This window comes from Perna viridis, chromosome 3, assembly GCF_037379345.1.
Source record: "Perna viridis isolate PV_CMFRI_1.1 ecotype Kerala chromosome 3, ASM3737934v1, whole genome shotgun sequence".
Taxonomy (NCBI): Eukaryota; Metazoa; Mollusca; class Bivalvia; order Mytilida; family Mytilidae; genus Perna; species Perna viridis.
In genome coordinates, this window is record NC_142447.1 from 29,480,721 (window position 1) to 29,552,809 (window position 72,089).

At 35.0% G+C, this 72,089-nt stretch overlaps 5 protein-coding genes across 8 annotated transcripts in view; 4 read left to right on the forward strand and 1 right to left on the reverse strand.

Annotated features, from left to right (window-relative positions):
* Positions 1-8,573: 8,573 nt before the first annotated feature.
* Positions 8,574-11,582, forward strand: LOC148621784 (cytochrome P450 26A1-like). The gene is made up of 5 exons (XM_088574012.1): positions 8,574-8,699; positions 9,012-9,213; positions 9,486-9,983; positions 10,309-10,722; positions 11,041-11,582. Exons 1-5 carry the CDS (start codon positions 8,587-8,589, stop codon positions 11,362-11,364), a joined length of 1,551 nt encoding a protein of 516 aa, XP_088430138.1. The 5' UTR covers positions 8,574-8,586; the 3' UTR covers positions 11,365-11,582.
* Positions 11,583-14,468: 2,886 nt separating this feature from the next.
* LOC148621785 (uncharacterized) lies at positions 14,469-15,342 on the reverse strand. Its single transcript, XM_088574013.1, has one exon. It carries the CDS (start codon positions 15,242-15,244, stop codon positions 14,501-14,503), a length of 744 nt encoding a protein of 247 aa, XP_088430139.1. The 5' UTR covers positions 15,245-15,342; the 3' UTR covers positions 14,469-14,500.
* A 5,705-nt stretch (positions 15,343-21,047) lies between these two features.
* Positions 21,048-31,331, forward strand: LOC148621786 (complement C1q tumor necrosis factor-related protein 3-like). 3 transcript variants are annotated; one of them, XM_088576475.1, is made up of 3 exons: positions 21,048-21,166; positions 23,540-23,702; positions 29,530-31,331. In XM_088576475.1, exons 1-3 carry the CDS (start codon positions 21,146-21,148, stop codon positions 29,925-29,927), a joined length of 582 nt encoding a protein of 193 aa, XP_088432601.1. In that variant the 5' UTR covers positions 21,048-21,145; the 3' UTR covers positions 29,928-31,331. The 3 variants fall into 3 exon arrangements, with proteins under 3 accessions (XP_088432601.1, XP_088432600.1, XP_088432602.1); XM_088576474.1 differs by lacking the exon at positions 29,530-31,331 and adding an exon at positions 25,040-26,055; XM_088576476.1 differs by lacking the exons at positions 21,048-21,166; positions 29,530-31,331 and adding exons at positions 23,282-23,418; positions 25,040-26,055.
* Positions 31,332-35,955: 4,624 nt separating this feature from the next.
* On the forward strand, positions 35,956-44,234 carry LOC148621787 (uncharacterized). 2 transcript variants are annotated; one of them, XM_088576477.1, is made up of 3 exons: positions 35,958-36,211; positions 42,516-42,593; positions 43,756-44,234. In XM_088576477.1, exons 1-3 carry the CDS (start codon positions 36,019-36,021, stop codon positions 44,214-44,216), a joined length of 732 nt encoding a protein of 243 aa, XP_088432603.1. In that variant the 5' UTR covers positions 35,958-36,018; the 3' UTR covers positions 44,217-44,234. The 2 variants fall into 2 exon arrangements, with proteins under 2 accessions (XP_088432604.1, XP_088432603.1); XM_088576478.1 differs by lacking the exon at positions 42,516-42,593 and having other exon boundaries at positions 35,956-36,211.
* Positions 44,235-47,347: 3,113 nt separating this feature from the next.
* Positions 47,348-72,089, forward strand: part of LOC148621788 (A-kinase anchor protein 1, mitochondrial-like) — a 25,171-nt gene continuing 429 nt past the window's right edge. The window contains exons 1-8 of the mRNA XM_088576480.1: positions 47,348-47,966; positions 58,158-58,365; positions 58,759-58,922; positions 60,832-61,012; positions 62,039-62,186; positions 62,692-62,759; positions 64,477-64,613; positions 65,251-72,089. The exon at positions 65,251-72,089 is cut by the window's right edge and continues 429 nt beyond it. Coding sequence (XP_088432606.1) covers positions 58,791-58,922; positions 60,832-61,012; positions 62,039-62,186; positions 62,692-62,759; positions 64,477-64,613; positions 65,251-65,316 — 732 coding nt within the window. The 5' untranslated portion in view covers positions 47,348-47,966; positions 58,158-58,365; positions 58,759-58,790 and the 3' untranslated portion in view covers positions 65,317-72,089. The remainder of the gene's footprint in view (positions 47,967-58,157; positions 58,366-58,758; positions 58,923-60,831; positions 61,013-62,038; positions 62,187-62,691; positions 62,760-64,476; positions 64,614-65,250) is intronic.

Below are 72,089 nucleotides of genomic sequence, written 5' to 3' on the forward strand. Positions count from 1 at the left end.
GAAGATGAAATAAAATATGATATGAACGACTTTTTGTGAAGTTCTGTTATACAGTATGAGGTCGGCAAGGTCACGCGGTCGGTGATCAGATAATTTATGATGTTCTTTAGTTACCCCACTCTCTATAGAATTTATTATTAGGAAAGTATCAAATAGGTTATTTCGTTACTAAGTTTAATATTTACGTCATGTAATAACGATGTTATTTGCCGCTGTATCCACAAGAGTTTTACAAAAAAGTAATACCAATATATTTTACTAGAAAGTATACAATAGCTTTTTTTCTCGTTCTCACAAATATTAACTTATGAACTTTCATTCACAAAGACAATAAAATTGAAAATTTCATTACTGGTCCGTCAATTTTAACTGTTTGTTCATTCCAACTTTTACATCGAACAAAACGATGTACCTTTTGAAACAAGCAAAGGCTCTATATTGTATAATTAAACATTCAGCCTGTTTTTCCCCAGAATCTATGGATATGTAATATAGTACCAGACACTCAAATAACGAACTCGACTAAGTTAAGTGTTAACTATCGGAATTATTGTATACTCATCACGGTATTCTTAGAAATCCAGTACTGATTGAAACTGATCTTTTTATTTAAAAATGGTTTGATACGTCTGTTACACTCTTATAATTAGGAGAAAAAACACATAACTCGGAAAATTAATTTTGAAACCTGAAACATTTTTTACCCCTAAACGCAGTGGCCTTATTCCACATGAAGACTCTAGTACAGTTATATGTGATTAATATATTAATAGTATATATTTATGAGCTAGTATAGGCGTCATTTACTTCATAATATATAGATACGCCTTAGGCATGATAAACTGTTTTTTTAAACTCAGATACAGATATTTCATTGCACACTGTCTGGCAATTTGTGATCGCCCTAAGTCGTAAAAAGAACCATGAAAGAATCAATTGTGAAACTACTAAACATAGGCCGAGTACCAATTAAACGGTTCTTTTTTTCCTAGAAAAGCAGAAGACGCTTACCCTACCGGTGCTCCCAGTTTTTAGTGGAGTCCGAGTTGCTCATTTACTTTTGTTTCTTTGTATGTATTATTTTAGTTACTTTATTTTCTTTGTTGTGTTAGTCTGTTTTCCGTGTCTGGTCTTTGTCCCTGGATTACATTCTTTTGATTTCCGCTGGAATCTTGGTTCCCTTGATTACTCTTTCTAAGCATGATTACTCTAGAGAGTTTGACATTGAAAAATGTATTAATTTCTTTGTCGAGGGAATATGCCCCGGCGCATCTATTTTGCATTGATTTGCATTGTTACTCCCGTAGTGGTATTAATTCAATGTGGATCCTGAAAAATTCGAAAGATCTTTTGGAGACAATCAGTTCAAGAGTATTATATGAATATGATAGCATTAAAACCTATGATTTTTCAACACTGTATACTTCTATTCCCCATACTCAGTTAAAATCCCGACTTAAAAACATTATACATCGTTGTTTTTCCAAAAAGATGGTACACCTAGATACAAATATATAGTTCTTGGTAGAGATTCCTCATACTTTGTAAGAAATAATTCCAAATCATCTTCCAAATATACAGAGGAAGATGTCTACAAAATGCTGGAATTTTTAATTGACAACATATTTGTCCAGTGTGGTGGACGTGTTTTTCAACAAACGGTCGGCATTCCAATGGGAACAAATTGTGCTCCTTTACTTGCTGACCTATTCCTTCACTCTTATGAGGCTAACTTTATAGCTGATCTGATCAGAAAGAAAGAATATCGTTTGGCTAGATCCTTTAATCTCAGTTTCCGCTATATAGATGACGTATTATCTTTAAACAATCCTAATTTCGGGGATTTGATACATCGCATCTACCCAAAAGAACTTGAGATAAAGGATACTACAGACACTGTGAAGTCAGCCTCATATCTTGACCTACACTTAGAACTCGATGGTAAAGGAAAACTATTGACCAAACTTTACGACAAACGTGATGACTTTTCACTCAGAATTGTCCACTTATGGAGTGTTCATATCACAACTCATACGTTATGCCAGAGCTTGCCGAAACTACGCAGACTTTTTGTATCGCGCTAGAACTCTAACAAATAGGCTTCTGGAACAGGGTTATGTTGCTACAAGATTGAAGTCATCACTACAGAAGTTTTATGGTCGTTATCATGAACTCGTGGATCGTTATGGTGTATCCATCAGCACCATGGAAACTGATTTATTCAACGGGTCATAGTTTTCCTTCCCTCGTTTGTCTACCCCGGACTTGACTTTTTATGAGCAACTCGGCGGGTGTTTCTAGAAAAGCAGAGGACGCTTACCCTACCGGTGCACCTGGTCCATGCTCCCAGTTTTTAGTGGAGTCCGAGTTGCTCATTTACTTTTGTTACTTTGTATGTATGCTTTTAGTTACTTTATGTTCTTTGTTGTGTATGTCTGTTTTCCATGTCTGGTCTTTGTCCCTGGTTTACATTCTTTTGATTACCGCTATAACCTTGGTTCCCTTGATTATTCTTTCAAAAACTTCAAGTGGACCACAACTTTCTTCAAGCGATATATGTACCATACAATTGCTGAGACATTGGGTGGGTTTTATGATGATACTTGTTTAACTTAATTTTCTTCATTTGTTATAACACTTCGAATTTCAGCAATGCATTGAGTAACATAAATCTTGACATTTTTACTGCACTTTTGTACATATACAGGCTTATTCTGTAAAAAAGACAAATGATATTTGATTCGTTTTTTAAAAAAAAGATTTAAGACGACGGATTTTCATGATTATCATCTATGCTGATTATATAGTATGTTTTTATACTGATTTTATCAACTTTGCCAAGAGACAATTCTGTGCTACCTGCATGTAATGCAACATACCGAAAATAGTTGACTGTAATGGAAACAGGAGGTTTAGCGTGCTATAAAACTGGGTTTGACCCACCATTTCCACCACGGACATCGCGGTTGTTCCAATTTTCATTTCTTGCATGTCTGTTTTGTGGTCTTTCCTTCTTTTGATTTTTGTCTGGAGTTTTTGTCTATTAGTTTGGTGATATTGTTGTTATCTTTTATATTGTAAATCGGAGGTATCTAAGAACCCGAAAGAAGTCATGAAGTTGATGACTTGAGAATGCACGGTGGAACCTCCGAGCCAATGGACTTAATGACATATTTACTTTTACCTAAAAGACATGGAACATTTTTAAATATGTCTCCAAATAGAAATACAAATAAGGATGTTGGCAATTGAATATATGCATGCGGCTATATTATGTGTAAAGTGAAGATGACATTGCGAAATTGTAATATCGTAGCTATCTTTATAGTTACTAAATGGTCGAGTTTTTAAATATATGTATAATGCACTCATTAGAGATGTACCACTTTATCTATACACATTGGTAGGTACTGCCCTTTGTGGTATCAGGCCTATCGAACTCTAAAGCACTTTTTGAGACATGTCTGCGGTAAGTACTTTAATCTATATTACAATTAGTTTACTTTAATTTTCCATTTGCGGTGTAATATAGAAAGATAAATAGGAAAATAAAATGTGGTGTGTCAATTATAGAAATAAATTATTATGTCGAATTTCAATTACTCGTTATGTTGTCCAAATCGTTCACTTTGATATAGATTCTTGTCAAAGTAGAAGACTTATAGTTGCAATAAGTGTTGGTTGGTTGATTGTTGGGGTTTAACGTCCAAGCAGCAATATTTCAGCTATATTCAGACGATGAACATGGAATGGATGATAAAATGAACATGAAATAATGATGAAATGAAAAATGGGATGGGACACAAGGATAATGGGGTCGACAAATTTTGATTGCCACTGGAAAGAGGGAGAGGTGGGTAGGGTCGGGTAATTTAGCCTCCTGTGGCGGAGCCCTATGGTTCCTACTCCGGGAGAATACCACAGTAGGGTTCTTTAACGTGCGAGGAACGTGCCATCTTTCCCAACACGGTGCACCACTATGGTTTGCGGTCAGGTTTTTCGTATTATAGCCTGACAACCCCAGCATGTAACACGCCAGGGGTACCCCATTCCACCACTTGGGGCACACAACCCAGTTGCTCTGTGGGCAGAGCGTCCTAGCCCCCCGGCTAGGATTCTGAGCACCATTTAGTCACCTTTTACGACAAGCTTAGCGCTGCTGCAGGCCTATTTTGACACCCGGACCTGCATGGGTCTTGCAATAAGTGACATTTGTCCCAAAATAAGTCTTAACTATAGGAAATGGTATGACATTCAACTATCTTGTGGTGTGATTCATTTTATTAAGGAAACCATATTATCTTATCAAGTACTGTATGTTAAACGATTGTTTCTCAAGAACTTGACAAATCTGCAATGAATTACCCTTTTCTTAGAACAAGAACAGATATTCTATACTTGAAATACAGTAGTAATTAAGAAGTTTCCTCCAGAGTTGTATGACAATGTTGAGACTGCATAAGAACAGAATAGAAACATAAAGCATGTTGCGGGGTAGATGCCCCTAAAACAACCTTTTTGTGGTTAACCAATTATTTAGACCACATGAATATCATAAACAGTTCGATATTACCGTTCGTTTCTTTTATATATTCGAATTAAATTAAATTAATCAACAAGTTCCATTCTATAACATTTGTTAGAGCGTGAAAAATAAGTTATTGTCAGGGTGTATTTTCTTTGAATACTGGACATCTCTGCCCGCAGACATTTCGGGTCGATCACGTGGCCCTTATTCCAGCCAGTGAATAGAATTTTCTTGAACCTGTTTGAATCCAATAATTGACGAATGGACCGCGAACATTTTCATAAATAACTTTGCCGTTAGTTTTAGTGATGAAATGGGAATCTTAAGATGTCACAGACGGTGGCTGTGAATTTTGAACCAATTAATGGCACGAATGCATCAAAGACGGAATAATACGCAAAGAAGTACAAACTCAATATAAAACTTTCCAAATATACTCTGATGAGTACTCTTGCTTCCTTAAAGAGTGATTTAAAAAAAAAATACACTTAATCCTTTCACATTAGATTCATTTAATTTCATAATAGAAAGCAGAAAGGTTTTTGATAATTGATGACGTGTGAAGAGAATATTGATCCATTCTTGGGGTATTGCATCGAAATAAAGCACGGTATTTGACCTTATAGGATTGAGCATTATCATCCTTAGAAAAACAGGCGGGGCTTCAAATACCTAATCATATAAGAGCAAAAATAGACCTAATATACAGACCAAAACTAGTTTTACCCTCTAGTGTTGTAGATTCAGTGAGAACGCGTGCATTGGTTTAAATCTATTAAACTCGCGTGAATGAATGTCACTACTAGAACCATCTGTTGAGCTGTTACTCGCCCACGTTTGTAGTAGCAATCGTAAATGGTTTTATGAATGAATTTTTTTTCAAGCGACCCAGAATATTTTAAATACCTTGTCCTTTTAAATCACCAATTGACCCTAAACAGCATGCCGTGAGGCTATTGTTGAGGACTGAAATGACCCCACTGTGTCCCTGTAATAAGGGGATACTTATGCAATACCCCATTGTCGATTTCGCCTGTTTGACGATTTCTTGATGTCATATGACGGTCATGGCCTGTTTCATTTGTCCCCCTTATTGTTCACTTAAGTTTCTTTTTATAGCGGTTTTATATTATTTTTAAGAAGGATTAATATCAATTTGTTTGCTGGCGAAGTTTATAAAGGTTAAATATAACTTGAATCGAATTCTATTTTTGTATATTTGGTATTCATTATCTGATTTAAGGATCAACGGATTTATTAAGATATAAAGAGGCGAAGAACGTCTTCTCCTACAACAATAACAACAACAGCAACAACAACAGGAAAACAGGTAACCAACTGGTGATATCCCTACCAAAGTTTAGGTGTACTTTCCTGATGACCAACTTAACTGTACTTTGGCTTCCAATGAAAATAATCGAGAAATCCCGAAATCGAGAATTTTTATTTTCAAGTGTTGCTACATGACATATATAATTTTAGTATGACATTGATAGTAATCATCTAAGCTTGACGATTGTGTTGTTACAAGTACATGTACGTTAAGCTAGCTGATCGAAAATTATAATGCGCCATTAGATGTGTAAGCTTTATTAGTACTGTAAGCATTTTTACAATGCTTAATTAAGCTTCATCTAGATAACATGGCGTACTTCGTTTCGCTCATCAGAAAAAAAAAATTCTTCTTTAAAAATTATGTTTAACATTAAAAAATGTTGGAATTCAGTTCATTCGGAAGTTTTTTTTACTGCTTTTGCATAATTCTTAAATGGAGTTATACTGCTTTTTCCTCTTCCAGTTTTTGATTAGCCATATTTTGTAAAATTACCTACATTTTTTTTATTTTGTTTTGTCCATTTCTATCCTAGTAGCTACAAACGGTGTCGTTATTATGAGAATCATTTATAAACATGTGCATGGTTATAATGTATCGCTGAGCAATGATCTCTTAATTCCATTGAAAACAACTTTTATAATCAATAATAAAACTTTTCTAATTTTTGACACAAATATGAAAAGAGTACAGATAGATAAATTTTTTTTCAGAATTACGAATTTACTGCTTTTTGTAATAAATGGAAGTGAGTGTTCATTGTAATGTACGATGTGCACCTCTACCCAAGTCAACAACAGCGGAATAAAGTTCAGTTTAAGTTCTATCATTTAAAAAGGCTTGCTGCAATAGCGTGCATGATTATCTTTAATGGAAATGCTTAAAATAGGATTTCAAGTATTCTGTCTAAAAAGCAACTCGATTTTTTTGAGTTTAAATATCAAACTATCTCGAGGCTGTGAGAAGTTGCAAAGAAAGTTGTAATGAAAAAGCTAATTTTGCACGGACGGACTTACACTATAATCGCAAGGCGGGGTATGAACATTGATTTTGGGTTCTTCTCGAAGGCTGAAAGTCCAAAGATATCTAACAGGCGAAATTTGTTGTTCCGAGCAAAACCCATGGCCATGCATAACATTTAGTATTAACTCTAAATGGAGCAAGCATATTGATAGTATGATCTCAAGCATGTCAAAGCACTGAGGTGTTCTACAAAAAATATGATTTAGACTTATCAAGAAACTCTTAGAAATGAATTATTATACACATAAGACCCTTATTCGAGTACATCTCCGAACTTTGGGACGGATGCGGAATAGTGAATAATAACAAATTAGAAAGACTACATCACGAAGCCGCCCATTTAATTACCGTGGACTTCCTGCCTTCACCAGTTTAGAAAAGATTTTATCGAAGAATCGACTGCACGAGATGGTAACGTAAACACAAAAAGCTCCAACTATTTCACAAATTTGTACAGTTAGAAAGAAAAGACCTAAATATGTTGTCAGTCTAATGCCTAATACCTGTACAGTTGCCGCGGATGCTACGTGCCCACTTCGGAGATGACCTATGGATTATCATAAACAAAGGATTTTTTTCCCGCAAACATAAATATTTGGAATCAACTCCATGTACCTTTAGAGACTAGGCATATTTCCCCAATTTCAAATCATATAATGTAACATGTGCCTTCATATGAAAAATATTCAAAATTCATAAAATGAATCTATAACCCTCTAAAAGTCCATCAAGTTCTGCATGCTATAATTCTTCATAAAAATCAAATGGCTGCTTTACAAAACGCTTTTTTACCTACCTCCCGGATGATCACAACATTTTCACTTACCAAATTAATTACGATTAAACCATGCAGTTTTCTTTTCATGTACCCGAAAGAAGATGATTGTCTATTTTTTATTAAACATTCTTTTACAGCAATTCTTCCAAATTACATCAATGTTTAACGCCGCGAATTATATAGAAGATTATAGAAGAACACCATTTATGATACGCACGCATCACTAGCATGATAGCTATATCTTTAGCAGTTAAGAACCAAATTGCAGTGTTGCAATCTTACAAGAAAAATAGATACCACTTAAAAGTTTTTTGACATTTCTGTTGTAGGGAAAACACCATCATGATCATGATAACACGATTATGATATCAATGTCGGGAGTTCCACGTCATACTCTGGTGTAAATATTACGCAACACTGACACCCGATTTGACGTAAAGTGCAAAATCCCCATTGGGCTTTCCTTACATGTATTATCATTAACTGTTCTAGATTAAACTGTATGATATTTTATAAAAAAAACAAAGAATTCATGAAATTGTAGTTTTATGATAGTATTGCACAATTGATTATTGTTTGGAACAATTTAGTAACCTACAATTTTACAACCTGATTAATATAAAACAATTAAAGCTTATTAATAAGAACTGTTACGATTATATTCTGTATCAACTTTAAAGCGGGAAAAACAACAATATCGAAACCATTGTCCGAAATCTGGTGACCTTACATTTAACCTCTTGTTACATGCTGGTCAATCAAGTGGTCACTCCCGCTATGCTCCACCCATTCATGTGTCATTGATTACGTCGACACATGTCCGGAATTGTCCCGAATGGTCCACAGAAACACCTCCACATAGTATAAATAACCCCAACGCAGTTCTACAAAATTCAGTTTGAAGATATTAATTCCTAAGTGAATATGAGCGACTTAATTTATTTACCACCGATATCGGATACAGTGAATGCATCATGTTGCACATTTTCAGCAATTAACGGGACTCTGCATAATACTACAGCTTCTTCACAATACTTGTAAGTGAACTTTGATGAAAACGCATACAAAATGCATTACTTTTTAATATAATTTAAATTCTAGCGGAAACCAACATTCCAAAAGAAATACAGAAAAGTTAATTCTTCCTCATGAGATTTAACCGGTGAATGGGTGATTACACTATTTGTTTTAGTACTATTATGTCAAAACAATAGAAATCTGATGAAAGTACGCAATCTTGTTTTTATGATATTATTAGTGTACTAAGAAATAAATACGAACGTACATAAGCAATGTATATGGAACACTCGCTATTTCATTTTTAAGAAACATAATTTACTTTATTACAGCTTCCTCCTACAGCTTGTAATCGTAAAAGTAATCAAAAGTTTGCTGTTGCCATTAGTTACACCAATTTTACTGACAGTCATCTGCTGCCATTTCTGGGAGATATACAATAACTGTCTTAGAGATCCAGATTCTGATTTGCCTCTTCCTCCCGGTGGTTATGGTTTCCCTCTGGTTGGAGAGTCTATTGGTTTTCTTCTGCAGGTAAATGTGTTCTGTGTTGTGGCTGCAGCAGTGTGGCATACAAGTATCCGTCCGTTGCACGGTGTTCGGTAACTGAAAAAAATGCTTCATTTCAGACTATTCTGTTGATGTCCAATCCGTTTTCTCAACGAATTTAATTGATTTTTAAAACTTCTTTCATTGTTTGGTAAGCTTTGCAATAGCAGTTTTTATTTTACAGAATGACTGTTATTTAAGTCTCAAAGTTTTCTTTTGCTTTGTTTATTTAAATAAAAATTAATGTCTTTTTTTAGGGTAGAAAATTCTTTGATAAGAGAAAGCGACAGTTCGGCACCATCTTTAAAACACATATGTTCGGAAAACCTACGATTCGAGTTATAGGTATTCAAAGTGCAAAAAAAATTCTAGGCAGCGAGAACGAACTTGTGACATCACAATGGCCAAAAAGTACGAAATTATTACTGGGTGATGGGAGTTTAACGGCCGCGACCGGACATCTCCATAGCATACGGAAAAAAGCTATTCTGAAAGCATTTACAAGCAGTGCCTTGGGTGGGTATGCTACGATGATACAGAAACTGACAAAAGACCACATTGACTATTGGTGCTCAAAAGAGAAGATTCTTGGCTATAAAGAATTTAAAGGCCTTACATTTGACATTTCGTGTCAGGTATTACTGGGAATTAAAATGGAAAGAAATGAGAGGAATAGTTTAATGGAACACTTCGATACGTTTTTGTCAAACTTATTCAGCATTCCAGCCAAAATTCCTGGCCTAGGTCTTTATAAGGTAAAGATAAATTTGACCAAGTTCTCATTTGAAACAGTTGATATAGAAAAGTAAAACAACTGAAAGTAAAAAAGGGAAAATTAAAAAGAAAGATAGTGAAAAAACTAACAAAAACAAGGGTTGAATAATTATATATTTTACTACAAAAAAAACAAAAACAAAAACAAATAAAAACAAACAAACAAAAATTAACAAACAAACGAACAAACAAACGAATATAGAAAACAAATTAATCTATCATTAGGGAGCTAAATATTTACAACAAGAACATCTAGTCCGATTCGAAAAAGTTATTTTATTTAAGTTATCTGCGATATTTTTTCAGGGTTTGAAAGCACGATCAGCATTACTGGACAAAATAGGATCATGCATAAGGAAGAAGAAACCACGTGGATCTAACGTAGACTTTCAAGATGCCCTCAGTCTGTTAATGAACATATCAGGTTCAGGTGAGATGTCAGTGACAGAACTTCAAGATATTGGGCTGGAACTGCTGTTCGCAGGACACGAAACTACAGCTAGTGCAACTGTTACTCTGATTCTACAACTATCAAAACATCCTCATGTTGTAACGAAGATCCAAGATGAACTTCGAACGTTAGGAATATCAAACCAAGACTTAACTTACGAAACTCTTAACAAAATGAAATATTTGACCAATGTAGTAAAAGAGGCCATTCGAATTACGCCGCCAGTTGGAGGTGGATACAGAAAGGTTCTCCAAACGTTTGAAATAGAGGTAATTATGCTATATGTTTAGATGGGAGTTTTTTAAATCTTTTAAGTATTTAATATGATTTTTTCAGTATTATATGCATCTTCATTTTTTATTTCTATACCATATACTTCACACACAAACCTAAGAGATGACTGGCGCTTTTTCTCTGACAGTTTCTTTTGAAATCTTTTATATTAGGATAGTAAAAAATGATCAGTTTCAGTTAGTCCTATTACCTCAATGTGTCAACTACTTTTCTCATTGTAAAAAAAGTAAAAGCTGAACAACATCCCAAATCGCACCCGCTTGCCATGATCCACAAATATTGTATTTTTGTAGGGATATCAAATACCAAAAGGATGGACAGTAGCATATAGCATAAGAGACACGCATGAAATGGGCAATGACTTAATTCTGGATCCAGACTCGTTCAACCCGGATAGATGGACGGCACTGCAGAAACGTGATCATGAACATTTTATAGCGTTTGGTGGCGGGAAGAAAGGTTGTGCTGGAAAACAGTTAGCATTATTGATGTTGAAAATATTTACTGCTGAAATGGTACGCACGTGTAAATGGGTAGTACCAAACTCAAATCCCAATATTGAAATCATTCCAGTACCGCATCCAACGGACAATTTACCAATGAAAATCTTCAGATGATCTTATAGCGAAACAGTCGGTAAAGGGTAGAAATCCAAGTAACTTATTGATAATGTATCTTCTCAGGGAATTGTTTATTGACTTATGCAAATGACAATTATCTTTGTTTTTCTGTCTGTTATTTATTTGTTTGTGTATTTTAAACATTTTTTTGTAAAGTTATTTTGTATTTATTGTTAAAATTGATAAAATATTAGACTTACAGTGTTGAATGAAAAAAAGACGACCACAACAACAACCAAATCACATAAAAATCTAAATAAAAAGCTAAAAAATAAAATATTGCCACAAACAAAATCGTAACATTTTGAGAAATCAAAATTTAAATATGTGGTGTTAAATATGATATGAGGTAACGGATGAAAGTAAAATATAATTAGAACTCGAATTGTTTCGTGAGGTCAATAACCGAGCACATGACTGTGCCCACAAGACATTGTAATATGTCTGTAACTGACACAATGTTACGTATATATGAAGTAAATGCATAATAATTTGTAGTAGTCGGCGTGAACTCAGATTAACACGCGTCAGCATGTTATAATCATTCACTATCGTAGTCTGTGTGAAACAACATAAACAAAACAAACAAGATAAAATGAATAAAGGAAAAAAAACGAGGCAAATAAAAACAACAGATAAAAAAATTGGACTTAAAGATATCAAACAAGCAAATAGCGACTTTGCTATACGCGAGCGATGAAACAAAAATACATAAAATAAAACATAAACCGGAATTTCCAGGATTTGAGATCCTAATATGTCACTTCCCTTCCATTTCACAGTCACTCGGGGCACAGATGGCTTATTTAGGTACTGTTTTCTTTCCACGACAACCATTGTTTTCGTTTGATACGTTAATCTAATTAAAAACTGACTTCCTGTACTGGAGGAGGGAAACTGATATTTTTCACCGATATTTCTATTCGAAACAGGGGACCAGAAGATAAAATTATCTGGTATTAGACAGAGAAAAGGATTATTTGGTGAGAAAAAAAAACTATTCTATAACTAACAAGAAATATTCCGAGACGGATGTTGTTAAAATGTTGGAACTAAAGTTAAATCAAGTTTGGAGGAAATGTGTTCAATACTGAAATACCAAAGGGAACAAACTGAGTCAATCTTGGTTAACCTGTTTCTATATATATCCGTATGAAGCTAGATTTTTGTACCAAGACAAATACCAAAAATAGAAAGGAGGCTAGTCCAGTCCTTCACTTCCAGCTTCTGATATGTTATGACTGTTTAATCCTTAATTCAAGGTTTTACTTGTTGCATTTGATCTACCCATTTAAACTTGGAATTAAAAAGACAACTAATACATTTTTTTGTCTTTTCCATATCTTGAATTTAGAACTACGCATGTATATAGATGATACCGGACGTTTGAATATAAAGCGACAATGTTGTCTTTCCAATAGTAAACTTCCCCTTTCTAAGTAGCAATATACGAACATATTTAGCATACATATATAGATTATAGATTACACAGTTGATTGTCATGCATGTGGTTCTTATCATTCAGTAGAGCTGACATACAGTGGTGTGTCTAGCCATGTTGCTATCATTGCAACAGAAATTTTATGGTCGTCATCACAATGTGATTGACCGATATGAAGTTTCTATCTCTTTGATGAGACCAGATATCTTCAGTTAGATTTCACATCTCACCGAATTTGACGCTTACCTAATTTTACTTACTTAAAATATGTCGGGTGCTGGTAGAGCAAGACCCTCGTTTTTTTTTCGTTTTTTGTTTTTTGTTTTGTTTTTTGTTTTGTTTTGTTTTTTTTGTTTTGTTTTTGTTTTGTTTTTTTTTGTGGGAATTCATGTTTCAAGTGCTTTAGGTTTTAGTGGGTAAAACCTTGTATGCAATAGAAGATCACATATTATCACTGTTCATAAAAGTATGTTTGAAACTTATAAACAATTACGATTTTACTCTTCAATGTACTTTGTTTACGATTACCATTTAAACGATTGAATATCTATTGTAACCTGAGATGTCATTTGACCCCGAATTGTAAATACCATAGTTCGTATATAACAATTTATCCCATAAGTATTTACAATAATGGAAAACAAGTAAATTCAGGCCATGACCGCTGTATGACACTTCAAATATTAAAAATGGACCAACTTCATAGTATATATTGCATAAGAACCCCCTTTTTACCGGGACACCGTAAGGTCAAATTTATGATCCAGCTCTCGCTATGTTAGTTATTTTAGAGTGGTTAGTTTAAAGGGTTAATGGTTCAGCCAATCTATTTTTCCGAATTAGACGGTATGACAGATAGTATTGGTCATATTAATGGTAATATTCACTTGCATAGTTTGGACGCTTTTTTTGGTTATATTTATATAATTTCGCTGTTTTTTTCCCTTTGTCAATGAAATTTTTGTCTCTCGTATCAGCTGTCGCCATCAAGTTAACTATAATTCATATGGTGCTGTGATAAGTTGTTAGAATTTTATGTTTGCACCCCTTGCGAGAATAGACAAAAACAAGATGGTTAAATGTCTAATTTGAAAACGAAATATCGTGGAGAAAGTAGATTTCTTTTGGCAACGGGGAAATCTCTTGAACATCTGTAAGTTTTTTTGTCAAAGCACACATTTTGCATACGCTGTACTTTCGACAAAAATCTAAGAGTTTATAATTACTTTTGACAATCATACTAGTCTTCTGATGCATAGGAAATCTTGTACAGTGAAGTTGACATGCATCACATAAATAAGTTGAAATTAACACATACAAATGTACATATGACAGTTCAGTTTTTTTGTCCCTTTATTTTTTACTTAAAATTATAAAACAGCATGAAAATGACATCTAAAACTATACGAAATAAGATCCAAACGCAGACGACGCAAATACAAAACTTTTCAAAAATCGTTTCATGTTAATTGTGCTTTCAACTTATTTCATATGATGAGTGACTAAAGCACAAAAAAATTAAGCAACCAACATATACCAAAAATATGATAAAGCAATATATTTAATAGAAGTTTTATCAAGATGTACATTCTTAGCACAGAACGTATTTCAGCAGTAATACTTATGTTTTCGAAAAAAAAAAAAAACAACCCCCCCCCCCCAAAAAAAAACCAAACAAACAAACAAACAATATCATCTAGATAAAACATGTCTACAGACTGGACAGGATGGTTTCCGTTGTAAGCAAAGTTCTAAGCAATGTTCATGAAATATATGCATACAATCCGTAATTTTTGCTGTTTCCATTTTCCCAAGACATACTGGACAAGAATCAGAATAGTCCAGCAGCTGGTCACGTGTTAAATACTTTGATGACGTAGACCTCCTCCTCTTTTTATTAAGCTGGTCATAAATATGTATGAATGATACGATATAAAACTCCACGTTAACCATCACAAAAGCTACAACCAGCTGAAATGTCCAAGCGAAATAACCTTTTACAAAAGTTATATAAACTAAGGATGAAAATAAACATATCCGTATGACGTCTAAACGCGGTACTATGTTGAAGAATGTTGTAAATCGACGAAAAACGGAAAATACATAATATGAAATAGCTTCGTTGCTCAAAAGAGTAACTGACAAAGTCAAAACAGTATATATGAACGATTCGGTATACGCAAAAGTTAAAGAAAATAAGCATAGGATCGAAAAGAAAAAATGGCGGGAATTATCGTTAATTCTGTCACCAAAGTCGTCTGTTCCATCAACTAAGTCCATAAAACTTTTTGCAACAAACGAAAGTAACAAAACTGAAATTGTCCATATCAGAAACATTAAAAAACCATAATGCTGTGAAAATAACATCATGGTGCCATATATTTGGAAGGAAGTAATATCATTCTGACGGAAACGTTTCTCTCTACCATAAATCATTGTTCCAACCTCTTCAATCTTAGGTAAAGCTAATACAATGTTGGATAAATACGAATATATCCATATAATGAAATACGACAAAAGTTCTAAAAATGAAATCTGGGTCAAAGCTACAAGTATGAATATAAAAGCGACGGCAATATAGACGAGATTCAATAACAAGCCGGATGTCACTGGAAAGTCAAATGCTTGGAACAGTAGAAGTAGCCATATTGAAAGATTCCACGCTGAAAGGAAAATAATAAGCAAATTCAGGCAGATATCCAAATGAACATGGTACTTTGTTTATTAGTTATAACTCGGTACAGTCATAGATGGTTTGTCTTCTATTTTGCACCACCATAACAGTAAAAACGCACAAATATTCAAAAACTACATAAATTTATTATACCCCTTATTTTCCAATACATAGATATCAAGAAAAAACACATGAATTATTTTATTTTGATGTTTTATTTAAGAATACCCCTCCGCATAAAATGTCTTCAATATGATACAATTACCAAGAGCCTTTGACGGTTTCTTGAATATATTTTTGTTCAGTGAATAACAACGGATTTTCTTCATTACGAAAAAAGCCATTTGAAGTACATCGTAATACAATGAAAAAATACAATACAATGAACCATTGAATAAACAAAGTATTCACAAGTACAATGTAATATCTCTGCTGACTACATGTACATGTATGATTTTCTTAACAGGTGACGACTGCGATGACACTGTAACAATAAAGCATTATAGCTTCATTAAACGGTTCTGCTATGAAACACGGTAATAAAATATTTTATAATCACTTGATAATGTTTCAGATCTAAAGCGAATTCTTGAAAAACAAAATATTTACCTTTTTTGAAATTATCCGTCATTTCAAATCAGAAGTCCAGACATCACGTGACTACCGGTCAACGTAACTGTCTGACCATGTTATTGACCCTCTAAAATTTCTCACTTATGTATATTCACTGTGGTTCATACAAGTTCTCGCTATTAGTCTTTGTATTTAGACCTCTACAAAAGGGCATCTCTTTTTTTACAATATTCAGCAGTGCCTGGTTTGGAAGTACCTTAATTACAGCAGTCGTTCTGAAACTCATTTGCGCTAAGAGTTTCCAAGAAACTATTAATTCATTTTTATTTGAATACGTACCTGACTATTGCTGTTTTCATTGTACAAATTAGTTACACCTGTTACAATTTTTTTATATGTTCGAGGGATTTGAATGGTTGTGCATGAAATATTTTACACTAATAGAAAATTCCGAAGAAGTTCATCAGGCTGCTAATGTGTGGTCAGCTAAAATGAAATGTATTGAACACCGTGCTAATTGAAAACCCATTACACGTGTCTATAGTGTAGTTCAAATCTTCAAAACCTGCAAGTGTGACAAAGTTATTTATTCCCATCGCAGCACCTCTGTAATTTTTACATTAAAATGTATTAAAAAGTGTCACGAACGCAATTAGAGCTACATGGCTGGTTGCACCATGGAGACAGAATCCTGAGATTTCTCGTCACGAGCTCTAGCTCAGCAGTTTGTGATTTCATATTGTCTCCTTCGTCTGGAGTTTTCTTTATTGTATAGGAAAGAGTAATCAAGGGAACCAAGATTCTAGCGGAAATCAAAAGAATGTAATCTAAGGTCAAAGACCAGACATGGAAAACAGACAAACACAACAAAGAACATTAAGTAACTAAAATAATACATACAAAGAAACAAAAGTGAATGAGCAACTCGGACTCCACTAAAACCTGGGAGCATGGACCAAGTGCACCGGTAGGGTAGACATGACATATGAACACAGTTCTGGAAAAAAGAAAGCTCTTTACTTACCGATGTGATTGTTTCTCTGGTACAGTCAAGGCTGTGCATGCATTTCTGTGTTAATTGGCCCTTAAATTTTAAACCATGTTCAAACAGGAACTACCAAAAAAGGAAATACTGTGGTTTTTAATTCTGATTTATATCAAGGCGCATTATATTTGATTTTCTGTGAAAGGCCTGTGATTTTTTTTTTAAATATTTTGGTCCTGATTTGTTCCAGGATCTGGAGTGATCAAAATATTCTGGTCACATTTTACCAATAGCAAACATTTTTTTTCTAAATAAAAATGTTCATTATCTTTTGGGGAAAAAAATCTGTATTAAAATCCCAGAAAACCAAATGATCTGTGACTAACATAATTATAGTAATGTTTCATAATAACAACATAGATACAATGTAAAGGCCTTGAACTGTTCTCTGGAAGAACATCCTCCAGCTTCTTCTTCCAATTTGCTACAAAGGTGACGTGTCGGTCGCAAGATGACCACACTAGAAAAGAAAAGTACTTTTGTGACTAATAAAATTTGAAATTATGTAAAAATAAGTTGCATAATTGACCCTACAAATGGTGTACAGGTCGTGACTTTGAATTTCAATCTTTTTTCTTTAATGCGGATGTGGTTAGATTTTTACACCCTCTGAATTGCACATTCAGTTTGTTAAAGAAAACTGAATAATAATCCAAACCCATTCAAACCATCTGTTACGTTTCCATTGGTTTTTATGAATGAAATTCCTTTCAAGAAAACGGAGCACTTAAGATACCTCCGTCCTTTTAAATTACTATGCGACCTAAAACATCCTGCGTTGAGGCCATTGTTAAAATGTGTCGTGACCTCAAGATGTCCCCGTAATCAGGGGTTCTTATGCAATTTCTCATCCTTCTCTTTCCTACTGAGGGTAATTTACGATGTCAAAGAACGGTCAAGATTTGTTTATTTGTTTTATTATTAAGTACTTATATTTCGTATAAATAACTGAGAAAATTTTATATTTATACTAATACCTACTAAGTTTAGTAGTACATATTTGTGGCGAGGTTAACTTCTACTCTTGCACTTTAAAAGGTTACATATCGTACATGCTTTACCTTATCTACAAAAGAAACTGTATTTGGCTTTTAATCCAAATAAATGGTACTACGTGTAGACTAAAACAGAAAAAAAAAGAAAATTTGAACGGAATTTGACACGCCTACTAAATAGAGATTTAAAAAGCTTTAATACTAAAGAAAATCCCGGAACACCACAATTTTTACCTGAATTATAATTTAGTCGAACGAGAGGCTACAATGATGCCATTTTTTTTTTAAATTCTATAAGTAAGAAAATCAAAACAAAAAAGTATCCTTGAACGTTATATAATATCTACACTTACTCGTTTGCAATGCAGTTAACTGTTTACATATTATTATGTAGTTTATTTACCAACTTACTAACAACGGACGAACAAACTTTATGAATTGCACATTTTTGAAGTCAAATAAGGGTCACATTTGAAAATATAAATAATGTGAGCTATCACACAAAGATAATACTACGGCCTTAAGTGGACTAACTTCATAATGACCTCCTCTTGAAATAACATTTTGTTACCCTTCTTATACATTTCAACAAAATCCATTGAGCTATGCAGGAGCTGAAAGAAATTTTAACATGCTAGATTCTTAAGTTGCATTATCTACCTTTGCAAGACAAAAAGCATTCGTACCATATTTGTCTGTCTGCTGCCTAACCCTCCTATAAAATTTCATCATAATCCATTCAGTATAAAAGGACTTGCGCAGAATATGCGGACAGAAGAATGGACAGACAGACAGACAGACAGATTGCATGCTCCGATTTTAAATGAAGCATGGACCAGGATTATTCTTGTTTTTATGTACGTGTTATGTTGTTTATTTCATGTTCTTTATTGTGTACCTATTTTCTTTGTCTAGTCATTAACTTTTCCAGGATTGTGTCCCCTTGATTACCGTTCAAATCTGGTTCCCTTGACTTCCCTTTCAGTAAACCAAAGAAGTAAATTTACTGTCTCGACTCGACTGCATTTGTTAAAGATGGTGCAAGCTAAGCAGATTCAATAAAAAACTTTGTTTCAGATTTGACCTTACGTTCTATTAGAGTAACTTTAATATAATAACTAGTAAGTTCATTGTAAATTTATCGAGACACTTAAAATATTTGTAAAATTAAACTAAACAGAAAGTAAACAATTTTGCAATTGTGGACACTGTCAGTAATTATAACATAATTCGCACATCTTTTTCGGAATAGCATTTTGGTGATGTCGACAAAGGAAGTGGTAAATAATTAAAGTTGACAGGGGTATAGAATTATAATATGACTATCCATTGCATTAATTAATATTTGCTTAATGAATACTACTTTAAGTACTGCGGGTAACGGAGGGAATTATCATCTGAATTGTCGACTTGTAAATTATTCAGGTTTTGCAACTCATAGCTGTCGAAAAATACGTCATATATAAGAGTACAAATTTGAGGAAAAATGTTGTAAAACACAAAACGAAGATATGGATCTTATTGTATTGTCGACATTCATTCATCATAACTATTCACTAAAACAAGGCATGTCCTCCAAAGTCGAAACTTTTATTCTTTTTCACATTGCAGGTGAGAGAACAGTATAGGAAAAGATATGCCACTCTTTGTATTATTCTCGTGTATTTGGTACAAGCAAAGGCTACGGTATGCAAAGCAAACAAGAAGCTGGTTGATAGTATCAAATACTTGTTGGACAAGGTTGACGATCACTCCTTTTTACTCAAGTTTTCACCCAGAAAAAAGTGAAACATGCTTGTTTTTGATCCCTAGTTGTTAACTGGCCCAAGTAACAATCACCAAAATCAATCACATACTTCCTTTTATGGTATGACAATAATGCAGTACAATTCAATTTTGTCTATTTACTCACTGTCAGGTTATTGTCCAGACATCAGAAAGAACCCTTGCTTCTGCACCATTTTTTTGGGTCCCTCATTCATTTAAAGGTTAAAATCTAAAATCTATTTAAAACTGAAGTTTAATAGAGAAATGCTTAAACAGCTTATTCCAAACTGCTGGGACCATAAACCCCCAAATCGATACCAACTTTCCTTATATAGTTGAAACATTCTGGTAAAATTATATCAAGATAAACCGACTAATAATCAGATTATCGCACGATTGATTGATGGATTGCTGGGTTTAACGCCCGAGCAGCAATATTGTAGCTGTATCCAGCTACATGAAATGGATGATAAAATGAACATGAAAAATGGGATAGGAAACAAGGACAATGGGGTCGATGGGTTTCGACTGCCCCAGGAAATAGGGAGAGGTTGATAGGATCGGGTAATTTAGCTGTGGCGGAGCGCAAAGGTTCCTACTCCGATAGAATACCTCAGCAGGGTTCTTTAACGTGCCAGGAACGTGGCATCTTTCCCGACACGTTGCATCACAATGGTGTGCGGTCAAGTTTTCCTTAATGTTATACGAGCTGACGACCCCAGCATGTACCATGCCAAGGGTACCCCATTCTACCAACGTGGGCATACAACCCAGCTGCTCTGTGGGCAGGGCGTCCTGAGCACTATTTAGTCACCTTTTACGACAAGCTTAGCGCTGCTGCAGGCCTATTCTTTTAACACCCGGACCTGCACGGGGCCAAAAACTAGAGGATAGCGTTTTGGAGTTGCACGTGGCTAATGCTTTGTTAATTTTTAAAGTATGACTGTAACATAACCTTTTTATCTTCAACGTACTTAATGCAACTTGGAAAATATTTTCCGTTTCTAAAGTTTTAGTGGGTTTACTGTCTCGACCGTATTTGTCAAAGACAGTGCAAGCTTGTAAATCATTGTGACCAATAATGTACCATCAGATTTAATATGGCTCACTTATAATAACAAATATGTAAATAACTATATCAAACCACTTAATTTATGTTTTTCAAATTAAAATCCACTTTAAAACGTAGGAAGTAAACATTTATGCAATTGAAGACCACTTCAGTAAGTCAAGTGTAACGTTTAACATTATTCGCACATCTTCATTTTCGGAATCACATTTTGATGATGGCGATAATGAAAGTGGTAAGTTATTTAAACTGAAATTAATATATTAATTAAATAATAATATTACATCATTTAGTACAAGTTTGTATATCATAAATATTACTGCTCTGTGCAGGCCCGGGCGTCAAAAGAATAGGCCTGCAGCAGCGCTAAGCTTGTCGTAAAAGGCGACTAATTAGTGCTCAGAAACCTAGCCGGGGGCTAGGCGCTCTGCCCACAGAGCAACAGGGATGTGTGTCCCAGGTGGTGGAATGGGGTACCCCTGGCATGTTACATGCTGGGGTTGTCGGACTATAATACGAAAAAGCTGACCGCAAACCATAGTGGTGCACCGTGTTGGGAAAGATGCCACATTCCTCGCACGTTAGAGAACCCTGCTGTGGTATTCGATAGGAGTAGGAACCTTTGCGCTCGGCCACAGGAGGCTAAATTGCCCAACCTTACCCATCCCTCCCTTTTTCTAATGGCAATCAAAATTTGTCGACCCTATTATCCTTGTGTCCCATCTCATTTTTCATTTCATCATCATTTCATGTTCATTTTATCATCCATTTCATGTTCATCGTCAGAATATAGCTGAAATATCGCTGCTTGGACGTTAAACCCCAACAATCAATCAATCAATTATAAATATTACTCAATCTGTTGAGGATAAAAAGTGACATATGAACGAAAATTTAGATCATTGACCTTAACTCTTTCATATTTTACAAAACAAATTTAAACAATCGTAAACTATTAACTTTCATACTCACAGCTGTCAAAGAGGGTCTCCAGTCTTACCACGAAAGAAAGATCTTTTGAAAACCTTAAATGCTAGATTATCAGAAGACATATTATCTTTCAATCCTTTATACCAATATTCACCATACTCAGTGACAATCCCGACTCAAGAACATTATACAAAGTTCTTACTCTAAAAAGGCGATTCACAATACTTAAAAAAAACCCCAAAGATTCTAAATCATCTTCCAAATACACCGAAAAATGCTGGATTTTTAAACGACAATATATTGGTGGTCGTGTTTTTCAATAGGTCGGCATTCCTATGGGAACATGTTTGTTTGTTTGTTGGGGTTTAACGTCCGAGCAGCAATATTTCAGCTATATTCAGACAATGAACATGAAATGGATGATATAATGAACATGAAATGAAAAAAAAAAGGATGGGTCACAAGGATAATAGGGTCGACAAATTTTGATTGCCACTGGAAAAAGGGGGATGGGTAAGGTCGGGCAATTTAGCCTCCTTTGGCCGAGCGCAAAGGTTCCTACTCCTATCGAATACCACAGCAGGGTTCTTTAACGTGCAAGGAACGTGGCATCTTTCCCAACACGGTGCACCACTATGGTTTGCGGTCAGGTTTTTCGTATTATAGCCTGACAACCCCAGCATGTAACACACCAGGGGTACCCCATTCCACCACCTGGGGCACACATCCCAGTTGCTCTGTGGGCAGAGCGCCTAGCCCCCGGCTAGGTTTCTGAGCACTATTTAGTCGCCTTTTACGACAAGCTTAGCGCTGCTGCAGGCCTATTCTTTTAACACCCGGACCTGCACGGGGCCCTATGGGAACAAACTATGTTCTACTACTCGATGAAATATTCATTCACTCTCACGAGTCTGACTTCATAGCTAATATGTTCCAAAAGAAGCCAGCCTCATATCTTGACCTACACTTAGAAATCAATGAAAAAGGATAATTCATGACTATACGACCAACGCGATTACTTCTCATTTCGTATTACCAACTTTAGTTTCATCTGGTGCAATATCCTTTCAGCATATGCGTAGAGAGTTTTCATGACACAACTAACACGTTATACCAGAGCTTGCCATAACTACGCAGACTTTATGTACCACACTAAAGTTGTTACAATTAGGCTTCTGGTACAGTGTTATGTTGAAAAAAAAATGAAGTCATCACTGCAGAAATCATGAACTCGTGTGGATCGTTATGGTGTATCAATCTGCAATATGAAGGCCAATTTGGTAACTGTGTCATAGTTTTTATTTTTCTCTTTCGTCTACCTTCACGTGACATGTTATGAGCAACTCGGCTCATTAATTTTGTTTCCTTAAACATGGTATTTTAGTTACTTCAAGTTCTTTGTTGTGTTTGTCTATTTTCCTTGTCTTGTCTTTATCTTTGAAATATTCTTTCGTTTGATTTCCACTGGAATCGTGGTTCCTTGGTTACTATTTACCAAAGAGAAGTAACAATAGAGAACAAAGTCATGTCAAATATGATTGTAATTGGTTAATGAAGGTTAGTAAATCTACGTACTATTATTAAGTCATAATTTCACCAAAAATCATTCGATAAAACCACTAAAATTAACTGAAATCGATGCTGTTATCAATCTGACTAAATTTTTTTTGTATCACAGACGAGAGAACACAATAGGAGAAGACTTACCACTGTTTTCCTTGTTCTTCTGTATCTGGTACAAGGAAAGGCCACGGAATGCAAAGCGAACACGAAACTAGTTGATAGTATCAAATACTTGTTGGACAAGGTCGACGACCAACCTTGCCATTGTCAGGAAAAAGGTGAAAAAAGCACGCTGCAAGATCTTTGGTCTTGAAGTACACCGGAAAATGAAACCGAATGTTCCTCCCTAGAAAAAAATAGTCTACATAGTTAAACCCTGAATGTGAAAGCGCACATTTATTGTATTAAAAGGTTGTCCAGGCAAAAACCAGGCGTTGGGTGGCACCTGAGAGATTTTGCTTTTAAAAAAAATTACCACTTTCATATCACAAATGCATGCTCCCTCAAAGTTGAATGTTGGTTTTTGGTTAACTTCAACGAAAAATGAGAAATAAACAATAAAGAAAGCATTGAAATTATTTGAAATAATGGATTGATTGTTGGGGTTTAACGCCAGCGTTATTTCACTATAGTCAGGCGATGGAACATGACATGGATGATATAATGAACATAAGATGATGATGAAATGAAAAATGGGATGGGACACAAGGATAATAGGGTCGACAAATGTTGATTGTCACTGGAAATTGGGAGAGGGGGGTAGGGTTGGGTAATTTAGCCTTCCCTGGCGGAGCCAACTGGTTCCGACTCCTATTGAATACCATAGCAAGGTTCTTTAACTTGCGAGGAACTTGGCATCTTTCCCAACACAGTGCACCACTATGATTTGCGGTCAGGTTTTCCGTATCATGGCCTGAAGACCCCAGCATGAAATATGCCAGGGGTATCCCATTCCACCACTTAGGGCACACAACCCCGCTGCTCTGTGAGCGGAACGCCCTAGCCCCTGGCTAGCGTTCTGAGCACTATTAAGTCGCCTTTTACGACAGGCTTAGCGCCATTGCAGACCTATTCTTTTGACACCCGGACCTGCACGGTGCTAACTCTTTTATTTGAATAAAATTTGACTTCTTTGTTAGGGAACTCTAAAATTATTGTCGGAGCCATCCATTGTCGATTCAAGACAAACTTTATACTCTTTGACATATACATGGTATATACATTATATTGAAACAAAATTCAGTGGGATAAAATTTACCCTGTTTCACTCATATCATAGAATCTGCCTGCTTTTTACATGCACAACCTCTTAAGTTACAAGCTTCTTCCGATGAAGGCTTTTTTAGTCTAAATATGTGGTTGAATCCTGGATCAATTTGGAATTCTCATAGTAATAGCAAATGTTTCGAAATCAATTCAAGAATTGTGTGTTCTTGTTATAAGGGTCTTCATATAAATTACTACACACAAGAAACATAAAAAAATATTAACCCATCAAATGCCATAAAATCGCTACATTAGTTATCACCCCTTCAACTAATGTATTTCTTTACATAGGTATACTGTATAAGACTTTATTGGTGCAATCAAAGCCTTCACTTTTCAATTCTTACAGAACAAAAGGTTGCTTTTGCCGCCAATCTCGAAAAGCATATGGAAAATGTACCAAACCACTCAAAACTTCCTTTTACGAACATCATAACAAATGTTGGCGGAGCTTTAGACGATACTGGTACCTTTGTCAGCCCAAGAGATGGGACATACTACTTTTCATGGACACTCTACACAAATCCAGGCGGGATTTGTCCCACTGAAATCGTGGTTAATGGAATATCTAAAGGCATTGCAAATCACACATTTGGGAATAAACATTCCTCTGTACACGAACCTTCAACCCAGACTGCTGTCTTGGTCCTGAAGAAGAACGATAAAGTTTGGATTAGAATGGAAAGGCAAGGACAAGGGTACTGCTATGGGACTACATGGACAATTTTTTCTGGATTTGCAATTTGGTAAAACTACCATGCAGTAAAGATTTTTAAACAAATTTAACAATGTTAGAAATTATGAACTCTGTTGTGAAACAAAACAGTTTAATATGATGTAAGCTAAGGATCGGTGTCAAATTCTTTCCGTCATAGAATGATTCAAAGCAAGTATTAAAGTGCAAAGAAGTGACCCGATTTAGGACTTCGCAGGGAGTGTAAACAGAAAAAAATAAGCATCCTCTAGATCTGCATTTCTAGAAACACCCACCGATATGCTCCTGCTGTGTACTGCAGTAAATGAGGTCGAATAAACTTCACAGCATATAGGCTAAAATGCTTATGAGTGTCAATCGTATCATTTTTCAACTAACGATTTATATGTATATCTTGAGATAATAAATTCCTAGTCAATAGGATTATATTTTAAAAGGTTTCACATGATGCAAAGGTGGTCTATTTTCTGCAAACTCACGAATGTTCGAATGTTACCACTCATTACATACGTATATGAAACTACTCAAAAATGCTTTAGTGTTTTTTATCGTGTAAAATCAAGCACAATGAACTGATTTTTTACTGTTCTTTCAAATTAATTTACTTAAGCTTGTGGTGGGTGTCTAACAATACAAACGTCTACACTGGTTTCTTTATGTGTTTTACATGACGATTAACGGTATAATATGCCTCCGTAGAGGAATAGCGGATTTTCAAAAGACTGACTTTAGGGTTGCCTGAAAGTTGCTATATGAAAATACTTTAAATTTTATAATTGCAAACTTTGATTTTTCAAGATGGTTTCAGTATCGAAAAACTTACTTGATCAAGGACGTCTCACCTCGTGATGCTACAGTTAATCTATACATATTTTTGTGTAGCACAATTATTCGTTAATAGAGTAACTTTATACTTCTGTTTTTTCTCTGTTTACCAAGATTTTTTTTTCTTGACCAGTATGTTGTAATAATGTTGTTAAAATGTATGAATTTCAAAATAATTACAAAACAGCGTGATATTACTATAACAGAAATCATACGTAGAATGTAGACAATTTATTGTGAAATTTTTAAACCAATCCCACCTATACTTCCTGATATAGTGTTCAGAATAATATGGTATGTTACTTTTTTTTATTAGATATTGGTAATGTTAATGGTGCAATGTAATATTTATTCTCTCATATCAACCTTTCATTACTTTTTTTTCTGTTCGTGTATTCTAATGTAGGAAAAAAAAGATTGTGGATCTTAAAACCATGTAACCATTTAAGTAGAAATACAGTATAACAAAAAACAAAAAACAAAAAACAAAAAACAAAAAAACAAAAAACAAAAAAAAACTCCAAACAATAGTCAAAGATAATGAGCGGATATTTGAGCGGAAATCAAAACAATGTAATCCAAGAATAAGGACTAGACAGGGAGAACAGACAAAAGTATTAGAAGAAATAGCAATATAAAGGCAAAAACCGTAAGTTTTGAAACAACCACGGTTGCTCTGATTTGGTACCGGTATCTCCCATGGAGATGACAGGTGAAACAAAGTCTTATAGGACATTAAATACGGTTAACTGTTTCCCTATACTTCAATACAAACACGCAGGACAAAATTGCCATAAGGAATAGTTGGTTCTTTCGGTAATCAAAAGAGTTGATTGACTGTTGTGGTTTAACGTCTGAGCAGCAATATCCCAACTATATTCAGGCGAAGAACTTGAAATGGATGATAATATGAACATGAAATGATGATGAAATGAAAAAATTGAATGCGACACAAGGATCATAGTCTACAAATTTTGATTGCCACTGGTAATATGGAGGGATGGGTAGGGTCGGGCAGTTTAGCCTCCTGTGGCTGAGCCCTACGGTTCGTACTCCGGAGAATACCATAGAAGGGTTCTTCAACGTGCGAGGAACGTGGCATCTTTTCCAACACGTGCACCACTATGGTTAGTGGTCGGGTTTTTGTATTATGGCCTGACGACTCCATCATGAAACCCCAACAAACAAACAAACCAACGACAAGCTTAGCGCTGCTGCAGGCCTATTCTTTTAACACCCGGACCTGCACGGGGCGGAAACTGTGTCGGTAGTCTTTTTAATTTTTACTTCTTGTAGATAAAAGACTAGAAGCCGTTCTCCAAATTTAGAGTGGTTAATGGAGAAAGCATCGTCAGTATATCGATTAGTGAAATTAAACGATCTTTATTCTTTCGCCTTCTTGTCTTTGACAATATTTTGAAGAAACTCCGCTTTACATGAATGAAAAAAAAAATAAAATGATCGGCTAGGAGAGGTACATAATTTGTGCTTTTTCACTGATGAGGGCTCCTTCGAACAAAACAGAAAAAAACCACTAAAGTTCAGTCACTACAGAAATTTATTACAATAAGATGAGTAGCTACGTTCAATTATACATTCTTACGTTTATATAAGCAGGTAACATCAGGAATAGCTGTATTCACTGTGCTCCTTCTTAAATTTGACTTTATGCGTGTTGTTTCCTATTTCCTATAAATCATTACTTTTTTTAGCAGGACATAGAACTGTCATTTTGCCTATTACAAATTTTTAATATTTGTCAAAACTATAGGATTTTTGTTTTCATTGTTGTATCGCAGATGAGAGAATACTATAGGGAAAGATATGCCAGTGTTTTTTTCTTGTTTTCGTGTTTCTGGTACAAGGAAAGGCCACGGTATGCAAAGCAAACAAGAAGCTGGTTGATAGTATCAAATACTTGTTGGACAAGGTCGATGATCAACCTTGTCACTGCCAGGAAAAAGGTGAAAAACATGCTTCACGATAGTTGGTCTTTGTGGTACATCGGAATGGTAATCGAAAATGCTTCACCCCCCTCTAAAAAAGAACAAAAATTGTCAGGAAAAGGTATCAGTTTTGTTGGTTTGAATACCATTTGTTGAAATCCGATAGTAGTTCATCACCCCAACCCTTGCCCTAAAAAAGCCAGCATCGATCGTTGAAACACTTATTTTAATAAAACTACAAATAATTTTAAAAGTATAAAATTGTATAAGATTTGTGTATCCATTAGAATATTTCTTTCTACTCGAGGGATTTCTCACAATGAATTCAAGTTTTATTTCAATGGTCAAGTTCACAAAGTTTCCTGACAAAATATACAAAAACCTACTTTATGGAAGGAGTTTGGGGTAAAACAGATTGTTTTTTAAAACTCGATTCTTTACATATACATCAAACCTTTCATGATCATTTAAACAAGTGTTTCATTGCAACACATAAACTGCATTTGATCATGTTTATGTTGAAAGGGCTAATTATTAATGTCAAATGTACACCGATAATAAATGATTTCAAGGGAGTTAAAATGAGTAAGATGGATACGTTTTCTCATGAATTGTTTCACACAAGAAACATCAATAAAAAAGATAAATGGATAAAGATCGTTATGTAATGTTTTACACATTCAACGAATAAAATTATTCAGACCGGCGTTTTGCATTTGCACTGATTTCCACTACACTCGCGCCGATTATTCTTTTTTCATTACTGTAAAGTTATGATTTCCATGAAATTTTATTTTATTTATCAATATCTATACCTCTTCTGTTTGCCAGTTATGTACATGTCACTAATTTTTTTTTTCAAGTACATCACGATATATCATATATTTCATATTTTACGAGCTTATGCTCATTTTATTCCTTAAACATTCTCAGTCCAATAGCACGTGTGGTGACTCCAGCCTTACAAGACTTGTTTACGCACTTATAGGCAACAATTCCATTTTCCATCACGTTAACCACTCTGTCATGGCCAATACCCTTTGCTGAGTTCCTTTGCTCGTCTAAGTGTATTAAACAATGTTGCAACAATGACGTTCCGATTAATATGAACACAAAGTTAACAAAATGAACGTTATATAACCAACTGAACACCGTCAATTTACAGATTTGTCCAATATACCTTCAAGGTACACATGGTTATACATGTAATAACCAATTTTATCTTTAAATTGGTGCTGATGAAAAACAATTAAAAAAATCGGCGCAAGTTAAATAATGGATATTTATAAAATTGTTGCAAATGTCATACGCCTCATGCAATAAAAGCTTTAACATTTTAATTCTTAATTACAGAACAGAAGGTTGCTTTTGTCGCCAATCTTCAGAAACATATGCACAATGTGCCAAACCACTCAAAACTTCCTTTTACTAACACCATAACAAATATTGGCGGAGCTTTAGACGATGCTGGTACCTTTGTCAGCCCAAGAGATGGGACATACTACTTTTCATGGACACTCTACACAAATCCAGGCGGGAGGTGTCCCACTGAAATCGTGGTTAATGGAATATCTAAAGGCATTGCAAATCACACATTTGGGAATGAACAATCGTCTGTAAATGAACCTTCAACCCAGACTGCTGTCCTGGTCCTGAAGAAGAAGGATAAAGTTTGGATCAGAATGGAAAGTCAAGGACAAGGGTCCTGCTATGGGCATAGATGGACAACTTTCACTGGATTTGAAATTTAATAAAACTACAAGCAAATTGTTTTTTTCGGGTACTATATATTTTTAGAAAAATCGTTAAATTTTTTCCTCATCTAACAAAAATTTACTTTTGCTTTGCTTTTGTTAATGTCCCGATATTTCTAAATTATAAATATATGATGTTTATGGAAATATACGTATTGATTTCCGGCATATGAAAAATGTAAGAAGGAGAACAGGCATAAAAAGCTTTCATTCGTTCAGTGCCAGTCTCTTGTTTTGATATTTAACCTTGTACCGTTTTATTTATCGAGTGAGTCTAAATATCGATATGTGCGCGGCTGCTCAAAAACGCTAAAATCTGATTCAGTGAAAATTACCCCCAAAATATTGCAGAAATATACATTTCAATAAGAAATCCTCGTGGTGTTTAAATATGAAAATCGTTCAAGTTCTCGTCCTTCCGCTTTTTTCTTCATATTTTAAAAATTGTACATATACAATTACATAGGCAACACCGAGTCCCTCTTTTGCTCGGAAAGTGCTGGCGTGTTCCCTTTCAGGCCAGTTTACGGGCCCCGTTTTTTGGAACAACCCTAGATGTCTTAAATCATTGATCGTGCATCCAAGAAATAAAGTTATTGTCTTTTTCTGATGAAACTAGAACATTGAAGTTAAACAACCAGTATATTGTCAAGAGTAATGTATTTCTAATATGGCTTTATAATACGACTTATTATTGATACCGATTCAGAAATATTTTGACTTCTTAAAATAGAAATAATTCATATTAAGTATTGTGTAGCACTCATTTGCAAATTGGTTGGTCTTTATATTTGTATTTCATATCTCGCTAACACTCATTTTAAAAAAATCAAATACAAAGACACATCCCATATGTAGATGAGTGTAAGACCATACCCAAATAAATTATTTCTAAATTAATGATTGAAGGAATACGTCGTCGTCCAATGGTGTCTGAGTTTTCTGAACACAAGGTAGTACTACACAGTTAGGTCTATTCTGAACATGTGGTCTTGTTTTGTTGACATAAAGCTGTATTAATTTGAGGCAGTTAAAGCAGAAATTTCAAGTGATTTTTTTTTAATATTTGATATTTCACTTTTAGTTTTACAAAATTACTCCAGGTCAATTTTTTGTACGAAACAGTGCACCTTAACGTAACTGTATAAGGCACAGGTGTGTCTTTATATCACCTGGGTTATCGCTATTTAATTCTCTAAAATAATAATCTTAGTTTCATTTCGGTTGATTGACTGATTGTTGGGGTTTAACGCCCGAGCAGCAATATTTCAGCTATATTCAGGCGAATTTCATTTCGGTGAACAGTGTTTCGCAAGCATAATTGAAAACGCAGCTTTGTTATTTGATAAGCAAATATAAAGAATAGATTACACAATATTTAACACACTTTTTTTAAATTTTTTAAATTTGATATATACCAAGTACATATAACAAACTTCTCTCCTTTCACAGTAAAAAAATAACCAGACTTTTTAAGTAACATGGTAGCCTTTCTAATACCGGTATGATATCATATTAAGTATTGGAGGTATACATAGATCCTTAAAAACAGATGTAGCAGTTAGGAATATCTTTGAGTTGTGGAAGGACAATATTACTTGAATATTGTGGTGAGGTATCAGTGTACATTTGATGAAATTTCACTATTTGATTTAAGTCCGCCATTGATACTCGGATCATAACAATCCTGAATCCTAAACCTGTACTCAGACTCTAGCAAAATGTTAAAATTGACGCAAGACAAATATTTACAGAAAAGGTAGTTTTTTGACAACGATGCAAAAAAGGTCATTAAAAAGGCCAAAGAATCGTATAAGCATTGTAAAAACATGCTTGTAATAAAGCAAAAGGGGGATGAAAAAATTGAAACACGGCGTTGAAGGAGGAGCGGTATGTAAACTAATTTAAACGTTACTTCAAATGGATGTCTACACTTCATATATGAAAAAGTACTGAAATTTGACCCTCCCGTGCGTCTAACTGTTTGAGTGCAGTTGGGAAAATTTGATCAATGCTTAGAAACATTTTGTACAATTGACAGCATTGTTGCGATGGAGTCATAAATAAAATTTATTTCGATAAATTCTGGTTTTATGTTTTCCCTTTTTCTCAAACCTTGACAATACTGAGTCCTACAATTTGTAACCCTCAAGCTCTTTTTTGTCTCCCTTGCATCCTTCTCTCAGTCCTATCCCAATAGCCTTCCTCTCATACCTAACAATCCTACAATGATTCCAAGGATACCCGGAGGTGTCCGGATAAGACTGATTGATTGATTGTTAGTGTTTAACGTCCAAGAAACAATGTTTCAGCTATATCAGGGTGATGAACATGAAATGGGCGATTAAATGAATATGAAATGATGATGAAATGAAACATGGTATAGGACACAAGTATAAAAGGGTCGACAAATTTTAATTGCGAGGAACGTGGCATCTTTCCCAACTCGTTGTATCACTATGGTTTGGCAGGTTACCGTATTATGGCCTAGACCCCAGCTTGTAGCTTGCCTGGGGTACCCCATTCCACCACTTAGGGCACAAATCCCAGTTACTCTGTGGGCAGAGCGCTATAGCCCCCGGCCAGGGTTCTATGCACTATTAAGTCGCCTTTCACAAGCTTAGCGTTGCTGCTTTTCGAATAGGGCATATTTCAAGAACATTTTGTATTATTAAGTACAGAATAAAACTAACAAAAAGCGTTTTGAAAAAGCCATGACATTGTAACAAGAACTTGACTATTCAACAACTCATTGTTTGTTGGAGTTTAACGTCCGAGCAGCAATATTTCAGCAATATTCAGACGATGGACATGGAATTGAAGATAAAATGAACATGAAATGATGATGAAATGAAAAAGGGATGTGACACAAGGACAATGGGGTCGACAAATTTTGATTGCCACTGGAAATAGGGAGAGGTGGATAGGGTCGGGCATTATAGCCACCTGTGGCGGAGCCCTATGGTTCCTACTCCGGGAGAATACCACAGTAGGGTTCTTTAACGTGCAAGGAACGTGGCATCTTTCCCAACACGGTGCACCACTATGGTTTGCGGTCAGGTTTTCCGTATTATAGCCTGACAACCCCAGCATGTAACACGCCAGGGGTACCCCATTCCACCACCTGGGGCACACGTCCCAGTTGCTCTGTGGGCAGAGCGCCTAGCCCCCGGCTAGGTTTCTGAGCACTATTTAGTCGCCTTTTACGACAACCTGCTGCTGCAGGCCTATTCTTTTGACATCCGGAGCTGCACGGCGATGACTCCTAAGATTTGTCTTGTTGTTACGGACCGACTGGTATCTGGCTGCGTATTCATGTTTGTCTTCGATTCAGTCAAGACCTAGAGCAGGTGATTGGTGAACTCTAATCAACCGGTCATCTTGGTTCAACACTTCCTCTGCTTTTAGGCGACGAAATAGTGCTCAGAAACCTAGCCGGGGGCTAGGCGCTCTGCCCACAGAGCAACTGGGATGTGTGCCCCTGGTGGTGGAATGGGGTACCCCTGGCGTGTTACATGCTGGGGTTGTCAGGCTATAATACGGAAAATCTTACCACAAACCATAGTAGTGCTTTTTGTTGGGAAAGATGCCACGTTCCTTGCACGTTAAAGAACCTTGCTGTGGTATTCGATACAAGTAGGAACCTTTGAGCTCCGCTACAGGAGACTAAATTGCCCGACCTTACCCATCACTCCCTTTTTATCTTGAGGCAATCAAAAGTTGTCGACCCTTTTATCCTTGTCCCATCCCTTTTTATCATGTCATCATCATTTCAGGTTCAATTTATCATCCCTTTCATGTTCATCGCCTGAATATAGCTGAAATATTGCTGCTGGGGCGTTAAACCCCAACAATCAATCAATAAATCATGCAGTAAGCTATAGCCTCGCCCACAAATAGTAGGCGCAATAAGTCATCGATACAACAGACTTTTTTTTGTCAAATGAATTGAATATATTTTTTTCTATTCTTATTTATATCATGAAATTTCTTTATTTCAGGCAATGCTTTCAATGTTAATTGCTTTTACGAATGGTTTTCACTCATTAACAGCCACTCTTTATATCACCTTATTAACTTCACGTACTAACCATTAAATGTTTAATTTAGTATACAAAATACAGTTTATACCTATGATATTTCATTTTAAAAGGCCATGCATTGGTTTCAAACAAAATCTCAAATTAAGATTTTCCTAAAATCATCACGTTCAAGTGATTCGATTTGTCGAAATTTGAGTTGTGGCAGGATTTGGGGACAAGGTCAAAATTCTCTGCTCCTGAAACCTATTCTTAATTAATTTTCTAATATATGTATTGTCTATGATCTATTTGGCAAATTTTATTTTTTCACCTGTACTACCCACATCTAAATGGAGGTCAACCTTTTGTTATTGTTTTTTAGTAATAAATATTCGATTGTAGTTTGTTGAACTAAGCTAAAACATTTAATGGTTGGGTGAGATGTACAAAATCCTCAAACAAGAATTTAGGGTTGTTTAAAGCCAAAACTTCATCTATATAACAGAAACGGAGATCAAATATTCTGGCAAAACGATGTTTCTTCATCTATAATGTCAGCTTTTAAAGTAAAGGAATAGGCCTGCGTGTGACGGAGCACGAAGTGTTCCCAACAGAATACTGACCGCCTGTTCAAAATCACGGCTACCACATAACATGTTGTCGATCAAAACTTCCAGCATTTTGACATCATCTATGATATATTTAGAAGATTATTTAGAATCCTGTTTAACAAAGAAAAAGCTTTTATCTACCATAATGCTAGAGATTCTGGATTTCGACAGAGTATGGGGAACTAACTAAAAAGCATTGATCTTCGTGCTATCATATTTCGATAAAAATCATGCAGTGAGATTTTCCAGAAAGTCTTTCGAATTTTCGGAAAAGGTGGAATGTGGTACCCCTGGCATGGTACATGCCGGGGTTGTCAGGACATAATACGGAAAACCTGACCGCAAACCATAGTGGTGCACCGTGTTCGGAAAGATACCCCATTCTTCGCACGTTATAGACCTCGGTTGAGGTATTCGATAGGGTTAGGAACCTTTGCACTCCGCCATAGGAGGCTAAATTGTCCGACCCTACCCCCTACTCCCTATCTCCAGTGACAATCGATATTCGTCGTCCCTACTATCTTTGGGTTCGATCCCATTTTTCATTTTATCATCATTTCATGTTCATTTTATCATCCATTCCATGTGCATCGCCCGGATATAGCTGAAATACTGCTGCTTGGGCGTTAAACCACAACAATTAATCAATCAATCAACCTACTTAGAACTCTCATACGCTTCAATATTAGACCTTGCAGTTTTTCAACCACCTTAAATGCGAATTTAAGTCTTTTTCTTCACGGTTTTATCTGTTTTCTAGCATATTTCTCAACAACATTTATTAGTAGTTATAATTCCAATTCATAAATTTTGATGTCTAAACTTCCCGTGATCACGTGGCCAGAAAGAGTGTCACTAAATGAAGAAATTAGGCAGTCGGAACAGTCAGGTGGTTTAGCCTTTAAGTCATCAATCTGGTAATGTCTTTGTTTAGATCACGAAAATAAGTTAACGAGTAAACAAGACTGAGTGTCTACCCAAGTTTTTATCAATAAATCACGGTAATAGTGAAATGAAATGGAAATGGTTCAAAACAAAATTATATTCAATAAGCCCTTGCAAGTTAGGAGAGTTCCAACGAATTACTTATCGGCATGCAGTTTTTCAAAAACGACTACCGCAAAGAATCTGAAACGACATACCGGTAAATGAAAAGAGGAACACCATACCGGTAAATGAAAAGAGGTCGTTTTGTTTTTGTTTTTGTTTTTTTTTTTTTTTTGTTGTTGTAAATTGCTGTTTGTTGATTTGATTATGGCTTTTCTTACAGTCTTTAAAAAAACCATGACATTAATGTTGATAGGTTGTACAAAATATTCTAGATAGAAGAGAAGTAACCAATCAGATTTAATACAATACATACAAGCAAATAGAGAGGTAACTAAGTTCATGCGATTCTTATCATTAGTCAGGTCGACTACCGATAAAAGTATTGCATGGATTAACCAGATAGTGATGATTATCATATTTTATTTTAAAGTTTTGTTTTCCATTGTAGCAGGTGAAAAGCGACTTTTACTGAATGATCCTGATGTCATTGCTCATCGTTTGGAATCACTAGAACAGAAAGTACTCACATTAGAGGCAGACCTTGGTACAGAGAAACAGACAGTACAACAGATGTCAGCTAAAATACAAGAACTCTCTGGTAAGTAGTCTTCTTAATCAAATGAAACAAACAAATGTTAGGGGGAAATCGGTACTGTACTGTACGACACTGATAACGTTACGTTTTAAGGGATGTAAATTGATTGAATGATAGCTTTTTAAGAGACTTCCATAGTTTCACCTATATTACTTTGCAAAATCGACAATTTCTCAAAGATAATATGTAAAGGATTTGTCTTACGTTGATTACGATTTTGCTTCATGTCGTTCTGTTTTTTTTTTTTTCGAAATGTTCCATATTTAGCTATAATTTATCCTTTCCCTGGCTACATTAATGACATATCTACACGATGGTGGTTTTTTCTACTTCTAAATTTCCCTTCAGCATAGACTGACACAGGGATTTTTAGACAGTGTAATAACTTTGTACTAGCACAAAAGACAAACACTCTAGACACTCTTGTAATCTACATATGCATTTGTAAATGGTAAACATTTCAGTTCGTTGCTAAAGCGGGGCGTTTATAAGCGAGACATTTATGAAAATTTTGCAGAATATTCAAGTAACACTTCAGTTAATAGTTTTAAAAATAGGATAAGACTAAAGAAACCAAAAAAAAAAATCCTTCATTGTTCCTATTTAAACCATATGCCATTTTTTTTTCTTTTTAAATTGTGTAAAAAGAGTCTCTTTCAACCCTCATGAAGAAATTGGCATCTCAAACAAAAGTCACACTTTCAATTTAATCACAAAAAATCATAAAGTGCGCTCAATACCATTAAAAGTCTAATTATATGTGTTTTTCTTGTAACAAAGCTTATGAAAATAGTGGAATTACCTATTTTGGAGTTTTAAAAACTCGCTTAAAGTGCTTGACAAATTACATGCGCATGTGGAATCTTTATAATGTTTTCCAAAGTTTGATTTTTTAACTTTAATACACTACTTGATACACTATATTTCCACATAATCTCATAAACAAAAATTTACATATCTTATCAAATGATCATTTAATGAATCGGGATGTGAATATATTTGTCGTATTATTATAGATCATTTCTAAAGAACGAAAAACAAAAACTACGTTCATTGGACTTACAGCACTCGAATTCATATTCGTACGCCTTGGAGAGACCGTTTATCGTCAAGTTATTGGAATTTCCATGTGCACCACTTAATGCGGAACGCTTTTTGTACATTTAATAATCACAGTTTATGGCTAGAACAAATTAAGATATCCTACTAACAACATCTGGTAGAACAAGAGCAGTGCTCCAGGTACCCCGCTTCGCAACAAAGTAAAATTTCATGGAAAAGTAATCAAAGCAGATTTAGATGATGTTGAGCCTGTTTCGTTTAGTCGGTGTGATACTGACCTTTGACCTACGTACATTCCTTGAAACATTCACTTTTCCCATTTTAGCGTTCGTGCATCGTTTATCGTTCGTTTACACATCGTTACACACTTTGGGAGCGTTCGTTTATCGTGCGTCCAGGAAACGTCTCAAGGAGTGTATACTAACATCAAAATCAAAAGATGTGTTTCTTACCTTATCAGCCTTCAACTGTCCAAATTTGGTGAACCTCCATGAATGTATTCAAAAGTCAGGCCGGAAACCAATTTTCGGCTCCAAAATTCTATTTTGACCTATGTATACTAACCTCAAAATCAATAGTTTGTTTGTTGGGGTTTAACGTCCGAGCAGCAATATTTCAGCTATATTCAGACAATGAACATGAAATGGATGATACAATGAACATGAAATGAAAAAAAAGGATGGGTCACAAGGATAATAGGGTCGACAAATTTTGATTGCCACTGGAAAAAGGGGGGATGGGTAAGGTAGGGCAATTTAGCCTCCTGTGGCGGAGCGCAAAGGTTCCTACTTCTATCGAATACCACAGCAGGGTTCTTTAACGTGCGAGGAACGTGGCATCTTTCCCAACACGGTGCCCCACTATGGTTTGCGGTCAGGTTTTCCGTAATATAGCCTGACAACCCCAGCATGTAACACGCCAGGGGTACCCCATTCCACCACCTGGGGCACACATCCCAGTTGCTCTGTGGGCAGAGCGCCTAGCCCCCGGCTAGGTTTCTGAGCACTATTTAGTCGCCTTATACGACAAGCTTAGCGCTGCTGCAGGCCTATTCTTTTTACACCCGGACCTGCACGGGGCCAAAATTAATAGATGTCTTTATTACATCATAAGCCTTCAACTGTCCAAGCTTGGTGATCTTCCATGAAGGCGTTCAAATTTTACGCTCCGAAAACTAATTTCGGGCGGACAGACAGACGAGTCCTATACTCCCCCGCTTTCGCGAAGGGTGGGAGACAACAATATAATAACACAATTAGACATTTGAACGATATTTTGGCTCTAAACAACGACTACTTCATTATTTGTATTATAAACATATATCCTGTGAAAGTAAATATTGATAATAAATAATGTCCATTTCTTCATCTTAGTATTCATATCGATAATTGTAAACTTAATACTTTAATACGCTAAAAGGGGTGATTTTTCATTTCCAATTGTCAACTATCCGGTTTAAGATGGTCACGTCCCCTTGTCACCATCATATGGTGTTTACATAATTATCACAATTGGTTCGATTTGCTCGTATTTGTACCATTGTTTCTGATTTTAACGAGATGAATCTTTATATAGTCGAGAAATTACTACATCAAGGTTTTCGATACCACAAATTTGTAAAAACATTCACAAAATTGTGCAGCCGATACAAGGAACTCATCCTCAAGTACAGATGTACTAATAAAGGATTAACACTTATGATGTCAAATCGTTAAGGATGGCGTTTTGGAACATTAACATTGATTTTTAAGTTGAATCTGGTCCGGAGCTGGCATGTTAGTTATCTGTTGTAACAAGAAGCTCACCCCGTGCAGGTCCGGGTGTTAAAAGAATAGGCCTGCAGCAGCGCTAAGTGGTACACCATAGTGGTGTACTGTGTTGGGAAAGATGCCACGTTCCTCGCACGCTAAAGAACCCAAATGTGGTATTCTCCCTTAGTAGGAACCATAGGGCTCCGCCACAGGAGGCTAAATTGCCCGACCCTACCCACCTCTCCCTGTTTCCAGTGGCAATCAAAATTTGTCGACCCCATTGTCCTGGTGTCCCATCCCTTTTTCATTTCATCATCATTTCATGTTCATTTTATCATGAATTTCATGTTTATCGTCTGAATATAGCCGAAATATTGCTGCCCGGACGTTAAACCCCATCAAACAAAAAAATCATTATTCATTGACATTTTTTAAATATTAACCGGAAGTACATTTGTTATTGATTGAAAATGTTCGCGCTCATACGATTTCTAAACGTAAATTATTTTTTCTAAATTTATACTGAAATAATTTTGTGTCCGAGCCACTCGTATGATTTTAGTATTGACAAATTAGACACAATAATAACAAGACCATTTAAAAAAATAATAAAATGTTTATTCCCTTAGCTTTCAATTGGCAGAAATATGTTGTTCGTCGCAATCTCGAAAAGAATAACAATATTGCCGTTTTTAATATTTTATATTAGAATTTTAGACCGTTATTGAAATTAAAATGTTTGCATCCTAACAATATGCAGAAATGTGTCATTTTTAAGTAATTGATCTGAAATCAATGTCAGAGCCAAACATATGATGCCTATTTTGACAATTTTAACAATTTTAACGTTTTAAACCATAATATAAGGCCATAAACGTAATTTCAAGTGTTTGCACTCATTTAATTTGCAAAAATATCTCATTTTCAAGAATTTGGTCTGAAATATATGTATCACAGCCATCAACATAATGATATAGACAATTATAACATTTTTACAATCTACATGTATATAAACTAATAGGTATATTCAAATTGTTTCCACACATACACTTTGCAAAATATTTCTTTTTGAAGATTTTTGACTGAAATATGAGTGTCTCAACCAGTAACTGGATACTAATAATGCAATTTTTTAATACTTTTAACAATAATTTTGGACCATTTTGAAATTAAAATGGTTTGCACCCATACAATCTGCAGAAATATGACATTTTAAGGAAATTTGACTGAAAATGATGTGTCAAAGCATCACACATGATACTTTTTTGACAATTTTAACATTTTAAACAATAATACAAGACCATTAAGGATATTTTAAGTGTTCACACTTTCAATTTGCAAAAATATCTCATTTTCAGAAGAATTTGGTCTGAAATATATGTATCACAGCCATCAATAGAATAAAAATATAGACAATTTTAACATTTTTTACAATAATTATAGACTAATAGGTATATTAAAAGTGTTATCACACATACACTTTTCAAAAATATGTCTTTTTGAAGATTTGTGACTGCAATATGAGCGTCACAACCACCAACCGGATACAAATATTGCCGTCTTAATATTTTTCACAATAATTTTGGACCATTATTGTAATTTAAGTTGTTCACACCCTTACAATTTGCAGAAATATGTCATTTTTGAGAAATTTGATTGAAATAACTGTATCACAGCCCATATATAATGGTTATTTAAACAATTAGTTAAGAACATTAAGGTAATTTAAAGCGTTGGCACTTATTTAGTTTGGAACAATATCTCATGCTGAAGAATTTGGTTTGAAATATATGTATAACTACAATCAACAAAAACCTTATCTGGACAATTTCAACATTTTTTAAGAATAATTTTAGAAATCAATTTCATTCACAATTTAAACATGTATCTATATCTTTAAGAATATTGTGCATGATTATTTCTCATGCAGCTCGAGTGTCGATAATACATGTAAACAATGCAAATATCACGTGATTTCGGTAATTCTTGGACTCGCCGGCGAGATTCTAAAATCAATATTGATTGTTCAAAACTTTTTTGCATCCTTATCCATTATATGTGTTTGATAAAACATTTACTTTACTTTTTCTTTTCGGAATAGGGAAAGGCATTTGACAACGGGAAATAAGTCGATGCAACTGGGAATAGGGTTATAGGGGATGGGCAACTGGGAAGTTTATCCCATACAGGGACTGTAGAATAAAATCAACTTATTTGTTTATTTATTTCTGTTTCAAGTACAATATTATTTTGTATATTTTAATCGATGTTCCCGATTTTCCTATGTATTTAAATTTATACCGCTGATGAGAGGTACCTGTTTAATATATGGTATAGCATACTGAAATTAACAATATTTTGCGATAACCTTGGTTCCCTTGATTACTCTTGCAAATATGATGTACCCTTTCTTTAGCTGCTACAATTTTAAATGCATGAAGGTATAAGTTATGATTGTTGAAACATTGAAAATCAAGGAACTTACGTGTACATGTTCCCCGTGCAGGTCCGGGTGTTTAAAAGAATAGGCCTGCAGCAGCGCTAAGCTTGTCGTAAAAGGCGACTAAATAGTGCTCAGAAACCTAGCCGGGGGTTAGGCGCTCTGCCCACAGAGCAACCGGGATGTGTGCCCCAGGTGGTGGAATGGGGTACCCCTGGCATGTTACATGCTGGGGTTGTCAGGCTATAATACGGAAAACCTGACCGCAAACCATAATGGTGCACCGTGTTGGGAAAGATGCCAAGTTCCCCGCACGTTAAAGAACCCTGCTGTGGTATTCGATAGGAGTAGGAACTTTTGCGCTCCGCCACAGGAGGCTAAATTGCCCGACCTTACCCATCCTCCCTTTTTCTAGTGGCAATCAATATTTGTCGACCCTGTTGTCCTTGTGGCCCATCCTTTTTTTTTTATCATTTCATGTTCATTTTATCATCCATTTCATGTTCATTGTCTGAATATAGCTGAAATATTGCTGCTCGGACGTTAAACCCCAACAAACAAACAAACAAACAAACGTGTACATGTACATGTATATGGCATTTCGACTAAATAAATGAAAATCAGTTAATGTAGAAACATGAGAATTCTAAGTAATAAACTCATTTAAGATAATACAATGCATTTGATATCCCAAAGGAAACCATCATTGGGCTATTGTTTCGTAAATGTTGGGCTTGTATACCTTTGTGTAAATACTTTCCTTTGAATTTCTAAGTGACTTCGTTGGGCTAACGTTGAACTTGATATCTGTTACAAAGAAACTGCAACACCCCAATCACTATGTTGTCACCTCTGTTAATTAAGAGGCAAAATAATTCTGCTCATTCAGAACCAAAATTACGTTCTCCATTTTTTTTATCATGAAAAGAATTATTCATTTAAAACAGAGATTTGTGAAGAATGTTACATGTGAAAGTTTGATTGGTTTACAATATTGTAAGACAGACCACTAAGCACATACATATTATTCATGACTTTCTTGATTTCTTTGAAGCTACGTCTTCTCCAAGTACACATTACACAAGATGGGGTAAAAAATCTTGTGGGAATAATGCTACACTTATTTACTCTGGTAAGTTGATTTTTATAATAAAAACAAATCTTGTGGAAGAAATGCTATACATATTTATTCGGTGTTTATAGAAAAATAATACACTTCATAGAGATATACAATATAGCATTGAATGAAAATTTATATGCTGTTTATATTTAAGATTTCAATAATAATATACCCCGTGCACGTCCGGGTGTTAAAAGAATAGGCCTGCAGAAGCGCTAAGCTTGTCGTAAAAGGCGACTAAATAGTGCTCAGAAATCTAGCCGGGGACTATGCGCTCTGCTCACAGAGCAACTGGGTTGTGTGTCCCCAGGTGGTGGAATGGGGGTACCCCTGGCGTGTTACATGCTGGGGTTATCAGGCTTATAGTCCGGGTGTTAAAAGAATAGGCCTGCAGAAGCGCTAAGCTTGTCGTAAAAGGCGACTAAATAGTGCTCAGAAATCTAGCCGGGGACTATGCGCTCTGCCCACAGAGCAACTGGGTTGTGTGTCCCCAGGTGGTGGAATGGGGGTACCCCTGGCGTGTTACATGCTGGGGTTGTCAGGCTTATAATACGGAAAACTTGACCGCAAACCATAGTGGTTCACCGTTTTGGGAAAGATGCCACATTCCTCGCACCCTGCTGTGGTATTCGATAGGAGTAGGAACCTTTGCGCTCCGCCACAGGAGGCTAAATTGCCCGAATTTGCCCATCCCCCCTTTTTGTAGTAGCAATCAAAATTTGTCGATCCTATTATCCTTGTGTCCCATCCTTTTTTTTTATTTCATGTTCATTTTATCATCCATTTCATGTTCATCGTCTGAATATGGCTGAAATATTGCTGCTCGGACGTTAAATCCCAACAAACAAACAATCAATAATAATATGTAGTTTTCGAACAGTTTCCGATTGAACGCTGTATTATAGTGATGAAATTATTTACATGTATCATCTAAATTATTTACATGTATCATCTAAATTATTTACATGTATCATCTAAATTATTTACATGTATCATCTAAATTATTTACATGTATCATCTAAATTGAATTCTGTTATTTAACAGCTATGTAATTATTTCGTTTAAAATAAACAGAAACCATGAGGCAGTTGGTATCTTAGAGCTAATTCGATAAGAATGTGATAAGTTTTTTTTTACAAAATAATACGTGTGTCCCAAATGAAATACTATACAGGTCAAGTAGGCGGAGGTTTGTACTCAAAAAGCGGTAACGGGGCCAATCCACTATGTCTTCACCATGACGTCCTCTGGGGCAATCGTCAAGCAGCATCATCTATTTCCGAAATACATGGAGCTGAATATGAACAAGGTTTCAGATCTGGAACATTTGATTTAGATGTACCATGTGCTGTTTGTAATCCAAACACAGGGACAACAACAATTATGATACCAGGCCGAAACAAATGTATATCAGGCTGGAACGAACAGTACCGAGGGTATATTGCCGCGAGCTATAAGGATCATACTCATACATCGAGTTATGTATGCGTGGACGAAAATGAGGATGTATTAGACGCTGGGAGTGAAAATGATAATGGTTACCTTTTTTACAACACAGTTGCTAGATGCGGTAGCCTAAAATGTCCACCATACAAAGATGGAAGTCTTATTACTTGTGTCGTTTGCTCAAAATAAAGTTTTGAACAGTTTAAACTAGCTTTTTTCAGTTTGAGAAATGATGATAAATGGTAGACACGAACATTGGGGCTTCTAACAGAAAGTATTTTTAAACTTTAATAAGCATTAAAGAACAGTCAAGGTTAATAGTGATGCATATTTTAATATATAAAATTGTAAATTATTATAATTGACAATTTTAAAGTTTCCCAAAGTTTACACCTAAGAGATGTTTTCAAGTATTGAAAATGAAATGTGTTACATGTAACATAACAAGCATAAGTTAACTAACAGTACAAACTATTAAAATACCGAGGGCCTTGTTTGTAATAGAAAAGGAAGTCCTCATAACGGTATGTAACGCAAAATAAAGTCACAACTTGGAAGCACTGAGGGTCTGATTTCCGTTTGATGGGAAGTTACGACTTTCGGAGCTTCCCATACAAAGTTTCTTTTCTATCTTCTTTTTTTACGGACCGTTTAATATGGTCTTCAATAATCACTTACGTTAGACACTTGTTTTTGTTTCCGACACGACAGAAAGTCCTAAATACTAGCACCAAATATTTGTCCAGTGTTCATTCCGTATTGTCAACTTTCCTTTCATCTATGGCAACATCCCTTCAGCACCTGCGTATGGAGTTTTCATATCGCAACTCAAACGTTATGAGAGCTTGTCGTAACTGCGCTGACTTTTTGCATCGCTCTAGACTTCTATGAGTTAGGCTTCTGGAACAGGATTATATTGCTAAAAGATTGAAGTCATCACTACAGAAGTTTAATGGTCGTCATCATGAACTCGTGGATCGTTACGGTTTTACCATTTGCACCATGATTTTGGTGATATTGTGTTCTTTGTTGTGTGTGTCTGTTTTCCATGTCTGGTCTTTGTCCCTGGATTACATTCTTCTGATTTCTGCCAGAATCTTGGTTCCCTTGATTACTCTTTATATCGGTCTTACTAATGTTAAGAAGCGTTAAGATTGATTGATTGATTGATTGGTAGATGTTTAACGCCAAAGCAGCAATATTTCAGCTTTATCCGGGCGATGAACATGAAATCTTTCCCAACACATTGCACTACTATGGTTTTCGGTTAGGGTTCCGTGTTACAGCCTTCCGACCCAAGCATGTAGCGTGCTAGGGGTACCCCATCCCACCATCTTGGGCACCTTACCCTGTTGCTCTGTAGGTAGAGCGCCCTAGCCCCTGGTGAGAGTTTTGACAAGCTTAGCGCTGAAACCCGGACCCGCACAGGGCCAAGAAGCGTCAAGGGGTGACAAAAACTTCCAAGATGTCAGGAAAAAGCAACAAGTAGCAAAAGAAGATTCTAAATATATCTAGGTATATATTTTTAACTTCGTCCTCTAACAGGTTGCACCTGCCTCATATTACATTTAAAGTACCCTTATACTGATATTTTGTTTTACAATGGTGAGATATATTTTGTATATCAATTAGAATTTATTTTCTCTTTCTAACTACCAAAACCTTTAAAAAAACTTGTCTCTGAAAATAACTTAAGCGTATGAAAAATGCAAAAACGGTCGTCTTCATTATAGACAATTTTAAAAATGATCACTAGTACACAAGGATTTTGTAACCGATCTATTTTTCTTTATTGGTGATTTTTACAAAATGTCTTTATCTATACTTGCTAGCATTGGTCAACACACAGAATCTTTAGAAAAATTAGGTGTAAATTAGGTCTGCAACAGACATATATTTCTTTCTTTTACAGTCCTGTGCGGGTCTTGTGTCCACAGAACAGACCCGCAACAGCGCCAAAAATCATAATAAAATCTCCGCCTCTGTCCATTTTGCATAATCATGAATGTGTGTTTTTATTAACATATACATTGGTATAGAATATTATAACACCAAAAGAGTATATAAAAAAAATATAGGAACGAAACGTGCCATCTTCCTTTCGATTTGTCAATACCGTGTTACAAGTATCCCTTTGAATCTTGCTTAATGAAATAAAGCCTTTTGACACTTTTTGTTGACAAATGCCTTTCAAGCTCATACATGTAGACCTATACGAATAATAAAAGTGTGACATGCATAATTACTATAGTAACAAATGATGCGTTACAAACCACATGTACAGTTTATAAATGTATGCTACAGACGACAACTCAGCTATAAGAACATTATCGCTCACACACTTATCCATTTAAATTAACTCTTAAGACCAAATAAGTCTAGACCTAATCATGATGAAAAAAAAAGGAATTAAAAGAGGACAATTTATAGAATGTTATGAACAGATTCATCGTCTCGCAGTTATTTTTATATCAATGATATTGTCGGAGATGAGCACACTTAATTATTTCCAGATTTAAAAAAAAACTTCTTGCAATATGAATATTATTTCTAACGGGTTCGGTTTTAGTTTACATTGGTGTGATGCTACCAGATGAATAGAGACTTGTCAATGAATTTTTTATGACAATAGTGTAAGACCAGTGATGAATGCTTCCTATAGTGCATACGTCCAGTTTGGATTTACATTAATCCAGATTATGGACATGGTAAGTCCGGTACTATGATATTAGTTAATATTTTGAAAGATAATTATTTGTTTAAAAAAAACCTTTCTAATTAGTTATTTGAATAACCTGGCTTGATACTGTGACGTCATGAACGTCGATTGGTCCGTAATGACAACATTTTGATTACTGTTTGGACTAGTATTGGAATTCATCAGAAGCTTACTTCCCTCAGTATTGCAAATTCAGAGGTCATGGCAGCTTCCTGTCTTTCATAAAATTTTGCACTTCAAATGAAATGCTCTGCTTTACACTAACCAAGAATTTAAACAAGTGTAAATGAATTACTTACTGATAAAATCTAGGCAATTGTCAAAAGGAATAGTAAAAAAATATTATAGTCCGTGTAATAAATGACCATATCAAGAGAAAAAAGAACAGTTGGAAATCATCACAATGGTCCTGACTTAGTACAGGCATTTGCAATAACTATAGTTATCTTTTTTTTTTTTTAAGATAAAGCAAGTTTAATAAACGTACAAAGTACACATTATCTTAAAAGTATTATGACATATAAATGCCGACTTTCAAAGTCAATTACTTTTATTAGAGTTATCTCCCTTTCGATTTGATCGATATTTTGTGACGTCATTCATTGCATTCCTGGTGGTTGAAGCTGTTGAAAAAATATTCGAAAGTTTAATCCGCAAACATCTACGATAATAGGCATCATAGAAGAATGAAACCACCAACAAGAAAACGCAGGGCAACACAGAAATCGTTTGGTACTACCAATAAGCTGAGTAAAACACGAAAAGCGGACAGTAACAGACGTCAAACACAAAGAAACCTTGTGAATGAAAATCCGCCATCTTCCCCAGCAAGTGCCAGCAGCTGACAATGGTGTGGTCCAAACTTCAGAAGTGACTCAATCACACTCTAAACAAAACTAACTCACTGTTCATCGTCTGAATATAGCTGAAATGTTGCTGCTCGGACGTTAAACCCCAACAAACAAACAAAGACTCGAAACAAATTTTCCAGTTCTCGACACCCGACAGCGGCGACCATGCACACAAACAGCGGTCGTATACCACAGGCAATCAACAACAGAGTCAGGACAGGACTTTCAGCAGGGAACGTCGATAGGTCGACAGCGACAGATAACACCGGGATTCACAAAAAACGGAAAGACCGGCAGGGATTGACACAAACAGGCCGATTGTGACACCAAGCCCAGTAACTGGATCAGTAGCCATGCTGTCGAATACAGGTACGTTTAATGATACGCGTGGATGTTTGTTTTTTGGGGTTTAACGTCAGAGCAGCAATATTTCAGCTATATTCAGACAATGAACATGAAAATGATGATGAAATGAAAAAGGGATGGGACACAAGGACAATGGGGTCGACACATTTTGATTGCCACTGGAAATAGGGAGAGGTGGGTAGGGTCTGGCAATTTAGCCTCCTGTGGCGGAGCCCTATGGTTCCTACTCCTGGAGAATACCTCAGTAGGGTTCTTTAACGTGCGAGGAACGTGGCATCTTTCCCAACACGGTGCACCACTATGGTTTGCGGTCAGGTTTTCCGTATTATAGCCTGACAACACTAGCATGTAATACGCCAGGGGTACCCCATTCAACCACCTGGGGCACATATCCCAGTTGCTCTGTGGGCAAAGCGCCCTAGCCCCCAGCTAGGGTTCTGAGCACTATTTAGTCGCCTTTTACGACAAGCTTAGCGCTGCTGCAGGCCAATTCTTTTGAAAAAAGCCGTGGTTAACCAAAAAACCTGATCAAATATTCAATATATACACGTGGACAACAGTCTTCATAATTTATATGAGCATTGTTTTAGAAAGACGGCCAGATAAAGCTCAAGATATGTTAAATTACATGCAAACTGTACGCTTCGCAGCCTAGATTTAGAACAATAATTGGATACAATATGACGAGCAATATGGGCTCAAAAAAGGTAATTATCCTGAATCGTCATGTGGACTAGTTCATCAAGAGTTATGGGTCTTATTTGTTGCCAATGCCTTTTCTAGTGCTAGCCTCCCTTTTGTCCGACAATCTGTTGCTATATTTAACCAAAATGTTCCATCACAGCAGACTTTTCTACCTTTCAATCTCCCCCCTTTCGTCAAAGAGAGACACCAAAACGAGACAAAAAATGTTTCAAATATAACGACAAATACTGCAAGTTTGGTAAGTTGTGCAGGTTCGAACATCAATGCTCAAAGTGCAATGCAGGACATCCCGCATACAAATGTAGACGATTCTAATGCAGATTTTAATTAAATTTTTGATTTAAGTCATTCACCTATTGTAACCTCAGTAGTTCAGTCTTGTTTTCAAAGATATCCGGACAAAGTAGACGTGCAGTTTTTGATAGACGGTCTTGAATTTGGGTTAAAATTGAATTATTCAGGCCCCCGAAGTATGTGTATTCACAAGAATTGGAGAAGTGTTGATTACTATCCTGAGGACGTTCGTAGGGAGAATTTAAAAAGAATTATCAATGGGGAGGATAGCAGGACCATTCTTGAGTCCCCTTTTTCCTACCTTTCGTTGTTCTCTTGGGCTCATTCCCAAAAGGTCACCCGGAGAATATAGGATGGTTATGAATTTGTCATATTTTCAAAATAAACCGGTCAATGATTTCATAGACCATGAGCCCCGTGCAGGTCCGGGTGTCAAAAGAATAGGCCTGCAGCAGCGCTAAGCTTGTCGTAAAAGGCGACTAAATAGTGCTCAGAAACCTAGCCGGGGGCTAGGCGCTCTGCCCACAGAGCAACTGGGATGTGTGCCCCAGGTGGTGGAATGGGGTACCCCTAGCGTGTTACATGCTGGGGTTGTCAGGCTATAATACGGAAAACCTGACCGCAAACCATAGTGGTGCACCGTGTTGGGAAAGATGCCACGCTCCTCGCACGTTAAAAAAACCCTACTGTGGTATTCTCCCGGAGTAGGAACCATAGGGCTCCGCCACAGGAGGCTAAATTGCCAGACCCTACTCACCTCTCCCTATTTTCAGTGGCAACCAAAATTTGTCGACCCCATTATCCTTCTGGCCCATCCCATTTTTCATTTCATCATCATTTCATGTTCATCGCCCGAATATACCTGAAATATTGCTGCTCGGGCGTTAAACACCAACAAAAAAAACAAAACAAATTTCTTTTTCAGCCTTGACTACATCAATCTTTAATATCAATTCACTGACCACCGATTCTAGTCTGACAATTTCCTCAAAGGTTGTTTTTTGTTTTTGTTTTTGTTTTTTTTTTTTTTGGTTTTTTTTTTTTGGTTTTTTTGCTGTCTCATCCCCCTTTTGGTCCATTTCTGGAATTGAAGTTATCTCTCCACTGTCCTGGCATGATTTTCTACCATTTCATCTCATCTGGACTTAATACTGCTATGTCTTCATAGATATCCTCATAGATAAAAACGAACAAATAGTCCCTCATAACTAGACAAAGATTCATTTAACTCTTATCCACTTGAGTCATTTGGTGATGGTCTGGCTCCGACCCCCGAGTTCGACCTACAATAGTTTCCAAGAAAACAACCATTAAATTTTGATTGCTGTCAATTCTGTCCAAAATTTTAGATTTCCCAATTTAATTGTTAGGACCAAAGTTCTTATTTGAGTCATTCTCCTAAGTGGGTAGTTGTGGGCTAAGCCCTTTGAGTCTCTAGCCTAGGTGGAAAGTTCTTGTCTTATACTTGCTGAAATCATTCTGCAGGGCCTTAAAAGTTTTCTCATCATTGTCTTATTCATGGTTGGTTGGGGTTATGAGTGTAATTTTGAACAGATAGACTGTTCGAAAAAACCTCCATTTCTGATGTTGTGCTTATTTTAGGATTTCCATCCTTACTGCTAAGGCTTCGGCCTCAATTTCAGATTTATGGCTAGATTATCTTAATCTCAATTTCATTTCTGATTCAATTGTCAAAACACTGGTTAAGGAGAGAGTGCATTAAGTCTGTGTTAAATCCTTAATAGACTTGGCCAACTCTGGCAGGCTTTCATCTTTACTCATAACTCCTGATTGAATTTTTGCTCTGAATAATTCTATTTCACTGCTGAAGCATGTCTTTTGTTTTAAACCATAATAATCTCTTCTGGTCTCAATATCCAGTTCATTTAAAAAGAAGAGCTATTGCTCCACCTTTTAAGCTACCAGCCAAACAAAGGGATTTTGTTGTGTTATTCCAACAATTTATGTCCGCTTATATCTCGAATTTGGCCTGATATTCGTCTAAGTCTTCACCCCTTCAAATAGATGTGGCTTCATTGTAACATTTATGAGATTCTTTTAACCTGATTTTACAATACAGCAGTTTTTGTTCTGATCACTAACATTTTCTGTACTCAATAAAATATGATCATATGTTTGTATTGGTTTTCATTAAACAAAGGTTGGGCTGAGTCAACCTCCTCATCAATTATATTTTCGAAAGGAATCTTTACACCATTTTCAATTTCTTATACTACTTGCATGGATCCTTTGATTTGGTATTTGGTTGATTCAACAGTCAGGATATTTCAGTCTATCTTCTATATGCTTGAAGCGGCGACTATTAATTTTGATGACTCGACCATAGACCGAACGCTTGGCTGCTCAAATTCTACACGAGCATTTTACCACGAGACCTCTATTCAGTCCAATGTGACTGTTTAGTGTAGTTCGAGTGTCATTTACTTTTGTTATTTTCGTTACTTTATGTTCTTTGTTGTTTTGTCTGTTTTCCATGTCTGGTCTTTGTCCCTGGATCACATTCTTCTGATTTCCGCTTGACTTGGTTTCCGTGATTATCCTTTTAAAACCCAGTTATTTCAATGAACAAATACATATGAATAATGATAAAATGATAAATATCTAACACACGTAGTGGAGGTCAGTTACTTAACACCCTCAGTTTGTAATAGTGAAGTTTCCGTCAGTTTACCCCTCGGTGTAATAAGAATAAACTTCGTACAATTGTTTAGTTCCATAAATTTCAAGTCATGTTGAGTTTTTAACGCGAGGCATTTTTCAATTTATATTTTCCAATATCTGTCATTCACTGTTGCTGGTATTCATACGATAACAATTTGTTTTAATCTAGTTCTCAAACATTTGGTATTATGAAATACAGATCAACTCCGATTTTCAGCACAACCCTTTTAAGTATATTCTTGTCATTCATGACCGAAGGGTTTTGATTTCATTGCTATATTTCCCCACAAAGGCGCATCCTTAATGTTTCATTAATTATTGTACCCGTTATGTACTATACAAATAAGTGCAACGTCACATCCGTTCGGCCCCGTGCATCTGCAATTATTTTAAACTACCGCAGGTCCGGGTGTTAAAAGAATAGGCCTGCAGCAGCGCTAAGCCTGTCGTCAAAGGCGACTAAATAGTGCTCACAACCCTAGCGGGGGGCTAGGGCGCTCTGCCCACAGAGCAACTGGGATGTGTGCCCAAGGTGGTGGAATGGGGTACCCCTGGCGTGTTACATGCTGGGGTTGTCAGGCTATAATACGGAAAACCTGACCGCAAACCATAGTGGTGCACCGTGTAAGGAAAGATGCCACGTTCCTCGCACGTTAAAAAAACCCTACTGTGGTATTCTCCCGGAGTAGGAACCATAGGGCTCCGCCACAGGAGGCTAAATTGCCCTACCCTACCCACCTCTCCCTATTTTCAGTGGCAACCAAAATTTGTCGACCCCATTGTCCTTGTGTCCCATCCCTTTTTCATTTCATCATCATTTCATGTTCATTCTATCATCAATTTCATGTTCATCGTCTGAATATAGCTGAAATATTGCTGCTCGGACGTTAAACCCCAACAAACAAACAAACAAACATAAGTATCAATTTCACTTTCTGCAATGCTCTTTGTTTCTTTTTTTTTCTTTTTTTTTTTTTTTGATTTCCTCCAATCTCGACATAAAATGTTACGTCAAGTTGAACAACATTTGGATCCGATGAATGACGTGCTCCTGTGGACATGTCGTGTACTGTGACAATAGATATTTTTAAGAATTCCAATTTTTTTTATATAGAATTGAATTGAGCACCGATAGGATACACACTCGTTAAGATGGTTAGAGATTAAAATTTTAATCATGGCGTACATTGTTTTACGCCATGATGAAACAGGTAATGGAGAAGCCTGTAAACATAAATGGTCAAACATCATTCAGTTGCCATAGTGATGGACGATATTCACTTACAAAATAAAATTAAAAAAAACTATTCATTGAGTGGTCATTTGTTGCAACGCTATGCAAAGCTCAACAACAATACATAACCACTTTATATAAGTAGATATCGTCCATCACGTGCATATAAGAGGATATTAACTGCATTCGTCTTTCAGTTTGTTCGTTCTAAGTTTTGTTTGGTTCTTCTAGGGTCAATTTTAATCTCCATTTATTAGCTTTCACTTCGCAAGATTACACCACATAACAAAGTACATTGTATATATTACCCTATTTCATTTTCTTCCAGATCAACTTTGATTTCATGATTCTGACTGTATTATCAACTGTTTTTATGTTGTTTTCTCAAGTCAAGTCCTTCTATCAGTCCTGGTTTTAGATAATACATTTATGAAGCCCCGTGCAGGTCCGGGTGTTAAAAGAATAGGCCTGCAGCAGCGCTAAGCTTGTCGTATAAGGCGACTAAATAGTGCTGAGAAACCTAGCAGGGGGCTAGGCGCTCTGCCCACAGAGCAACTGGGATGTGTGTCCCAGGTGGTGGAATGGGGTACCCCTGGCGTGTTACATGCTGGGGTTGTCAGGCTATAATACGGAAAACCTGACCGCAAACCATAGTGATGCACCGTGTTGGGAAAGATGCCACGTTCCTCGCACGTTAAAGAACCCTACTGTGGTATTCGATAGGAGTAGGAACCATAGGGCTCCGCCACAGGAGGCTAAATTGCCCGACATTACCCATCCCCCCCTTTTTCCAGTGGCAATCAAAATTTGTCGACCCTGTCATCCTTGTGTCCCATTTTTTTTTATTTCATGTTCATTTTATCATCCATTTCATGTTCATCGTCTGAATATAGCTGAAATATTGCTGCATGGACGTTAAACCCCAACAAACAAACAAACAAATAAACATTTATGAATGTTTAGCATAATCCATGAAAAATGCTGCTAGCAGACGATTCTGATCTATTATGTCCAGGCATTTATCTGACAGTATCGAAGGCAGCTGCATCTGTTGCAGTTATCATCACAGTCCTGATCATGAAACTTCACCATTGTTCTCCCAAACAGTGGAGAGTTCCCAAGTGGGTAAGAATCATGGTCTTAGGAATTCTAGCAATGTTGTGCGCTGTGACTGTGTCAGTGGAGTTAGATAATTGAAACTTGAATACAGAATATGTAGACAGAAAATGTCTTATGAAGACGATACACAACAGTCACCAGTAAGATAAAACTCATCTGTAATACTGATCAAAGGGAAGTAATTCGAAATTCTGATGATACTTTATTCGATGATGATATTTCTGATGAATCGCCTTTGAATTGTTACAGCCCCGTGCAGGTCCGGGTGTCAAAAGAATAGGCCTGCAGCAGCGCTAAGCTCTCGTAAAAGGCGACTAAATAGTGCTCAGAACACTAACCGGGGCCCGACCCTACCTACGTCCCCTATTTCCAGTGGCAATTCATCTAAAAAAGGACAACCTATATATCTCAAGGTGCGTCAAGGAATTACTGATTTATTATACAGGAGTAAACATTGGTCGGCATCATTGAAAGTTCGAAACTGTTTAACAAATCTCATTATTAAAATAAAGATGTATGTAGGTTGTATTTGAAATGTACTTTAAATAAGAAATTTCTCGGAGTTAACTTGACACATTTTAGCAGTCAAAAATGACTGGCTGAGGACGCCATCTCGTCCTTGTTTGGACAACATCTTGTAACTTATATAATTATTACTGACAAAGTTCCCAGTCCAATACTTTCAACGTGTTTTAATTATATTTATAAATAGTATACTATCAATTTACAAGTGCAAAAATTTTAATTAAAATATCAAAAGATTGCATTATTACTCGATAAAAATACTAAGTAATATTTCTACATATTTTCCACTTATTGGACGTAGCTGTAAATAAAAAAACAACACATCAACAAATGATAAACATGTACAAAATATAATAAAAAAAGATGATTCTGAATTTTTAATGACATGACCGATTTTTTTTATATTAACTGGAGTGCTCCGAATTACCTGAGAAACAAACACAACACACATCGTATCTTACAATGAATTCCCCGTTATGCCTCATTGAATTTTTACGACTATTGTAATATACAAACGGTCGGTGTTGGTTAGAATCTTGGTGGTGAACACTCAAAATGTCGGTGTAACAACAAGTTTCACTCTGATCGGTATTGAGGGTTAGAGAAACAAATGTCGCTGAGTGTAATGTACCATATTAGGATATGCATATTGTCAGATTTTATGGGTTTTTTTTTTATGTTTAAATTTTGTAGAAATGACGACTGATGGACTTGGGCGTTTTTCAGCAAACCTTGGGTTTGATGCATTGTCTGCAACTCCTCCTCAATAACTTGCAGGATTGTTATGAAACTTAACTTGGTAGCATGTTAAATGACTATAATGGAATGTGCATATTGTCAGGAATTTATTTTGGGGCCAAAATTGTAGAAATGATGGCTGTTGAACTTTGATGTTAATCAGCAGATCTTGGGTCTGATGTGTTGTCCGCAACTCCTTCTTAATGCTTTGCAGGATTGTAATAAAACTCGACGGAGTGTTAGATTTCCATAGAGATGTGTGCATATTTCCAGGAATTTATGTTTTAAGTAAATTTGCTGTCATGTTTTGTCATTGTGTTGTCAACAAAAAAAAGTAGTACTGATTTCTGTTTGGAGTTTGGTATTTTAGATTGGCAGCAAAATTGTGTGTCAAAAGTGCTAAGTCTTTCCCCATAAAAATTGTATTCAATATGAATCGTGTGTTTACTCTGGTCCCCAAATGTACACGGTTCAACAGGCTGCAGGGTTTATTAGTCCCATTATGGGCAATGACTAGTTTTTTTTGTTTGACCCCAATGTTTCAAAGTAGTGTCCCTGCTCACTTAGCAAATTTTGCATGCTGATTTTGGCCATGATGACACCCTGTGAAAAATTTCTTGATTCAACTTTGAACAGTGTTTCTAAATCTGCTCTTACATGTGAACACAGCGGTTTCTTACAATTTAAGTATACACAAATGTAGTGTATTGACCTCTATGACATTGTATCACAAGGTTCATTACCGCCAAAGTCAGCCAGGGATTGATTTTGGTACCAGATATGAACTCGTGATCATAACCATGGAGGGAATAGGAGAGAAAAAGGGACCAAAACAAACATTTTTCAGTTCTGGTCAATAAACTTGAGTCATATACTGTAAAAGTGAAAATTTTCGCGTGGGGGTTATTTTCGCTACTTTCGCGATAAAAAAATATTCGCGAAAATATCCCCCACGCGAATTATTTGGAATTTCTATGTATTATTTCAGGTCTTGAGTGAACACCGACAATATGTCCATTATTATTTTGGGTGTCCTAGTTTGGTTATTTTCATTGATTATGCAGGTTTATATGTTCAATTAATAGAACGTTGTTTCATTCGTAAGTTGAAAGACATGTAATTTAATTTTATGTATCAATTTTATTACAAATTACAGCAACAAATCAAAATATTATCAAGGATGCATGTCAATCGTCAAAATATCGCTGTTTACAACATTCAGAAACTTTCACTGGGCATGTGCAGAATAAGAGGTTCACATGGGGAGTCCAGTGGCCTCAAACGATCACTGAATATATTCAGTTTCTTTTTCAAACTTCTCGTGACATTTAATAACCCATTTGGCGTGTAGCGGCTTTACAACGGATGTTCGTAAGTCAATTTTCACGTGTTTGCGTTCTTCGCCGGATTTTCTATCCTTCAACATTTTAGCAAACTCATCGGCGTACCAAAGTTGAAATTGTTTTTTAATGTCATCTTTGTATCGTTTGTTGATCATTTGATCGAGAGGCTGCAGTGGGTCAGTACAACTTGCAGGCACAAAAACATGACAAATCCCCGACTTTCTCAACAGTGATAGTAATGTTTCACTTCTGTGTGCCTTGAAAACATCAAATTTGGCTAAAGCTGTTTGGTCTTGTTTAGTCACAGGTAAAAACTCTCTAACCGACTCGACGTACGGAATTATGACTTTTTTTCAATAAAAGTGACGGGCAGCTCTAGTGGCTCCATGTTCTATTGTGTAGCGGGCTATCTTAGCTTTCTGTTCTGGAGTATAATGAATATATTCCCCACGTTTTCTTTTCCTTGATTCAGACCCTGGAGTTTTAGCAACATATTCGACTTCCATAATGTCATTTAATTCCTCCGTAAGTTTTTGTTTTTCTGGCGTAGAATGCTTTGTTGGGTCTGGTAATCCAATTTTTTTCGGAGTTTGGTCTAGCCATTGACGAAGCATTTCAATTGCCACAAAATCCGTCTGTATTTAGATGTAAATACGACTACATGTAGTTAGTAAAGTTCACCCTGAAATATAGATTTAAACCCTTAGGGTAAGCCCTGGACTTGGTTAATCAGTGAAAGAAGGATAACTCTGTTTCATTTTATTTCCAACGATTGCGTAATTTCACATTTTGGTAAGAAATTTTCCGCGAAAATTTCCACTTTTACAGTAGATCTGTATCAAGTGAAAGTAGTACTGGATGCCATACCACTTAAAGTAGGTTTCAATAGGTTTAACAGGTTATGACTGTCACCTTTAGGACTTGGGAACCAAAGGAGGGCAAAAAAAAAAACCTTTGTATTAACTACCAGTCCATATAAAATTCAGACACTGCCTGTGGTAAGATGATACATGGTAAAGAAAAACCCATGAATCAGATAATGTTTTTTTGGTCAACACATGCTATATTTTTATGCGACAATAGTCCTTTCTGTATTTAGATCTGTACTTTTGAGAAAACTACAATTTAACTTCCCACTAAAATCAACCAAATCACACCAAATCAAGAACGATAACTCTTGCAAAGTGCTAATTTCATGTACAATCTGTATAAATTTTATCTCAAAAGCGCAACAACCAAAAGAAAAACTAAGTCTGGTCATGTGATCTATAACAGTTTCTGAACAAGAAATAAAACTGAATTTGGTGGGTTTTTGACATGCATGAATCACCTCCTGTCTGATTTTTAGAAAGACTGCTACTTAATATCTTACAGCTGATGTCTGATTGCAAGTTTTTAAAATTCTATGTTCAACTACTTTTATTCTTGTCAGAATCTTATGCTTTGTTAAAAATTTAATCACAATCCAAATCTTTATCTGTATAGAGTGTGAATATTATGTTAACGCTTGTCCAAGCTGTCCAAATTCTGCATTTTATTTTGTTTCATTTGCAGGCTTTATTGGATAGTGATAAAGGAATTAATGGGGTCCCAAACTCAAAAGTTGTTTTGTCATATCGGTGTAACTTTCCTACAGAGCTTTGTGGTCGTTTGATAGGGAAGTATGGAAAAAATATCAACTACATCAAGGAAAGATCAGGGGCTAATGTTGCTCTGAATACAAATCCATTTACACCAGCTTTTCAGCTGTGTACTGTTGAAGGTAAGGTTGTAAACTTTTTCAGCCTTTAAAGACAGGATTTGGTATTAGTATATGAATAGATTTTATTTCGACAAACTTCACTTCATAACTCCATTGTTCATTATTTTGTCAGTGTGTGAGTAATGATGAGACAACAGTGGAAAATATTACATACATAGCATCATTGTGTTTGTATCCGTATTATGAAGCTATTAAATTATGTTTCTTTTTTTTTCAAATTTTAGGCAAAAACATACAAATATCTGAAGATGGAAGTCATGAAATTGTTAATTTAGTAATCTCATTAATTTTGGCTAAAATTAATTCATGGTACAACTTAGTACTGTTAATACATTGTACAGAGATACCAGGTAGAATAATTACAAATCGAAACGTTAGGTGATTTATTTTTAGGCACCCAAAAGCAAATAGATAATGCCTTGGGAATGATTGGCAAGAGGTTCCCTGAAGTTGATCTGAGTCCTGTAAACATTCCGACCTTGAACGACCCTCAGCCTCCTGTAGCCAATCCTCTTCTAATGCCAGAGATCATGCAGGTAATGCCGGGAATTACTCAGGTAATATAACTTTCTGATTTTTTGTGGTGTGGGCTTTCCAGCGGCTAACTAATTTTACTGCAGAATTCTCTGATTAATTACCAGGGTTTGGTATTGTGAACTAGTTTATAATGGTTTTGATAGCAACTAAAATGAGGTGAACTTACCATTGTAAAGTATACCCTTTGATTGCTAATAGGTTTGATATGGACTCAATTATATTAGAAAGAATTCTGTAGTGAAGTAGTTCTGGAAAGGTGTAGGTGAGTTTTTGTACTCATTGATGAGCTCTGTGTAATAGACCATTTCATAATTCATTGTTATTCTAGTGGTGCCAAAAAAAGAAAAACAGATGGTTTTATTTCAAGTCAAATAACATCATACATACACTGTTAACCTAGTTTTTGCTTACATGTATATTGGTTAATCAATAAGGATTATTACAATCAAGTAGTAAAACTTCAAAAATCTTAAAGTATTAGACTATTTGATAGAAATATAGAGCTATTTTGTCATAAAAAATAATCTCTTGTCATGTGACAAGTTTGATTTTTGAATATAAAACTGTATTTTACTATGAAGAACCATGAACATGTCTGCTCATAAATACAGCCTCACATAATTGTAATTCTCTAAAACTACAAGAGAATTGTTATTGCAATTGTATAATGAAATGGTCTATACAGAGCTGGTTTATACTTAAAACAATGTTGGCATTTTGTGGTGGAAGAAAGGTCCCTTAGCTAGAATGTTTCATTTTTGGTATCTTGGTGGTATGCATGTTGAAATATAGCATTTTCCTCATTTTTACTACTTAAATTATATTGTGATTTAGTTGAAAGGTTCCAGTTTTTCATTCACAAACCATTGATAAAAGAATCAGTGAGGACTTCAGGACAAATACGGTGTGTGAAAGTATCTTTTTGTTAGATTCAATCTTTTTTTCCCACAGCTCTCCATATAAGTTGTATCTTGAGCTAAACCAACATAAATCAGATGAGTTTTTTATCCTGGGACTTTACAATTTACCTAACTGAATCCACGGACTAGGGCTCAGTTAGATACCTCTTATAGTCCTTATTCTTGTTATAGAGTTATGAATTTCCACACTTTACGATAATGGGTCACACTTGTATCTAAGATAATGGGTCACACTTGTGGGACACTTTCGTTGTTTGTTTTGCTTTATAAATTCTGAAATTCAAATTTTTGCAACATTTGCATTTGTCAGACTGTCCAACATTTATGTAGATCAATTAACTCTCCATGATGAACTAATATAATTTTTTTGATATACCATTTTCAATGTGCCATATATATGGATGTATTCATACTTTTCAGATTGAATGTGAGGTACATAGTTGTATAAATTTTGTAGTCGGAAGGTATAGTTGTTGTAACATCAAAAAAGGAAAGATTAGTACATGTTTTATATACCATGGGCATCTTAACCATCAGTTTAATACATAAGATGCTATATTTTGAATTATTTTGGTTCGTTGAAACTTCTTGTAACTTTTGAGATATGCATAAATATTATCATTAGAAATGTCATCCACACTTCCCTCATTGTCATTTCCTGTCATTGACATTGTCACTTTGTTTTTTCTTGTAATTGATTAAATACTGAAGAATTTTACCTTGGTAATTTGTGACAAGAACAAGAAGACAAAAAAGAAAAAAAAAACAACACTTGAAAGAAAATATTGAAGTGAATACAACAATGGTTTACTTTCAGGGATAGATTCAGATATGGCACTCCATTATTTATGCTAGTGCTCAGTTGTTAAAGGATGGCTTTAACTTGAATCCAGGCCAGTGCATACTGCTGTTTATATAACTAAACTCTAATGTTTGACTCCTTGTACATCAACACTTTAGATGTAGCTTTGTCCAGTAACTTAAAATGTCTATTTCTATACTTTAATAGCTCCAGCTGCCCGAGGGTGTCTCAGTAGATGTGGTGGTTTCTAACATTGTGGACACTGGACATATCTTCATGCAGCAACCCACGCATCCATCATTCCCATCACTGGAGAGGTTGAACCAGTATATGAATGCTTGTTACACACAGGATGGGGTGGTCCCACAGTTACCTAGACCTTTAGAAGGTAATCATCTACTGTTACCATTTTTCATACTGTTGGACACCTATGCAGTCAAACCTGTATTAAGCAGTCTCCTCTGGGGAATACTCAGAGTGGCCTTTATAGAGAGGTGACCTGTGGAATGAGGTTACAAATTGTGATGTAGAAATACTTTGATGTCAACATATAATCCCATATTCCTTTAGATTGTACGATCTCTGATTGTCATAATATTACATGAATTTATCTTTCATTTTCGGAAGTAGATTCATGTATTTAAAAATATATTCATTCATAAGATCATTCAGATAAAAATATATGACAATAAAAAAACAAAATATTTCGTCATTTCCCGTTTTAAGTTGTTGTCACCGTCTACATTTTTTTCAATGTCCTTAATTTCTGCTTTTCTTTTTGGCAATTTTAGTGATTTGTGTTTTTTCCAACATCCATTTCCTTTACAATGGCACAGACACCTTTTCCACTATTTAATTTTTTTATTGCCTCATTTGTTTCCATTTTCCGTTTCTGAGACATTTTGTTGCAACTCAAACTTTCATATTTAAAATGGAGACTTGAGTTTTTACAACTTTATCACTGACCAGTGAGTAAATTTCACACCTTTACTATTGAATCTTTAATTTTGTTTTCATTGTAATACTGATTTAATCCCTTCGGCAACCTAATTTTCTATATTTACATGTTCTAAATATAATTAAGTCATGTGATACGGTACTGTTATCGGGTCATGTGATAAACCAAATGTTTACAAAACGGCCGGTATAAGAAGTAAAAAAAAGTGCCCATGGCCACGTTAGGGATGTGACTGCTGATTTGAGTTAAAATAAATGGAGAAAACAATTGGGTGGGTTTCGAAGTGACCGTTAAGTTATTAGAGGTGACTGGCAGGGCAGGATTGACTACTGTGTTGAAAATATTTTTTCAGTACTTTCAAAACAGTTTTGAGTTCGAACTTTATGGTTGTATCAGGGTGTGACCCACTAATCATGTTAAATAAGTTTCTATATAATGTTTTTTTTTTTTTTTTAGTTGGTGTGATATGTGTTGCTCCAGTAATGGATGGTTGGTACAGAGCCCAGGTCACTGCTGTGTATGATGATAATGATGAATGTGATGTTAAATTTGTTGATTATGGGGGATTTTCCAGACTATCTGGAACTGATCTGAGACAGATAAGGTAAGTTAATCATTGAAATGAATATTTTAGGTTTGTGTTGACGATAAAAACTGCCTTGATGGATTTTAATGAAATTTACACAGATTAAAGCTATAGCAGGAAGGAAGGTGCCTATTGTAGATGGATGATACTCTTGACATACAGATTATTTACCATATTTTTTTTAGTCAAAAGTCAAGATCACCCTTACAAAAAGATTATTTTGAATCTTGTGGAAAGCTCTTGTAAATCCCCAATTTTACACATGCTACAAGAGTGGCGGTGATTAGAAATTCTCATGAATGTCTGTCTTGATGTTTATGAGAACCGCTCAAGTTTTAACATAACGTGTTTGGCCATAATATGCTGTCAAGGTCAGTTTCACTGCATTATGTATTTATTGTGCTGGAGTTGCAGCCCTATTCATCTACTAATTAGGGGTTTCATTTGAAGTGCTTTGATGTTTTGGATTAATTTTCTCTGATTTTATCTGTTATTTAATTGTCTGTTCTGTTCTCTTTAACAGGAGCGACTTCATGACATTACCATTTCAAGGAATAGAATGTTACATGGCTAATATCACCCCCTTACAAGGTAAATAGTATAGTTAGAATTGAGGAGTGCAGTGAAAATCAATCGGCATAAAAAATTAATATTTCGTTCAAATGCCACCCCCTTACAAGATAAATAGTGTTGTTAGAACTGAGTAGTGTATTGTTTATAAATCGGCATAAACCGTTAATATTTCACTCAAATGCCACCCCCTTACAAGATAAATAGTATTGTTAGAACTGAGTAGTGTATTGTGTATACTCGAGTATAAGTCAGTCTGCCTTAATAGGGAAAGACCACCTTTACATTTAGTTAGGCTCATATGAAAAATTATACACTTGTAAACAAAAATAAATAACCTTTTATGCACAATGCACTTTTGTAAAATGCATAAGCTTTGCAAAATTTCGAAATCTTTGAGAAATATGTGAAAAACCATCTTGCAAAACTCTTCTATCTGAAGGAATGGATAGTGTTGATCACATGCAGAATTTATTGATTGATTATTACCGATAGCTTCCGATTGGCTCTTGACGTCTACACCAGTTTGGTACTGATTCAAGTACTGCATATTAATATGTAAACAAAGAATATTCTGTAAATATTTCTAAGATCCTGTTTTTCTAATCACCAAAACATGCTGTGTCGTCAAGCTTATGAATGTACAAATGAGAAATATTCAAACAGTTTTCTGACTGGCAACATGAACACTGTTTGGAAGTACCTGTTATATTTTACTTACATGTTGTGCCTCAATCTCTTTGGAAGTATAGAGGAAAAGTCCCAAATTTGTGCCTCCTTTAGACATTGTAATCAATTACCCACTCACTTTTACTTTACAAACCGACTTAGTGACATCACAGCTCAACAAATCATGGTGGCCTCCATAGATGTGGGAAATTCAAATTCCCTTATGAATCATGATTAATTTGTTCAGAAAAGGAAATTATTTTTTTTTTTTTCAGTTTAATTTTCATGAACATTAAACATGTTAGTTTTGATATTCGTGACTCACATAGTCTTCTCCTTTAAATCAGAACCCCCTATTCTGTCATAATTGACCCGTTTAATAAGTTGTTTTATCTTCATTTTTGCTAAATTTTGTACAACCACTAACCAAAATTTTTTTTAGCTGAAATGTTTTGCCCATTAGTTAGATCTCATCTATAAGTCTGAACCCTTCTCAACAGTTGAAATTTAATCCCAAAAATTTGACTTACATACAAGTATATACGCTACTCAAATATCACTTGCTTACTGTAATGTAAATATATTGGAAGTCTCAAGAAGTTTTGAAATTCATCTTCAGTTAGTTCTATTCATCGTAAGGTATGAGATGTCTGTTTCCTGTTTGTACTGCTAACTTCACACAACGCAACATTCATACTAAATTCATTTGTTGAAAGATATAAATTGTACACTGAATAATATGACTAGTTGAAAATTAATTTCTGCAATTAAATTGGTGTTTAGTCATTCTTGCTTCTTAGACAGATATGCAAATTATTAAAGTTAGATTTTAATGTTAAAGGTTTGTGCAATGGATATTGTCATAATCTGTGAAGGAATCATTTAACAGCAATCCTTAGCAAATGATTTGTGTCATGAGGTCACATTGAATAATAATCAAACTGTTGTCACTATAAATCTGCACTTAGTTGCCAACACTGTGAAATTAACCCATGAACCCTTTAAGAAACCTGATCCATTTCATTGCTCCAACCACATAAATCTCAGTGGAACTATTTTCTTGTTATAGATGAGGAATACTTCAGTTCTGAAGCAGCTGCTGTGTTAGAAGAGCTCACCCAAGGGAAGTTACTTCAGGCCCAGGTTGTAGGGAGAAATGAAGATGGAATAGCTTATTGCCATATATACCAGATCAGTGGAGAGAAAGTAAGTGATATGTCTCATTTTTATCCTGTGATTATAAAATCATGTGACTTTTTTACCACTGGACCGTGATTGCAGACTTATTTACCCCTACGATTTCAGTCTTGTTTGTATGAATTTTGACTGCAAATTAGGCTCTATGATTTGTGAATCTTTCCATAAAAAACATGTTAAAATGACACACAAAGTTCCAAGATTTTATGATTCATTTTCATAAGATATGACTAAAACAATGCTTTGTCTTAAAGTAGCATAAACAGGTACATGATTAAATATCTATGAGAGATTTCTGCCATTATACATTTTCCAAGTTTTCTACATATTTCATAAGAGACACTAATACTGTCAGCCTGTTTAAACTATTTCTCCATTCTTCATGGTAAATTTTAGATTTTAACATGCTATCTGCAGCTTACTTGTTGAAAATCTATTTTTTACCATCTCAGATAGGGATCTAATTCAAACTAACTAGTGAAGGAGAATTAATAAATAACATAAGTGAACTGGGAATTAGATAGTTATGACAAGCAGTTTTATGAATTTGTGAGATTTTTCTTAATGTTTAAACTAACAAAAATCAAAATTAAAGAACTTTAAATACTCAATAAATTACCTAATCAGATCCTGTTTTCTTTTCTAGGTAACATTTGTAAACAGGGAACTAGTCAACCGAGGTGTTGTTAGATGGATTGAGATTTTATCCTGAGAACTGCTGAAGATATACAGCTCTACTCCTGCCAAACCTTGTGTTGTCAATCATATAAAGGGAGATTACTCTTCACTCATGTTTTTATCGTGGTTTTCAGAGATGAAAGTTACAATTTTCTGATTGTGTCGTGATTTTAAATGTATGGATTTTGATCTTGTTGTTTGCATAATGATTTTCATAGATGACATGGAGATGTTTGTTGTTAAAGTATATAGACAGACCTGATGTCTGTTAATGATAGTAGAAGGTTACAGTATTTGTAGTTGGGTTCAAAATTAACAAATGATGAAAGAAAATTTACTGAAATATGATAGGTGTGCTCACTTTTTATCAAACTGTTTTCTAAAAGTAGCAAATTTTTGAATAGGCAGGTATTTGGTTTAAATATGTTTGCTATCTATGAAATAAGTAATGGCATATTCAGATTCAATCCTTGCATATGTCTCCTTTTAAGTAGCACTCCAGCTAAGGATCATGCAAAATGTGATTCATGGGTAAAAATCCTACATATTTTTATTTTTGATGTTTGAAATATCATAGTAAACAGAAATAAACGTGGTTTTTCATATAACCCATGCTCTTAGGAGATGCAAATTATATAGAATGCATTGTAGATTTCAAGATTAAGGGACATAACTCTGTAAATGGCATTAAAATACAATAGAATCTACTATATTTTCAATGTTGATTATCTCCTAAGAGCACGCAGATTTGAATGAATAATTACACATTTCATTACAAAAATAAAAATATGTACCATTTTTTTGGGGTGTATCACATTTTTCAGATTTTGCATGATTCTTACAAAGACAGCTACTTAAATAATCCGTAATGTTACTTCAGGGTGTATCTATAATGATAAGTGAATTTTTTAATAAGCCTTTTTTTACTTTTTTCATGTTCAAGCTTTACCGTAGTGCCATACAGTCAGTGCTTTGAGAATAGAACAATTTTTTACTTTTTTTGTAAATGTTTTATAAAGGCTGTTTTAGAATGTTTCTTCCTGGTTCTTTTCAACAGTAATTTGTAACTTTTTCTTGACATAGTTATTTTATAATTATACTGATAAAAATCAACTACTTAGGTTATACATTTAAATAAAATTTATGAAGATTTTACTCATTAAATCCATACAGTATTGTGTATGGTATAGTCTGATCAAATCATGGACTTGTAATTTATTTTACTGATTTATCCTTAAAAACATCAATATAAAAAAACTAATGCCATTGGGCTATATGATTCTTCCAAGAAAATCCTATAAAGAGTAATCAAGGGAACCAAGGTTATAGCGGTAATCAAAAGAATGTAATCCAGGGACAAAGACCAGACATGGAAAACAGACATACACAACAAAGAATGCAGAGTAACTAAAATAATGCATACAAAGTAACAAAAGCAAATGAGCAACTCGGACTCCACTAAAAACTGGGAGCATGGACCAGGTGCACCTGGACAAATGAATTTACCATACGTCTGGATCCATATCGGCAAAAGAAATAACCAGAAGGTAATTCAGATATGTCAATATCCAAATATACATGATCAGAATATGAAAATAGGAAACATAGACTATACACAATGCATAGCGAACTGAAAGAAATGGACCAGGTGCACCATTAGGGTAAGCGTCCTCTGCTTTTCTAGAAACACCCGCCAAGTTGGTCATAAATATCAAGTTGACAAAATTTTGTTGATTTCTAGTGTTGTTCTTCTAATGAATAAGAAATACTATATTTTCATTGGTTTATGATAGCATGGTTTCAATAAAACAGTTCTTAATTATCTCTCCAGATTCTGCCTACAGTGGTTATAAATATTCTTTACTCCATTAAAACACTACACATGAACTTGATTTTTTAATATACTATTATATTTTCTATTAAAAACCAATCAATTTCAGTTTTTTTGGCTAAGGCTAAAAAAATGTGATATTTCATATTTTGGCAAATCCTAATTGCTACAATCATAAGTTCAGAGATATGAGTGCTTGCTTTGACGTTTGTATTTCGTATATGCTAGTTTTTCTCTGTACATTGGCGTTGATCTATAACATTTGCAAACATGCATATATATTGCAATTTTACTTCAATTTGTTAATCCTTCATAATATATTGGTTAAAACTTCTAATTCACAAATTTACATAATATGTTTTTGTGTTGTGAAACAACTTCTTTTATGAGTCTGTATTTATTTGAGCAAAAGTTGTAATATTTTGAGTTGTGAGTTACATAAAAATATAATTTTAGAGGCTTTAGTTTGTATTTACATTAATTAGCAGATTGAGAGGTTGTTTTTCTTCCATTATAGTCGCTTGTAAGTGACAAAGTATGTTTTTTTTCTTTTGCTATGTAAAGACTCTAGATTGAGATACTGTTAAAATCTGTTCGGTGTCAAATGCTGGTATTTGTATATTCTTAAAAGCTTAAAATTGTTTTACCTAGATAACACAACCTGAATGGAGAACTAAATCTCCTCTATCTTGCAGAGGTGTTTACTTAAGTGGATTCTCAATAGTTTTTATGAAAAATTTGACTTCAAATTACACACTCCTGATTGTAAATCTTTTCCATGTTAAAACAATCACAGAATTTAGGATTTTATGGATCAATTTCATAAAATACAACAACAAAAAAAGATGTGCATAAAGTCCTATAACAGGTCTGATGTTGGAATGTCCTGCTCTTTTTGCTTTAATTTGTAAGTATTGGTACCGATTTATAGCTGTATTTTTATAATGACCTCAAATGACATAAAAGAACAAATTATGCGTAATAGTTTAAGTATATCTCTATTGTATAAATTCTATAATCAACATGAAATATTAGATCTTTTTAAGCTTGGTAGGTTTCATAATACATGAACAAAAAGAAATCAAATAGTATTTGTTACAATCATACTATTGAAGTATTTATTGATCTGTAGTAACAAAGTGAACTTCCTCCTTATACCAACAATGCAGCAGATTACTTATTTGGTTTTTTGTTTTTGTTATTTATTGTTTAGTACTGCATATGAGGATCGAGAACTTCAGATTCCACAGGCTTCACAGTAATTTTTTTTTACCACAGGCCCAAACCATATTTTGGTGAACATTTTTACCAGTCACTGGCTTCAGACTATTGGTTTATATTCCTATCAAATACAATGGCAGCTTCAACCATTTTTGTAGTAATTTGATGGAAAGATAATTCATGGGATGGTCATAAAAAGGTGAGAGGTATTTGATCTAAGTGGGTTTCATTAAAAGTCACTTTAAATTTTGACCCATCACCTGGCTTTAAATTTGAAATTTTTGGAGTGTTAGAGATACTTTATAGAATCAAGTAGTTGTCTCCCTCTGGAAATACTTCGTCCTCATTTTTTCATAATAAAAAAAATAGTAATTAAATAGTAGCATTTACTGTATGTTTTTATTGCACCCAGTAATTTATAATGCTCGGTTTATTTTTGTAAGAAAAGTAAAAAAATCTAAATTATAGATATTGCTAGTTCCACTATAGTGATGCCATGCCATGATAGAGAGTTGTTCCTTAGTATCTACTGCTCATGTATACCCAAAATTACTTACTGTTTTCCTTCACTTTGTACATTTTATATTTATATCATAGTAATATGTAAAGAAAAAGGGATAAAGTGCTTCATGGAAAGATTCCTTTGTGATTCTATAATCCACATTTTACAGGGTATTTACTTAATTCTTGTACAAAATTTAGAATATATTTACAGGCAGTTTTAGTGGAAATGTAACTATATGAAAACACAATTTTTATAACAGGAAAAATACAATTACATGTTTACTTTCACTATTTGTTGGGAATCTCCTATATAGAGCTCACAAGCTGAAGTTTTCAAAGAACATTTTTTATCCCATTTACAGCAATGCAATTTGATTTTAACCTCATTATGAAGCAAAAACATTGAGAGGAATTTGATGACCCCTCTTATAGTATACTGATGTTCATGTGTAAATAGCAAAAAAAATCTATAAACATTTTGAAATAATGGCAGGTATGCAATTATAGTACATACTAACAAATCTGCACATGTAGATAGTATAGTTAATAAAAAATAATCTCAATAAGGATTAGAGGATGTTAAGAACAAAAATATGGCAAATTGAAGGAAGTAGATATTAAACATGTGTACTCTTTTGAGATGTGCATAATTAGTTTCTAATGGTTTTCATTCCACTTTTGTAGTTTGTTTTTTTTTCATTTTAAGGAGGTAGACCTAGGGTAAGGGACATAACTCTCAAAATCAGTGATATGTTTGTATCATATTCATTTTCACCAAAGCCTATCAAGCTTTCATTTGAAACAGAATGAAATCAGTCCAAGTTACTTTGATGCTTGCATAAGATTAATGTAAAATGCTGAAAACAAAACATTCCAACGATTTGTAAGAGTTAAGTCCCTTACCCTAGGTCTACCTCCTTAAACTATGTTTGAGTTGTTTTTGTTTTTGTTAGGGTGCTTTAGTTTACATATATGGTATTTTGTATAAATTATTTATATAATGTAGAGATCTCCTTTGATTGTGTTCCCCCCATATCTCTGGAGGGATTTTGACAAGTGTTAAAGTAGAGGAATATACGAAAAAATACTGCTGTAACTTTTCATACAGTTGTGCCAACATGATGGTGATCTAACCATCCCTGTTTTTCAAAAACCTTATTAGCCAACATATTAAAATTTTTATTTCTCCTCAAACCAAATATAATATCCTTCCTGTGTTGCAAATAAGACACTGACTGGTTATGACATTGTTTATTTCACCTTATACTTTCAATAAACCAAAATTTTCTGGTTGATAAATATTACAAGTGTTTTTTTTCTGATACTGAGTTTCCCCTGTCCTTTCTATTGTACTTAAGACATTTTGAGAACCCTGGATTTATTCTGGTATTTTTTAGGGTGTGATTATAAAATAGGAAATTACCCCATAGTACATTCAATTACAAGAATAAGAATATATTTTTTTAAGAATTGGAACTTGGTTATGTCTATAAATGAGGCTTCCAACATCAGTCAAGTTGCATGTGAATGACATTTCTTTTTGAGAATATGATTAAAATGAGATGTCATTGATGAGATGTTTACAACAGTGAATTGACATTCAAGTGTAAGGTCTTTTTTAGTTCTGATTGATGACTTTTGTGGGAAAGATTCCTAATTTTGAGAAAAATGAAATTTAAAAATTGACAGCATCAGAATTTCTTGTGAAATTTATGTTAATTTAACTTTGTATGAATAGGGAGTTTTTGATGATAAAATTAAATAAATCTGAATGAAACATGTGTTTCCTTTAAAAATTTTATCTGTTGTATCAAATATTGAGAAACTTCAATTTATGATATTTTAAAATCAAATACTTTCGTTATTCTTTGGTTTTAAACAACACAAGTACTTGTCAATGTTGAGTTGGGGATGAAATTCAGGATATACATTAAGAAGTTGTAAGACAATTGTAGTGTATATATTTAAATACAATAGTTAACCCAATTGTTTATACCATGCTTATACATTTGTCAAGATCCACTACAGTTTGTCCAAATTAAGTGTGGACTAAAATACATTTTTCATAGAAATTTAATGGCCATTTATGATTCATGGGACAGGTGCTACATGAAACACTCCCAAAAAGGTTAAATGGTTTACTGAATAAATCTGGACAGGTATGTTTAAGATGCCTCTGGGTATGAACCTACAATACGACACAGATTTGTGGTTCAACTAGAACAAACCACTTCAATTGATCAATCCTTTGTTACCATTGTGACATTTGTCCAGATGATGTTTTTCAGTGTCAGTAAGTTTTTCTCACTACTCCCTGTATAGTGTTATCTCTGCATTCATGGTAGAAATTATTGATCCAAAATTACTATTTACCAGAATTTTGCATCCCATTGGAATACATTATTGAGGAAAATGAAACATTTGCTCTGTGAAGATTTACATATCTTTTTCAAAATCAAAACCTAGAAAAAGTTCTTTGTGATGTTTTTTTGATACATCAGGGGTGGATCCAGGATTTTAGATTAGGGGGGTGGACATTTAAAAATTTGCTGAGTGGAGCAAGACGAAAAAATTTTGAGGTTGTCAACAATTATACAAAACTGTTTTCCTCTGAAACTACATGACTAGTTAGAACCAAACTTGGTATGAATTTTCCTTGGGGTATCCTGCATAGAACTGATGTGGCGATTTTTGATTCGTCAAAAAACATGGCCGCCATTACTGAAAATAGAACATAGGGGTCAGACAGTAGTTTTTCACATATATCTCCTAAACCGTTAGGTTAAGCTGAATTCTGAAGTGGATAAAAGTGTTTAGCATGATGAGATCTATCTCTGGTCAAATTTTGGTTTTAATCCATTAAGCCATGTTGGAGTTATTGCCCTTTTTAAATGATTTTTGCTATTTTTAATGTGATTTCTTTCCAAAATCTTTTCCTCTGACACTACTTGACCAATTGAAACCAAACTTGGTATGAATATTCCTTGGGGTATACTGCATAGAACTGATGTGGGGATTTTTGATTCGTCAAAAAAACATGGCCACCGTTACTAAGAATAGACCATATGGGTCAGACAATAGTTTTTCACATATATCTCCAAAACCGTTAGGTTTATCCAAATTCTTTTAGTAGCTGACATGATCCATATTATTAGGACTACAAGAGTCTTCAGACTCCTTGTAAGAGTTATTGCCTTTGAAAGGGGAAAAATGACTTTTTTGTTTAATAGTTTTCAGTCAATATCTTGAAA

What these genes read in the sequence shown, in the direction of transcription:
- LOC148621784 (XM_088574012.1), top strand. Translation starts at nt 8,587, where the DNA reads ATGAGCGACTTAATTTATTTACCACCGATATCGGATACAGTGAATGCA. An exon ending in CTATTGGTTTTCTTCTGCAG is followed by an intron (nt 9,214 to 9,485) that starts GTAAATGTGTTC and finishes GTCTTTTTTTAG; the next exon opens with GGTAGAAAATTCTTTGATAA. An exon ending in TCCAAACGTTTGAAATAGAG is followed by an intron (nt 10,723 to 11,040) that starts GTAATTATGCTA and finishes GTATTTTTGTAG; the next exon opens with GGATATCAAATACCAAAAGG.
- LOC148621785 (XM_088574013.1), bottom strand. Translation starts at nt 15,244, where the DNA reads ATGATTTATGGTAGAGAGAAACGTTTCCGTCAGAATGATATTACTTCC.
- LOC148621786 (XM_088576474.1), top strand. Translation starts at nt 21,146, where the DNA reads ATGATGGCGATAATGAAAGTG. An exon ending in TGATGGCGATAATGAAAGTG is followed by an intron (nt 21,167 to 23,539) that starts GTAAGTTATTTA and finishes TTTGTATCACAG; the next exon opens with ACGAGAGAACACAATAGGAG. An exon ending in TTGCCATTGTCAGGAAAAAG is followed by an intron (nt 23,703 to 25,039) that starts GTGAAAAAAGCA and finishes CAATTCTTACAG; the next exon opens with AACAAAAGGTTGCTTTTGCC.
- LOC148621787 (XM_088576477.1), top strand. Translation starts at nt 36,019, where the DNA reads ATGATTATCATATTTTATTTTAAAGTTTTGTTTTCCATTGTAGCAGGT. An exon ending in TAAAATACAAGAACTCTCTG is followed by an intron (nt 36,212 to 42,515) that starts GTAAGTAGTCTT and finishes ATTTCTTTGAAG; the next exon opens with CTACGTCTTCTCCAAGTACA. An exon ending in TGCTACACTTATTTACTCTG is followed by an intron (nt 42,594 to 43,755) that starts GTAAGTTGATTT and finishes AATACTATACAG; the next exon opens with GTCAAGTAGGCGGAGGTTTG.